This window comes from Martes martes, assembly GCF_963455335.1.
Source record: "Martes martes genome assembly, chromosome: X".
NCBI classification, from domain to species: Eukaryota; Metazoa; Chordata; class Mammalia; order Carnivora; family Mustelidae; genus Martes; species Martes martes.
The window spans coordinates 117,386,180-117,454,542 of NC_137897.1; the positions used below are offsets into that span (position 1 = coordinate 117,386,180).

The window sequence follows — 68,363 nt, forward strand, 5'->3', positions numbered from 1 at the left end:
GTGAGGATTCAGGGGAGAGTTCGAGGCTTCTCTCTCATCCCCAATCCAGGGTCTTCAGGTGGGCCCTCCTTGAGGCCAGGCTCTGTGCCTTTGACTCACTGCCGTTTCCCTGGGGCTAGCCCTGCTTATTGGGTTTCAAAGGATTCCTGGGATAAGAAGTGTGATCAGAATTACCTGGATGAGAAGGCAGAGCAGCCCAGGCTGCAGTCGGCCTGCTGCCAAGAAGGGCTCTCTCACCCTGTGCAGAGAGGCAGGCAGGGCCCTGGTCTCTGTGGACGTGTGAAATGGCTCTGAGGAAGCTGAGGTGGGCTGTGACTGCCATCAAATATGCCACCACCAAGGGCCCTGCCCCGGAAGTGGCTGTCTCAAGGTGTGTGAGGCAGTTCTGGGAGTCTGTTCTCCAGCAGCCTGCGCAGGGCCATATGGACAGGGCTGAGGCTGGGTTGCCCCTAGTTGGGGGCCCAAGAGGGTGAAAGCGAATCGGATCACAACCAGCATCATTCTGTTGAAGTAGAAGCCCTGTGGAGCATGCCCCATGGAGCATGAGGGGTAGAGGAGGGGTTGGGCATCGCCGCAGCCTTAATGGTTGCTGAGCTCCTACCCTGGGTCACACACTGAGCCAAGAGCTTTATAAAGCCATGATTCTCTCATATGGAAGGGGTTAGTCTCAGGCCCATTTGCCTCTGGACATCTTGCATTATCCCGTAAGCAATCTTTCCCTTCCCACCCCTCCTCTCCCTTTTTCTTTTCAAGCCCAGACTTTTCCATCTTGCTCTCTGTGGATTCCACCAGCTCGGCCTAGATTGGGTGGACATACAGGCAACCGCCCCGGTGTTGGAGTCAGGAAGCAGAGCATTCTAAAGACCCTCCACCGGGGGTCGCCCAAGTGCCGGTGTTTCCTAGCGCCGCTTCCTAAGTAATTCGTTTCCTGAAAAATAGGTATTTTGTGTAAAGCGTAAGCTGAAAACAAAATGAGTAAACGGAACTGCCTAATCAGATATTTGTAGGCATCGCTCTGTCACTGAGTGAGGTATGACTATTTGTTTTCCCATTTGCGTTTCATTTATTTGGATGAGGAGTTTACGTTTGGTCACTCCCTGTCCTCCTGGCTTCCCATTCCTGTTGGATTCAGGGAGAATTTCTGTGTATTCCCCCAGACCCAGCTTTACAAAGAACATCAGGGAAGGGAAACAATGACAGCTCTTTGGGAATAAAAAAGGATTCTCGTGGTGGAAAGCTTTCTGGGGGGGGGGGGGACTGCTTGTCCCTGGGTCCCCAGGCAGATGCCTCTTGCAAAGGGGACCCCACAGCTGGATGGCCAAAGCAAACCCCACTGCCTCCTGCACTTCTGAAGTAAGAGCCAGAGGACAAGTCAGTCTGGGAAACACTGCAAGGCTTTGGTGATGTTCCTCGGGGGCCCTTCTCCTGGTGTCCTATGAGGCACACCTCAGGCATGAATTTATGCGTTGACAGAAGGAACAGTTAAAGACGGCCTGAGCTATGACACTACCAAGGGATAAAAACCAGAAGCACATAAGAAATCTTCGGAGGTGCACCAAATGACTATGTGCCTTGTGCGACAGATGCCTTCATGATGTTAATGGTTTACAACAGAAAGGATAGTAGGAAAGCAACCTTGCTGGCTTGATGACGAAAATCAGCCCTCCTTTGTTATGATATGAGGTTAATTACTGAAAGGGAGGGCATCTTTTGCCAAGAATTTCAATTCTGTCTCTTTACCAAGACATGACATCTCTATATACCACACGCAGTCACCTGCTTTTTACTTGAGGAAGTGTGGCATTGGGGAAGCAGTGGGTGTCACCCTGTGCGGAACTGGTGGAATGCGATTTTTCTTTAACGTCATTCAAAGTCTGTCAATATGAGAGACTTCTCGAAGGGTCTCTATAGGACCCATGAGAACACTCAGGGGTGGCAGGCATACCAAAGGGGGTTCTTGTTAAAGGGCGTACGTTGTTTACACTTAAAGTTTTCAGGAGTCCACCAAGTGGGGATTTCTCTCCATTGAATCTTGGGGCCCAAGTGCTGCCTTTGGATCCTGGGCAGGAGCAAAGCCTTGTGACTCCCGGTCCTAGCCTTGAGTGACAGGATGCTGAGGGGCCCCACGATGGGCCAGTTGAAAGAACATGGGCTCTGCTGTCAGACAGAGCTGATTTCAGCCCCAGATCCACAGTGTGGACTTCGTCCATGGCTAAACTTCTCTGGGCCTCAACTGGAAAGGTGAATCCCACACAGAGACCACCAAAGGGCCCCTTCCCAGCCTCTGGCAGTCACTTAATAAACAGGAACCTTGTGTTGCAGGCCACACTTGCCTGGCTAGACTCTGGCCCACGGAGTCCCAGATCCCAGCCTACCCTGCCCACCCCAGCTCCAGCCCCCCGGGGCCCAGCTGCAGTGACTGCTGGTTCACCCAAGCCCCCCACCATGGCCTGTGAGCTCCAGAGAGATACCAGCTGGGCCAGCAAGATGTGACCAGTTATAAAGTCACAGTCTGTGACATGGCAGGGGCAGGGGGTGGTGGTGCTCAGCCTTCACTCAGATGGATGCCAGCCCAGATGCCAAACAGGCTCCAGGGAGAGTGGGTGGCATGTTCTGGGCACCCCTTTCACGGTACTCAGATCAGGGGGATTCTGGTTTTCCATTTCCTGTGTAACTTGTCTTCTCCATCAACAACAAGCTGCTGGAAGACTAAGTCCCCGGAGGCACAGGCTGGCAGGCTGCTGGTGGGATGGTATCAGCTCTTCTGTGCCATTGTCAGCTGGTGCTGGGGCAGGGGACAAGTGAGAAAAAAGACCCCAACACCACAGTCTTGCTTCTCTTCCCCATAACATCTTTGTACGCCAAATCCATCCCGGCCTTTTCAGCTCAGTGTGTCCCCACGGCCACCCCAGGGACCAGGCACTGCTCTGGGCTCCAGCACACAGATGTTCAGAATGAGGCTTGGAGAAGGGGTGTCTCTTGCTCAGGGCTGCACAGCCAACAGAGCTGGAACCTAAACCCTGGCCTCCTAGCCACGACGCCACTCACGCTGCCGCAGATAGACCCAGGCCGGAGCCCTGTCTGGGCAGCTCAGCCTTTTGCCATGAGGGTCATCACTGTGTGTCTTCACAGGCAACCAGGGGACATGGAGGGTCACTGAGGCACAGAAGCAGGGTGGGCAGGCAAGAGAGAGCTTCCAGAACTTGGGCTGGCAGAAAACCCCAATTTTGCTCAGGGAGAACATGCACTTGACAATTTAGGGTCCATATTAATTCTAACGAGAATATTATTAGCCACCAAGGATGTGGTGAGTGAGAGCTGGATGCTGTGGCCTGAGATTTATGTCCCAACAGCAATGGCTGGGAGTCCTATTAGCCTCCTTTTGCGTGAGGAGAAAAGGGAGTCAAGCTAAGGTCTTGCAGCTTGCCGGTGACCAAGACTGACCGAGCTAGGACTCCAGTCCCACTCCCTCACTTGGCCTCTGTGCTCAGTACTACTTTGCTGAAGAGGGAGACCACAAACAAAGACATGTGCGACTGCGACGCACTACCCTGCGGTGGGCACTCACCATGTGCCAGGCCCCACACTGCCTGTTTGGCCTCCAGGCTGCCCGGCCTCACCTTGCCTCCCCACCCCACCTCCTTAACGTTCCCCTGTGTTGGCTGCAAGACATGAGCTCTCCAGTCAAGACACCTCGAGGGGAGGGGACAAAAAAACCATCAAGTAAACAAATGGACACAACGAACAAAAACGGGGCCCCTGAAGACCTGGTGGGGCCAACTGCTTTCTGGCATCTTATTGTCCTGTCCAGAGGTGACCAACAGGAACCTCGGGCACAGGCCCATGCGACAGTCACCAGGGCAGGCTGAGCAGTGCCCCTCTCTGCCCCTCTCCTCTGGCCATGCCTCCCTGTCCACGCTGGCCCACAGCATACTGTGAAAGCAGCAGCCAGGCACCTGGGGCCTCCCAGCGGCCTACGCCATCACCTTCATCTCAAAATCAGACTCCAAATAATACAGTACCCCAAAATCGTGGGAGCGGGCCCAGGCTCAGTGTGACTGCCCTAGGAGATGGCACAGGGCTCAGGACCACCTGAAGCAAGGCTGTGGGCAGACTGGTGGTAATACAGATGACTAGCGTATGCACACGCTGGCCAAGGGGCCTTCCCATTTGGAGCTTTGTGTTCATCCACCCCGGAGAACTGTGGCTGGTACCAAATGAGATTTCCCATCATGGCACAGGTCAGCAGCAGGCAAGGTATCTGGCCACCCAGGTTGACCCAGTGAGGGCCCCTGTCCTGCGTGGCCCAGGAAGGGCGTTCCTGCTGCCTGAAGGCTGGAGGAAGGACATACATCCAGGAACCTGGCCCTCCATAGATCCTCATCAAATGTTGGCTCTCACTGCTGTTAGCATCATGTGTGCATACCATTTCATCCAGAACCTCGGGGTCAGGTGAATTTCAGAATTCAGAAGGGTAATGGGGACAGACCATAAATCAGTGACACCCTTGCAGGGTCTAGAAAACACAGGGACAGCATTGTACGGAAACGTGACTATTAACACCGGTGTTAATAATAAGACAAATAAAGAAATAAAGAAAATTCAGGATTCTCTCAATAGCTTCACGTCATACATTTTTGGTTTTACTACCAGAAGAATTTAGGTCAAGCTTATGAAAACACTTTTGGTTACCAAAGCTTTATCAATGACGGAATTGTGGGTAGCAGATCCTGGACCTGTGTTACCCAAGGCAACAGGCTGACATCGACTCTCACACAGGTCTGGGGAGAGGCTCCAAGCTTTGTGCCTTCCCGGCACCGATTACCAACGAGATAGTTTTCAGGGTCTGCCCATCTCCCATCAGCAGGCTTCACGGCACAGGCCAGCACCCCCACACTCCTTCTTACTTAGCAAAGCCTTCTTGGGAAGAGATGCCTCTTCAAGCACTATTAGTAGAATGCTTTATGGTTTACAGACCACTGTCACAGGAGCTACCTCGTGTCATCCTCGCCCCTGAGGTAAACTGAAAAATGTTATTACTCCTTAGGGGGAGATTTTTGTGTTACACGCATCTTTCAGATGAAGGAAATTGAGGCGCAGAGAGGTAAACTGATTTGCTTGGACTCACACCATAGTAGCGGGGGTGCCGCAGGTCAATTCTAGGTTCTTAGCCATAGAACAAACACTGTGCTTCCTGCCAGGCTACCCCTATGCACAACAGGAACCTGACCAGCCACATCTAGGTGGCTTTGCGTTCATGCACGCACTTACTTCTGGGGGAAGTGAATGAGGCTTCACAGCATTTAAAATCCCCCAAACTCCGAGGCCAAAAATTGTACATCAGACCTGAATTGATGGTGCCAGGCCGGGGGCGCTCTGCAAATGTGTCTGCTCCAGCCAGGAACCCTCCTTCAGTTCCCTGCATGTATCTGGCCCTTTGGGGCAGCCCTCTGCCAGTTCCCACCGAAGAAGCCCTTAGTTATCTTCATGGCCCTGCTCTTCCTCTGTGAAGCTTTCTGCAACCTCTTTCCCTACGTCAGTAGTTCCTTCTTGCTCACATTTACCTAACCTCATTCTGCCTCATGTCAGGGTCCGCAGCTTACAGGTTGGCCTGGGTGTTGCATCCGATCAGCCCAGAGTCACACAGAGGTGAGTGCACACCATCAAAGAGCCTCCTGGCCTCACCACGGACGGGTGGCCATGGATTTCAGTGTCCTTTGCCTTACGACGTTGTGTACCCAGATCTGCCCTCGCTCATCAGGCAACGTTGGCACCAATGCTAGCAGATACCTGGTTGGCAAACGCCCTCCCTGACCCAGCAGTTATCTAAGGTACAAGAGGTCAAAGCACCTACCGCCAAGCCAGCCGCAGGGTAGAGTGCAGCTCTGCCCAGGTGTAGGCAACTGCTGCCCTAGTAGCCACGTAGCCCACACCCATTCTTCAGACACTCCCCTGGGTGGTGAGTCATCCGTTCGGTCAATAGGGATTGTGTGGCCTCAGGCACGGCAAGAGCCTCACCAAGCAGGCCGGATGCAGACCCTGGAATGATGGTCATTGCTCTGCAGCTCCCTGGTTGGCTGGTAGAGACCGCCAGGTCAGCATCTGGTTGGAAGGAACACCCTGCCCAACCCTGCTTCACCCCTGCTCTCCTAGTGGGTATTAGACCCCAGTGGGTCTTTGGCATTCCTAACTCTCTCTTAGGGTCAGCTTCCTGAAGGACTTGACCTGAGACTCTTGGTTCCATAGTGGTCCAAATAGCAGGTGGCAAGATGGGGTTCTAGATATGGGATTACTCTTCACCTGCCCCACTGATAATGAGGACCCATCCCGGAGGACAGGTGGTGTGCAGATAGCCCCTGGCACAAGGATAGAGTCCAGTTGCTGGGACCTTCACACTAGGAGTTTTCACTGGGCTGGCAGGTGGAGAGTAATTTCCTGGCAGATGAGAAGACCCAGGTAGGTGGAATGTGTGAAGAGGGCAGCTCTGAAGTTGATGGGAATGGATGGAGGTGACTTCCCTGCATGGATGGCTCACGAGGAGATGAGAAGCTTAGGGTGATGAACAAGCTGAAGAAGAAGAGACAGCCCCAGAGGTTCCTCGGTAGCTTACAAAGTAGCCCCTACCTCACGCAGGGGGCAAAGGTCAAACTCAGGGTTTGCTAGAAATGGCTGAACTTCAAAGATGGTTGAACATTCAACTGAAACAGGTCTGGCATGTCAACATCAGAAGCCCACTTGGGAAAACCTGCATCCCTGACACAAGGAACAGGGACAGCTAGGGGAAGACCCCAGAAGAGCCAGACTCCACAGATATCTCAAACTTCTGAGTCTGTGGTAGTGGCCTACCCCTTCCCCGAATGAGCTAGTACATCCACCACACCCCTGAGGAGGCAAAAAACTACACAAATCTTTCCCCACAGGTGCCCTCCATCCAAGGCAGGGTGACCAGCCACCTTGATCTGCTCTAGAACTTGCAGTGTTGCAACCAGGAGAGTTCCAAGAAAACCAGGAAGAGATGGGCAGCCTACTGCTAGACCCCGGACCAGAGTGAAGTCACCTGCCCAGGCAGGGCAGAAAGGGACTACCCATCCCCCTTCCCCCCACCAGAACTGCAGTAGAGGTCCTGGGATGGCGCTGAGTGGCCAGAACCCAGGGGTTCATGATCCATGAAGTGGTGGAGGTGGAGGCCGTCCTGGGGGCATAGACAACTCACCAAGATACTGCCTAAAATGGAGATTCATAAGAGCAAGAACAGATGGCAAGAAGCTGAGATCAGCCACCCCAATAAACAAGTCATGATCCCTTAGTCCAACTGCTGTCCCTGAGCCAGTTTTGAGACCTGGAACTGAGCTAGGGAAACTGATGGACTCCATGAAAATTTGTTTTTTGCTCCTTTTCCTGCTTCTGTTCTTACTACGACCTGCGTCCCCCCCCCCAACATGTCTCATAATGCAAATACTGTATGTTCTCCATGTAAAGGACAAGGAATTAAGGATTGTTCCAAATCGGTAACATCTAAGGAAAGCCCAGGTAAGAATGACCAGACAAAGCCATCACAGGCCAATTCCAGACCACCGGTGCTAGACATCTTGATGCCAAGCCCCAGGCTCTGAGGAATAACACCTGGACCCTCACCTTTGCCTTTGTTCTAACCATTCCTGGATGCCTGAGGGGACATGTACGCCAGACCACCATCCTCAATAAAAACCCCAGACCCCAAATAAAGACAAGGCTCCCACCTTTCCTTTCAGTGTCTCCCAGATGTTCTGTTCCTGCCCTTTCTCTAGATCTTCAGTAAACTCTGCTTTCACCTCCTGCTGGCTGGCATTTGATTTCTATTCTGCATGCAGCCAGAGACCCTCCTGGCTGGTCCTGCAGGAACCCTCTGGGTCCTCAGACATTGCCTGGTGGCATCGGAACCATGGACTAGGGAAGTGGCCAGGTCCCCAGGTGGAAAGACACCACAGCACCATGACGGGTAGACACTGGGATGACCCCCTGGCCCTTCCCAAAGGGACATCTGGCTCTGCACTGGGTGAATGAATGCTGGGAAACAGGATAACCACAGTTCAAGGGTGTTGGGCACACTGTCCAAGATGACATGGATATGAGATATTCAATAAACTCTGTCTCCAAATCAGACAGCTTCAGGAGGACCCCCTGTGCCGGAGTTTCTGAGCAGAGGATGCCACTGGGTCCAAGGTGGTATGCTAGACTATCCCTTAGCATTTGTCAATTGGTCTTGAGCGGGGAGAGTCTAGAATCCAGTATACTCCAGGATGAGGTACAGAGCTTAATGAAATGTCTTCCAAGGAATCTTCCAGAACATGGAAGAATACTTGATGATACACGAAAAAATATACGACAAAATGGTAATATAGCATGAACTCAACTGAGAAAAGAGAAAACACACACAGAAAAAACTAGGGAAGCACGCCCAAATGGAGAACCTTCTTGCCTCCGGGTAATGCCAAAGAACTCAGGAGCAATGGAAACATGGAAGGAATCATCTCTCTCCCCCAATTAAAGTTGATATAGTAAGTTGTAATGGAAATGCAACGGTGGGGGATGCCAAGAGCCTACAGGGCTCCCAAGGTCCCAACTCTGTTCTGTCACATTCTGTTAGGCGCCAGGCCTAACCAGTGCCAGCCGAGTAGCCCACCCGTGTCTGCAGGCTCCCTGTGGTGCAGCTTCTCCCCATGCACTTGGAGTATTGTTTATACAAAACCAGAAATGAGTATAGTTCTCAGGTTGGACCACTTGATCTGGGCCATGTTGAGAGAGGGACAGAACCAACCAGAGCTGCCCAGGGGACAGAGGAAGGCAGGGCTAGGGGAGTGCGCATCTTGGAAACAGGCCAGATGAAGATCTGGAGGTAAAATGGGAGTGCTGGAGCCAGAGAAACGAGGCTTGCTGTCTTTCCCCAGCCACACAGCTGCCCTAGGGCTTCTCCTGTGTGAATCCAGGGTGCAGAAATAAAGCTAAGCAGTAACGGAGTGCATTTCAGAGACAAGAAACAGCCCTTTCTCATGGGCAGTGTGCTGGATGCCAGGGCACCTCCTCTTGGGGACTGCTCCTCAGGGCAGGGCTGGGGGTGGATGGCAGCCTCCAGCGGGAGGGGCCCGGGGGCACCCCTTGATCTTTGCTGTCACTTACAATTCAGTCTGTGCAAATACAGAGTTGAAAGCAGGCCTGCAAAGAGAGGAGGAAACCAGTCCCAGGGGTAGGAGAAAGAATCTGAGACACAAACAACCAAGGGAGAATTAGGATCCACACTTCAAAAAGAGCTCCCACTTCCACTCTTGGTCATGAATTTCAGCCCCATGTTGGGTGTGGAGCCGGCTTAAAAAAAATTAAAAAAAAAAAAAAGGAGTTCCCACAACTCAGGACAAAAACCACAAGCAACCCAATAGAAAGATGGGCAAAACGTACTTCAGAGAGGAGGAACCAGACCTGCCAAGAAGTGAGGGAAACCAGGGAACTGGGTCAAGCTGGTCCTAGACCAGTGGTGCTACAAAACTCATGGCAGGAACAAACTGGAGCCTCTCTGGGCTTCAAAGTCAAAGAAGCACATGGGGTGGGGAGGAGGTGGCATTCTCCACCACACAATCTGCACCTCCTAGCAAGTGAAAGAATGGGTGATATGTTCCGGGAAGGAGAGAAGGGGAGGCAGTGCATAGGGATCGCACTGAGCAGAGAGGACTGGCTAGGCAGGGGGACATCTGGGCCAAAGAGGACGGCAGAGCGAGAGTGAGGAGCACCAAAAGGAAGAGTGGCAGCCAGTTCCTAAGGGACAGCTGCAGCCAGGAGCCTGGTGGACAGAGGGCACTGGAGAAAAGGATGAGAAACTGCAAAGGCAAGTGCTCAGATCTGCCGGGGAACAGGGAGCACTGCCCTGAGCAGGGGCCATGGGCTCAGAAGAGGCAATGTCCTGGGGACGTGGGTGCTGCAAACAGCAAGGGTGAAAAAGGCAAGGACTTTCTAAAGGGAATACACGGTATATTATGGGGAGAGAATCGTGGCCTGGAGAAGACAGTTTCTGAGCCCTGAGGCCTAAAGTCCATGAAGAAACCCTCTGGCCCTCACCTCAGGGTCAGCACTCCTGTTTCTTCCAGACTCCGCAAAGAGAAGGTGCAGCTCACTGGAAGATGAAGCAGTCTTCTCTGTGTGACTACCACGTCCCGGGCACCTAGGTTACAGAAATAAGGAAGACACAGTCCTTGCCTGCGAGGAGCTTGGTGCCCCTGAGGGAGCCACAGACTCTTCAAGAGCAATTACAGCACTGGGAGGTGAGAGCCCAGTGCGGGGAGGTAGGAAGAAAGGTACCACGTGCTCCCAGAACTGGCAGAGAAGAGTGCCTGATGCTTGTGTGCTGTATAGGGGATAGCCGCTGTATAGGGGATGCTAAAGTTACGTCTGGAAGGAGGACAGGAGTTGCCGAGGGGAAGAGGAGGTGGACATTCCAGGGGGCAGGGAGTCTTGGTAGAGTATGTGCGCTCAGGACACAGGGACTCCACAGCACAGTGACCCAGAGTGTTGGCCTATAAAGGCAGAGAGAGCTGGTGCCACTGGAAGGCCTTCCCGGGGCCCTGAGGACATGGGGTGTAAATAGGAGAGGTCTCACCAGTGTTTTCAGTACGGGGTTGATGAGGACAGATGTGCAGCTAAAAATGTGATCTCAGCTGCTGGCAAGTGGAGGACCCACTGGCGGAGGAAAGACAGGAGGCATCCAGGCCTGTGGGGAAACTCGGGTAAACGCCACCAGACCCAGACCACAGGCCTGAACTCAGGAGGTAGCAGTGGGGGCAGGAAGAGGAGAATTTATCCTGATCAGACATGTGGGAGGCAGGGACAAGGACTTGGTCACCAAGCAAATGCGGAAGCAGGGTGAGGGTAAGGGGACCCCAGGAGCAAAGCTCAGTGACGCTGAAGTGTGTCCAGCCCCTGACTGAGAGGTAGAGGATAGGAAACAGGTCCGACAGGGAAGTTGGCTTTGTCCGGCACACGTCAGGTCTGACGGGCAGCAGGAAACAGAGGAGGCATTTCTTTTCTCACCCGCAAAAAACGTTCATCTAAAGACCGTCCCTCAGGACCCCGCTGGCCACCCCAGGGTGGCTAGGAAGGAGAGCCCGCCCAGGGCCTTCAGAGTCCAGGAGCAGGACTCCACCTACAGGTGCCGCCCTCTCCCCGCCTCCGTGTTCTCCGGGGTCCATTCTGAGGGTCACCTGAGGTCGCTGAGGACCCTGGGGCTGCCACTTTGTCGCCTACCGCGGCGGTGCCACCCGGACGCCTACGTCCCCTGCGACAGAAGGGAACTGCCCAACCTCCACCACTGAGCCGCCCTTGCCCCGCCCCCGAGCCCTTCCCTGGGTCCCACTCCCCACATCTGCCAGCTCCGCCTCCCAAAAGCCCCACCAGTACCGCCCCAGCACCGCCCCGGCTCCGCCTCCCAACCGCTCCACCAGTCCTGCCCCAGCACCGCCCCGGCTCACCTCCCAACCACCCCCACCAGTCGCGCCCCGCTCCGCCCTGGCCACGCCTCCCAGCCGCCCCCACCAGTCCGGACATGCTCCGCCCCGGCCACGCCTCCCAACCGCTCCACCAGTCCTGCCCCAGCACCGCCCCGGCTCACCTCCCAACCACCCCCACCAGTCCCGCCCCGCTCCGCCCTGGCCACGCCTCCCAGCCGCCCCCACCAGTCCGGACCTGCTCCGCCCCGGCCACGCCTCCCAACCGCTCCACCAGTCCAGCCCCGCTCCGCCCCGGCCCCACCTCCCAACCACCCCACCAGTCCCGCCCGGCTCCGCCTCCCAGCCGTCCACCCCGCACTTCCCCAACCCCGCCTCGCTCCCGTGCAGCTCCTCCTCCCAGCTCTACCACCAGTCCCTCCCAGCTCTACCTCCAGTCCCACCCAGCTCCTCCCCAGCTCGCCCCGCTCCTCCCCCAGTACCTGCGGTCAGAGGGTCCCCAGGCCCGCCACACTCCACCCTAGCCCTGCCCCAGCTCCTCCTCCCAGCGATCCCGCAACCGGCGCTACCCCTCCCCAGCCCCAGCCTGCTCCTCGCAGCTACCCGCCAGCCCTGCCCGGCTCGTCCCCAGCTCCTCCTCCCAGCTTTCGCCGACACCGCTCTGCTCCGCCGCAACCCCGCCTGGCCCCTCCACAGCTCCTCCTCCCAGTTTTCCCCCAGCCCCACACCGCTTTGGCCGCTCCTTCACAAACTTTTCCGCCAGTCCCTCCCTGCCCCTTCCCAGCTCCGCCCCGCTCGACCCCAGCTCTTCCTCCGAGCGGTGCACCAGCCACGCCCCACCCCTCCCCCCCCGTTTCGCCTTTCCGGGGCCCCCTCCCTGCCCTTCAACTCCGCAGGTCCTCACCCATAGTGGTCCCCCAACTCCTCCCAAGGCTCCACGTCCAATTCCACCTCCCAACGTAATCCCGCTGCACCCCAGCTCAGCCTTCCCACTTTCCTCAGCTCCACCCGCCCGTCTCCAGCTCCTCCACTCAGCTCCGCCCCGCTACTCCCCAGGTCTCCATCCCCGGTGGCCCCCAGCTTCTCCTGTGGCGCCTCCCCACGCTCCGCTTCCCCAGCGCTCCCCAGATCCCCCCTGCACCTCCGCTGCCTACACCTCCTCAGGCCCGCCCTGCTCTTCGCACAGCTCCTCCTCCGCCAAATCCCCCCCCAGCTCAGTCCTGCTCCTTCCCGCTCAGTGCCCTAGCTCCCCCCCCAACTCTTTCTCACAGCCGGAGCCCACTCCTCTTGCAGGGGCGCCCCAGCTACTCCCCGAAGCCTGCCTCACAGCTCCTGCCCCAGCTCCTTCCCACAGGCCGCCCGCCCAAACCCCTTCCCCAGCCCCGCCTCCCGTAGCCCCGCCCCACTGGCCCGTCCCCAGCGCGCCCACCCCGCCCCTTCTCGCCGCGCCCCCGTTTCTGGTCTCACTTCCGGTTCCGCTCCAGCCGCCGGTGTCTACCTCCACACCAAGCGGGAGCGTCCCGGGCGAGTCGCGGCGCCGTGAGTCCAAACACGTGTCCTGGCGGCCGGGGCTGGCGCGGCTCTGTGCGTGCGCACGTGAGTGCGTGTGTACGTCACGGCTTGGCTGCGGGCCTTCGCGCTTGCGCACGGGCCTGTTCGGCCCCTCCGTGTGCGTACGTGGGTTCGAGCCTGCGTACGCGCCGCAGAGAAGGGCCGCCGGCGCCCGAGCGAGCCTGTCAGGTGAGGCCCCGCCGGCGCCTGAGCGAGCCTGTCAGCGGTCCCCGGGGCCGGGCCGCGCCGATGGCCTCAGGGGGGCCGCGGCGATGGCCGGAGAGCCACGATGCGGGCGGAGCCCTCTGTCCTCCCTCCGCGGCCCGCGTCGTCTCCTCGCCGGCGCGTGGGAGGCGGTGGTCCTGGCGCTGGTGGCGTCGGTGGGTCCCTCGGAAGCGGCCGATCCCGCCCAGTGGCCGCAGCCGGGTCAGCCGAGGGTGCCGGCGCCTCCGTGCCCGGACCCGCCCGCCAGCAAGGGAGCCGGGAAGCCGGTGCTGCTGAGGCCTGCTCGGCCCTCCTCGGGACGGTACCTCTGGGCTGGGGTTTCCCGGGCCGGGGCGGGCGGGTCTGGGAGCATGCACAGAGCTGCCCAGGCCACCCTTCCCTGTCCCCTCCTCCCGCCACCGTCACAAAGCCCGCCATCCTTCGAAGTGCCCGTACCAGCGACGGGCCTGTGCGCATAGAAGCAGGAGCATGCCGGTCCTCCCATCACCAGCCCTGCCTCGCCGTGTCCCTCCCTTGGGCCCTGGGCTGTGACCTACCTGAGGTTCCCCGGCTGTGCAGCTGTGCGGTGTTAAGCTGGTTGCCTGTGGCACTCCTCCCACTGGGGCCTACTCAGGATTTTATTGAGGGGAACGGGATTGTAGGGTCCCCAGATCCTTCCCCTGAGACAGTGTGAAGGGGTGGGGTCATCTGTCTCCTATCGGATAAGGGGTCTGCTAGGCTGGAAGGACACGATCCGCTTCCAGGAGAGGATCTTCTCTGCTGCCGCTGGCTGGGGCGTCGCCGTGATGAGCAGAACCAAACCTTGAGGGAGGTGTTTCCCATGCCAGGGGCCCTCCTGAGTCCCAGTGGTCCCCCAGCCCTGCTGAGTAGAAAACCTGTTCTGGCGCATTCGCCAACATTGTCCTTTTCTGCCTAATGACTTTGTCTTCTCCCCTCCACCCACGCCAGTCCTTGTGCAGGTGAAGAAGCCCAGAGAAGTGGAACAGCGTTTCCTGCTCAGACCACAAAGCAGGTACTCTGCAGGGTGGGGCAGGAGGGCACCCTTACAGTTCCATCCCTCGAGGGACTCCGTCCACACTGTTCCATTCTCCTTGTGGTTTTGTGGCCCCGCTGACAAAAGGGTTGGCCAGGAAACTGAATGGCAGACACGAGGCAAACCTGCAGTCCGGTTATCGACCCTCATAGAAGAAAGAGAAAGGGCCAGGCCGCAGGGGGACATCCAGCCTCCCTCGTGAATAATCCGGACCCAGTGAACAGGGCGACCCTCGGTCACCCGTCGGGTTGGCAGAGCTGGAACGGGGCAACGATGCTCAGGGCCGACAGTGGAGGAGGGAGGACGTGGAACCCTTGCCCGTGGTTGGTGGGGCGTACACAGGGGAGCCTTTGGGGAAGGTGGTCTGCCGGCCTGTATATCGGCATCTCAGGTGTGCATGCCGTGACCCTGGCCACCTTCTAAACAGGTCCTCTGCCAGCGAGTGTCCGTTGTGACGTCCTCTGTAGTGGCAGAAAGTACACAGCAGCCTGGGAGTCTCCATCAGTAAGGGAAGAGTCAGCAGATGGAGGGACAGCCAGCAACGGGAAGCCACACGGGCAGTGAGAAAGATGATAGATGACGATGTCCAGGCATGGAGGAATGTGCTGGACGTGCCCCGGCTGGAGAAATCATCGTGCGCCCTGTGGAGATGTCCGGGACGGAGCTTACACCTACCTCTGAATTAGTTTGCCACGGTGGTGGGAGCAGACTCCCACAGACCGGGTGGCTTAAAGAGCAGAAAGGAATGGTCTCCCGTTTCTGGGGGCTGGAAGTCCGAGCTCTAGGCGTCAGCTCTATCCGCCTCTTCTGAGAGCTGGGAGAGGATGTGTTCCGTCCCTCCCCCGCAGCTTCTGGTGCTTTCCTGGCCATCTTTGGCCTCCCCTAGCTGGTGGATCGCTGCCTGCCTCTTCACAGGCCTGTCCCCGAACTTCACCCTTTTATAAGGACGCCAGTCATACTGGGCGGGGGTCTGCCCAGCTGAGCTCGTTTGAACTCAAAGGGTCTCTAAAGACCTTTGCTTTACATGGAAGGTTACGTTCTGAGGGACTGGAGATTGAGGCTTCCAACATGCGAATTTGGCGGGGACGTGATGCGACCCATAAGGACGTATAAAGGCCCTGAGGGAGGGATGAACTTGGCCTGCTCCAGGGATGGAAGGAAGGCCTTTGTGGCTGCAGGGTGGTGAGTAGAGGAGAGAAGGCAGCAGACAGCCGGGGGTTGGGGTGAAGATCACGTGGGGCCTTTAGGCCCTGGCGAGAAGTGTGGATCTGTCCTGGATGGGACAGGCGGCCCCTCGAAGGTTCTGGCAGGGGAGTGACAGGCTGGATCACTCCTGTACCAGAACCGCTCTGTCCACGGTGCAGACACTAGCGTGCTGCGCGCCCACGGCGAGTCCGAGGATGATCGGGAGACCGCCCGAGAGGGCAGCGGGACCTGGGGAGACTTGGACTAGGATGGTGGCCGTGGCGACGATGGAGAGGGGTCAGGCTCTGAGGAGGTTGGGGGAGCGGCGCCCGTGTGATGTGAGTGCCCGGGGCAGGAAAGGGAGCCCGGGCAGCTGCTGGGTCGGGGCCTGGAACGACACATTGATGGCGAAACCACTTGCAGAGGTGGAACGGAAGTGGATTTGAGGGTGGCGGTGCTTGGGGACCCGAGGCTACTGGCTCTGGAAGGTGGAGACGAAGTGGGAGTGGCCTGTGTGAAGGGGGACGGAGCAGGCGATCCTGCAGTGTGCCAGTCTGAGAAGAAGGGAGGGAGGGGTGGTTAAGGGCACAGGGCTGTCGGGCCATGACTTAGATGAGGACAGAACAGGCACGAGGCGGGCCACTGGTGCCTGTGGTGGCCCGTGTGTTCCTGGAAGGTGGGGGGTGGTGCACGGCGAAGGGGCAGAGGCTGCGAGTGTAGACTGCTGTTCTGGGGACCGCTGCTGTGCAGAGATTCAGAGAAGGCCTCAGGAGCCGGAGGCCTGTGTGGGCTGGGGGGACGGGGGGGGGTTGGGGGGAGTCTTTGTCCTTGTGGTGAGGGCTACACAGGTGTGGCAAACCCAGGGGCCTCCCCATGTGTGCTCTCCTGGGGCTCAGTGGCCTCTGTTGCGGCACTGACCACGTGCTGTCCTGGCCATGCCTTTCTCTAGCTGTCTGCACCCTCCTCCGTGAGCTCGCCGGAGACTCCGTCTGATGGACAGGTCGTCTTGAGCACCGGCCCCTTCCTTTGGGCCCGTCAGCTGACCGTGTAGTGGTAGAAGGAAGGAGCCAAGGCTCTCTGCTCCCCCACCAGGTCAGTGGGGTCTCAGGGCGACCCGTGGGACACTGGGGAGAGGTCTTGCCCGCGGGTCGTGAGCTGGGAGCGCCGGGCGTGATGCTCCTTGACGTTCGTGGTTCCGTGTTTCCGCAGGCCAGGTGAGGCCCCGGAGCTGTAGGGAGATGAAGTTCGGCTGCCTCTCCTTCCGGCAGCCTTATGCAGGTTTTGTCTTAAATGGGGTCAAGACCGTGGAGACGCGTTGGCGTCCTCTGCTGAGCGGCCACCGGAACTGTACCATCGCCATCCACATTGCCCACAGGGACTGGGAAGACGGCACGTGGAGGAAGCTGCTGGCCGAGAGGCTTGGTTTGAGCCCCGCTCAGATTCAGGCCTTGCTTCGGGAAGGGGAGAAGTATGGCCGCGGTGTGATAGCAGGCAAGTGACCGTAGTCCAGAGGCTGCTGGGACACCTCCGAGGGCTGTCCCCCAGCGTCCGGCTCCGGGTTTGGTGGCTTGTTTTCTTTAGAACTGCTGGGTGCCTGGGCCGTGGTTTCTCTAAGCAACGCACCCTTCAGAGGGGCAGCCGGGGACCCTGGGCTCGGGGGCTGGGGGTCGCCGAGGACCCACCACCTCGGGGGAAGCCTGCATCCACTCTGGGCCTCAGTTCCGTTCTTGATCTCGGAGGCAGGGACAGGTTCCCAGACTCCACGTGGCATTTGCCTGCGGGTATGTATGTGTACACCCCTGTATTTGTGCACGAGTGCGTGTGTCTGTGTGTGCACGCACGTACACGTGGCAGAGGCCACAGGACCTGGGGTCCTGTGTTTGGGGTAGCCTCCAGACTCAGGCTGTTGCCTGGCTTTGTGGGCGATGCCCCACCCCCATGGTCCCTGCATCCTGGAGAAGTTCCCTTGAGGGGTCAGGTCCCACTGCTATACCTGCCACCTGCCGAAGTGCTTGGCGACCTGACGGACTGTTGCTCCTGGCGTCTGGAGCCCTTCTGATCTCTGCCTGCTGCCCTAAGCAGTTGGGCAGGGACCTGGCCAGTATTTGGGTGTGGTCATTGAGGACAAGGCCCTCCACTTCCTTTCTCTCCCTCCCTCGGCCTCACCCAGAATTCCCTGAACAGAGTTTGGCCATGTTGCAAATGCTCAGTCAGAGGGGCCCAGCATATTCCGTGTCCCCTCGGTGAGACTCCCTTAGTCTCTGGTGCTTGGAGCGATCGATAGCCGTGTTCTGCACCAGGCGGGCCTCGGTTTCGGGAGGAAAAACCACCGTGAGCTTCTCTTTGCGCACAGGGCTTGTTGACATTGGGGAAACTTTGCTGTGCCCAGAAGACTTAGCCTCTGAGGAGGTCGTGGAACTGGAAAATCGAGCTGTCCTGACCAGCCTGAAGCAGAAGTACCTCACCGCGCTTTCGAACCCCAGGTGGTTGCTGGAGCCCATCCCCAGGAGAGGCGGAAAGGACATCTTCCAGGTAGACATCCCAGAGCACCTGATCCCCTCGGGGCGGGAGGCCTGAGGAGTGGGCAAGCTTAGGGAGGAGCGCTGCGTCCTGCCCCGCGAGCTGAGCGTCAGACGGGGACAGCAGCAGCGAGGTCTGGCTTGACCCCGCTGCGGAGGCTGCTGCGGCTGCGTGCTGTTCGTGGACCCCGATTTCTGCACTCCCGTGCGGGGACAGCTCGGCCAGACTTTCCTTGGGAGCTGCCCTCTGGGCTCCTCGACGGCCTCAAGGACCCTGACCTTCAGGAGAAAGGGAAAGCTGCCATAAAGGCCTTTGCACCTCAGCTGCTTTGGGTTGTACAAAGAAATGGGTTTTAAGAGAACTGGTTAGTGTCTCCCCCCTTCTCGTTTCTGGTGAAAAGTCAGAGAGTGCTTGAACAGCATCCAGGGGCTGGTGTGGAAGGCAGGCCTGGGAATGGCCAGCCACGTCGGCCCCATTCACGGTGACGAGGACATCGGACTGAGAAAGAGCACCCGTCTGTCCTCGCAGATGACTGTTGCCCTGTTGTAAAAGCGTCCCTTGGCCCATGAAGTATGCGTGTCACACACAGGGCACGGCTACTTCGTGTGCAAGAAGAGGATCCTAAATACAGCACTGATAGGAAAGTGATTAAGTGGTGGTGGTTCTTTTGTGGCGAACCTTCTGTTGTTGCTTTTTCTGTGTTCCTTGCAAAGTTTCTAGTGGTGGTTATCTCTGGGGATGCCGGGCCACCCTTGTCCCCCTCCAGCCATTGACGGGAAAGTTCTGTCTCTTCTGAGCTAGACTAACGGGGTCCCACGTCCTAGCTTTGCGGTGCGCCTCTTTGGAAGGCCTCTGGCACTCGCACTCAGCTGCTGATCAGAAACTTGCTGGCATCACGAGGGGACCCATGAGGAAAGCCCCTCCTGTTTCAAAGTACGTGAATGCTGTAAGGGGACACCACCAAGGTCAGGGGCGAGGCCTGCTGTCTCCTCTGACCGGCCTGGCCTGCAAGGCTCTGGACCAGATCTTCCTGGGCCTTCCTCAGCACTCGTAGCCAGCTCCTGGGCTGAGTGTGTGGAAGTGCTGCTGCTTCAGAGAAAAGGGGACCCACCGGGGCCAAAACCTGTCCCGGGCCAGGATTCCTAGCCTCCTCGGGGTGATCCGATGAGGCGTGTGTAGTATCGCAAGTTAGAAAGAACACAGACTCGCCGTTGTCAGTTGATTGTTTACTTACTCCTGGGGAGTTTCGCTTTTCTTTATTAAAGCCAAAAACAGATTTACAGTTACACAGTAGTGAATTTTACTTGTCACCAGTGGCCTGTGAGCTTAGGGACCTGGGTTGTCCTTGAAATGTTCACAGAGGGCACACCTGTAATCTGAGGAGCCCTCCTCCTCCTCGTTCTCACTGGGGACCTCGTCGGGGGACATGACCGAAAGGGCAGCCAGCAGCATGGAATAGCAGGTGTTGTACAGCGACATCACTGACCCGTAATCTGGGTAGAGTGCAGGGGCTGTGGGCAGCTCCCCCGTGCCCTCCCTTCCGGCGGTAGCCGGGGGCGCAACTGTGTCATTCCTGGAGGTACCCTCCCCACATGGGCCGCCCTGATCCCCGGAGGCAGGATTCTCCGTGGCATATCCCACCGCGCTGCCCAGGGACCAGGTACCAGAGAAGGTAAAGGACCCAGTGCCACTGGGTCCCGGAACGTTTGGGCCTTCTTTGGGGGCTGCCTTGTCCTCCTTGGTGGATTCCTTGTGATGGATTCGTGGGGACCGTCTTGTAGGTACTACAGGCTTCTTTCTCTTTGACGGTGTCGCGCCGCTCCCTCGCCACCCGGTGACAGTTCTCAGGTAACCGTTTCTCGGAATATTCTCCAGCAGCACTGGCCTGTCTCGCCGAAAGCTGGAGTTGCGGTAGAGCTGAAATGAGATGCGTCATTTTAGACATTCTGGAAGGAAAGAGCCGTGTCCCCTGCTGCCCCCGCCATCGCCACCACCACGGCCACCGCTGTCCCTACTGCCGTCACTGCCCCCACGCCGACCACCGCGAGCATCGCTGCAACCACCGCCTCTATCGCTGCCACCACCGCCCCCACCACTGCCACCACCACTCTCGCCCCCTCTACCCCCCCACCACCACTGTCCCCACCACCGCCACCACCACCACCACAGCTACTCCCTGCCCTCCCCCCGCCCAGGGCAGTCTTAATGGTCTAGTTCTACTAGGGAGAAAAGAGGCTGCCTGCGAGCTTCACTATGCCCTAGACCCCGAGCTCGTGAACGACACAGAATGCATAGGTTAAGGTGTTCACATACCTGTGGGACGTTCCCTGGCCTCTGTTTAGGCATAGAGAAATATGTTAATTGAAATATTAATAAGAAATTAAATCCTTTCATTAGATTGTTCATCTGGGTCTACTAGGAAGGTGTGAGGAGGACAGAAAACATGGGAAACGCAAGAACTTTCTACTTTACCATCATTTTCCTGTTCCCTGGGGCGTGAACCGAAGGGTTGTTGGGGCGTACTTTGCTGAACCCGTACAGGTTCATTAGGCGGATGAAGCCCTTCAAGCTGTCAGTTTCAAAGATTCTCTCGGGGCCCCTCCGGTGGAGAATCTCCCTCTGGAAAAGGTCTTCATCAATGATCACTGTGTCGCCGTCGTCATTCCAGCACACGGACGTGAAGGCGTTGTCCTCCAAGATCCTCCAGAGCCTTCTCGGGAAGGAGAGCCCGAAAATGTTTTCTCCCACGTCGTAGGCTCCGTGGTTTGGGGCCGGCGGCTGTGGGTTGTCGTGGGGGCCTGGATCTCGGCTCACGGCTGGGTCCTCATGCCTCTCCAAATTCTCCCTGGAATCCAAATTGAGGTGCAGGGAGGAACTGGATGGGACCTCTCCTGCCGACTCCCCATCACCAGGAGGAGCCGGCATGACTTCGTATATGTCGTCGGGACTCTGACTAGCCATGGAGCTAGTCTAGATCAAGAGCATTTTCACCCCGAGGCCATCTTGCTAGACTCTCGAGTCAGAAATGCCTCCAGCCAAGACAAGATGCCCAATATATACTGTTCGCGAAATTCTAGAATTTCGTAGTGGGGCAACCGGGTGCCCGGGTCATCGCCCTCCTTATCTGTCACGTGATGTCACAAAGGTGGCTCTGAGCTGGTCTGGAGAGGGAACCCTGGCCAAGTGTGGGGGAGGGATGGGTACAGGCCCCCAGCTTCTCTCTTTTCTACGAGTATACAGAAGCATGGTTTGCGTTCTCCAGAAAGCCTCCTGGCTACAGCCAGGCACACTGTTTCCCAGGGCCGGGCGCTGGATGGGTAGAGAAGCCATGATTCTAGGTCCACTCCCACTCCCTGAGGGCGGGGGAGACCTGTTGTTGGCCTCCCGGCTTAGCTCAAGGGCCAGGCCCTGGTTAGTCCTGGCTTGACTACCACCAAATCCGTCCCGGTCAGATGGGCCCTTGGGGGACTGTATCTCTCAGAAGACGGCAGTCCCTAGCGGTCTAGTTGGCCTGGTCTCAGTTGGTAGCCCCCCTCTTCTGCCCGCCCCCCCCCACTTCCTGCTTTGGTCTCTTCCACCTGCTTCTGTTGGTTAGTTGGTCCTGCTCAGATGGGCCTGAACAGAGAGTCCTTTTTTCTCGCCCCCGGATCCAGTGTTCCCCGAGTAGGGCTGAGCTCGGCAGGGTGAGCGCGTCGCTCTTGTTCCTCAAGCTCGGCGTCACCCACGGCGCCTCAGACACACTGTTACCCACGGTGCCAGCGCCGTCTGTGAACAGCCGCCGCCTCCTCCGCCCTGCTTGAGGGTCTCCTGTTGAGCTCTGCTTGTCCCCAGAGCTCGTTCCTCTCCAGATCACGATGGCATTGTCCCTAGTTCCCATGTGTTCCCTGTAGAAACTCTCCCGCGTTGGGGACACTTGTGTTCGCCCTTGGCAAAGCTCCTAGCGCAGACAGGTGGACGCAGCCTCCCTCGAGGCTGCCTCGAACGCCCGATCTCTTTTCCCCAGCAGAGTGCTGTGGCTCCAGCTCTCCCAGATTTCTGGCCTCCCGCTTCCCAGCTAGATCTCCTTTGGCACTTCCCCTTTTAATGACTTGACTTTGGGGTTCAGCATATATTCTGTTCAGTTGAAACAAAGCATTTCACGGGCCCACTCCCATGCCAGCCCTGCTCCCCTTGCCCCGAGCCCACCCCCACCCGACTCCGGTGCTCCTCTCCTACCTCATCATTACCTGGATGACCGATCCACTGAGTGATGGTGTTGGCTCTGGGGTTACTTTTCAAAGGGCCTGCTCTATACAGACTCCCTCCCAAGGAAAATTTGGACTTGTTTAGCTAGACGTGACCAGAGGGAGCCAATACACAGTACCTGAAAATAGAGGAGAGTCTGGGGGTGGGGTGGGGCAAAACCTAAATGAAAAGTCCTCTTCACCGCAGATGAGAGGGTGGGACGGTAGCTTGGGGCATATGGGTTCTCTAGCCCCGGGACAACTCTGTTCTGAATCTTCACTCCGGGGCCGTGAAAGGCCCCACGTGTGGGGGTCCTAACTCCTCCTACCTCCTCCTCCTCTGCCTCCGAGGAGGGTCATCCGAGTTCTCTGAGGGTCAATCCTTTGTGTCTAAATGAGGAGCTCTACCAAGAGGGTTTGAGACAGGCTCTCCCCAGGGGACTTTCAGTCCAAGGACTGGAACTTCCAACGTAGCCCCCAGGTCTAGAATTGGGCTGGCTCGTGGTCCTTGTGCTGCCTGACCGTTCACCAAGTGTTCATTCCAGAGGTCAGTGTGTGCTGTAGGGGCCTGTCACAAGAGGCTAAGGATTTGAATGGGGGCTTAAAAAGGGCCACCATTTAATAGCCCTTGATGGCTTCTCAAAAGGGGGCTCCTAGAGTCTCTGATTAAACAGCCCAGCTTCCTTCAGTTGCAAACCTAGCAATTTGCTCTTCAAGGAGCTCTTTAAAGAATGAAGATATTTTGCTGTGGCCTTTGTGAGCCCCTGGGCCCTGCTGAGTCCTCAAGAGGGCCTGGACCATCTGGTCGGGGGAAATGGGAGAGATGACCACTCGGATCCCACGGTCTGGCGCTCCACGGAGATCAGGCAGTGACTTGATTTGATCTGATTTGATTTTATTTTATGTAGGCCCTCTCGGGTCCTAAGTCTTCTGTAAGGCTGTTGCCTAACATTCTTTGTTTCAGGTCCCCAAATCTCCACTGGGGCGAAGCATCTAGAACAGCAGGCTCATCTCCCCGCTGAAGATGAAGTAGACACACTAGCGTCTTCAGTCTGGTTGAAGAGCATGATGGAAATCTCACCTCCCTCAGCTAGCCTTCTCCACCCCAACATTTCAACCCTAGGGCCCGTGGCCACCACTCAGACAGTCTTTCTTAGACAGCTCCTACGCTAGACCCTTGGAGAGAAATGTCTGCTTATCGGTGCTCCAAAGGCTCCAGAGACGAGCGGGACGTGTGGCCACCAGATAGGGGCCACTCCGGCAGAGCACAGCCAAGTGGGCTGCGAGGACAGCCACCCCGAAGGGAAAGTGAGGTCAGTCTTGCTCGCCACAGCTTCTGCACAGCCCCGTGGCCCTCGAGAAAGTGCCGAGTGCTGGCCTATGGGGCTCCAGGCCCGGAGGCTCCGCCAAGCAAGCCTGGCTCCATGCCCTTGCCTGCCGCCCCCACCTTCGGGCCCGCCCTGACGCCCACCGTCACTCCCCGGATCCCGGCAGCTGCCCCGTTCCTGGTCTCCGTTCCCGCGGGGGCCACCCTTCCCCTGCAGGTGGGTCAGCTCCCCCTGACGGGACTGTCTCGGCCAGGGCTCAGAAAGAATGCATCTGCTGCGTGCATCTGGGACATGCATCCCAGGCCGGCCTTCCCCAGCCCGCCTGGCCACTGCTCTCACCCTCCCCGGGCCCGTGCCTGCCAGCCCAGAAGCCTTCACTCATGCTGTGCGGGGTACCAGTCCCCAGCCACCCCCGCCTGCCAGCACTGTCCTCCGACACAGCCAGCGCTCCTGTCAGGGGCGGACCCCGTGCCGGCCCCTCCTTTGTTCTTGCTGCAGGGCTGCTGCCTCCAGAAGGCCTTCCTCCGGGGCCTGAGCCCCCTCAGGGCCCCCCTCTTGGGACTCCCATGTCCAGCCCAGCTCCCACACACAATCCCAGTCGAGGAGCTCCTGTCTCCCCATCCGGACAAGGAAGGAGGGCCTGGAAGACAGCAGTGACCACCATGTGAACCCGGTTCCCGAAAGTTCTGTGCCCCCCGCAGCAGCAGCTGGAAAAAAAAGCTGTGCGCTGTAAGAGGGCAGTAGGAGCCCTCGGGGGAGACACCTGCCTCACAGTGGCCGTGCCCAGCACTCCCTGGTGTCTGGGCCATTTACCCTGGACCACAGTCCCTCGGGCAGGTGTCGGGAAAGGCCCAGCCGAGGCCATAGAAGGTGGAGTCGAGCCCAGGTTTCACCCGAGGAAGTGGAGCCGGGCCCTTCTGTCTGCCCTGAAGCCAGGAAGCCACCGGTCCCCTGTGAGGACAAGCAGCAAAGGAGGCTGTCTGGTCTGGTACTGTCACATTTCTGTCCGTGTCCAAGGCTCAGGGGACACTGGGAAGCATATCCACAGGGCCATGGTAAAAAGCGTGCCTTTTTAAAAACCCACATGTTGGGGCACCTGGGTGGCTCAGTGGGTTAAAGCCTCTGCCTTTGGCTCAGGTCATGACCTCAGGGTCCTGGGATGGAGCCCCGCATCGGGCTCTCTGCTCAGCAGGGAGTCTGCTTACCAGCCTCCCTCTCTCTCTGCCTGCCTCTCTGCCTGCTTGTGATCTCTCTCTGTGTCAAATAAATTAAGAAAATCTTTAAAAAAAAATAAATAAAGGACCCATGCCCAAGCTCGGTTCCCAGCCGTCCTCCCTCCCTTGCTGTACACGGGGGCCCGGACTCTCCCGATTTCCACTGGCTTCCTTTTCTGCAGTATCAGACACATCTCCCTCAGGGACCTTCTCCCACTGGGACTCGTGGTGTTAAAGTCACTCCACGGGTCTCTCTCCGCTGTGAACTCTGATGGCTGGAAACAGAACCCATCTCCCGGTGCTTCCTGCCTACTGGAGCCTCTGGACAGGGAAGCCCGTGGGGGAGGGAGAGGCAGCCTGCAGAGAGAGACTTCTAGAGACTGGAAAAGCAGGGTTCAGGCTGTGTTCCCCAAGTGAGCCAAACAGGTCCTGTGTGCACGGGCCCCTAGGCGGTGGATTTCACCAGAGCGGACTGCCCCCGTCGGCTCAAACAGCCCCCAGCACCGAGCTCCGATTTTCTTTCACATTGGCAGCTCTTCCAAGCTGCCAATGGTAGCTCAGAGGAGCGGGTGGCCATTTGGAGCCAGCCTGTCGGCCACACCCCGGCAAACCTCACCCCGTCTGCTAAGAATACAGGAGATAGAGCTTTGTGGTTCTCACACCCCAAGCCAGTCCCCGAGCTGCTGAGCTGAGCCCCCTGCCCAAGCAGTCCCTTCCCTGGCCTTTGCCCATTAACCCGTGGGGCCACGGCGGCAAAACGCCGTGGCCAGAGTGGCCCAGGAATGCGGGACATCGCTCTCTCTCCCGGCGCTGGAGGCTGGAAGTGCAAGGTGCCAACGAGGGGCCAGCAAGGAGGAGTGAGACCCCTCCTCCTGGTTCGCAGCGCCCACCTTCTCGCCGCATCCTATCGTGGTGGAAGGGGCTGGGGAACCTTCTGGGGCTTCTCTGACCAGGTGCTACTCCCATCCACGAGGCTTCCACCTTCAGGACCTAAACACCTCCCCCAGGCCCCACCTCCAAAGCCATCATCTTTGGTGCTCAGGATTTCCACAGATGTATTTGGGGGAGGGGGGACTCGCCGAGCAGGTAGCACTCGACCCTGCATCGTGCCCCCCTGACCATAAGGGCCTGGGCAGTCTCACGCTGTGAGGGGCTCCCCTGTAATACGACTCCGTGCCCACGCCACCCAGGACAGCCCGCTGTGTGCTGCTGCCTCTCCTGGCCTTGTCCTCTTCCTGGGTCAGGCCCTGTCCCTGGAGGCCCCTGCAGTTTGCTCCTGAGCTCCTGGGAGATCACAGGTCTGAACCTTAGTGGCTGCTGTGGATCGCGGATGAGGTGCAGGGTTTCTAGCTGTCGGCTAGGGGGTCTCTAAGGATGGAGAAGCAAAAAAGGCCTCTGCTCGAGCCGTGCCTTGACTTGGCGCAGGAAAGCCACTGACTCTGTCAGACCCCGGACTCACAAAGCCTTGTGGGCAGGCTGGAACGCCGAGCCGAACCTGGACGCGTGCACTGGGGGCGGGCCTGTGCAGCCTCAGCATCGGCTGTGCTGAGCGGACAGCAAGCTAAGCGCCAGGGCCAGATCTTGAGCTCTGGGATCCTTGCAGATGTGGGACAGCCCTCTGCGAGGCCCAGATCTGTCCAAATATCTTGGGTGCGGTCGCAGACCGTGAGGGTCCCTCCCAGAGGTTCAGGATAGAGGGCCGGTTCTCTCTGGCAACTGAGTCATTGCCGCCTGTGGGCGTGGCATCTCGGACACAGACCAGCGAGTGCCCTCCTAACTCGGGGCGCCCACGGGAGGGTCCCATCACCGGGACTCTGAGGCCTCCACACGCCCCGTACTGATCCAACACAGCCCCCTCTGCCTTGGCCTCATCGGCAGGCCTAGCCTGGCTGGTTGCAGTCCGCGACAAACGCTGCTTGCCTGTGCCCCTCCCGCTTGCCCTGCCGCACCCACCAGGCCGTGAGGGTGTTCGGCCGGCCTTCCCGGGAAGCCTCTGCCCTTTCCTCTCCCCCTCACGGGAGAGGCGATGTGCACCCATCACAAACATGTTGGAAATTCAGGACGTCATCCCCACCACCCCTGGACAGTGACGAGTCTTTCTGGTTCCCTTCTAGGACGATGCTGGTCTGTGAAAATGCTTTCGTGCCCGCCACATAGGAGCCTCCAGACAAAAGGGCCTGGGAGAGAAGAGGGGGTGAGGGAAACAACGCAGTTTGATCACTGAACGACACACTGATTTGTATATCTGGAGGAAAGGCAGCCCCACACCCAGGACACGTGGGGCGGGGTAGGGCTCTGTGATCCTGGGGTTCCAGAAGTGCTCCTGGAAGCCTTGTCCTCTCCCGAGAGACGCTCCCGTGCTGCCCCCGGAGCTGCCACAGGGCGGGCAATCCAAACCGACTGCCAAGCCTGGGAGCGGCCAGACAGCGGTGTGTGTGACAGGGCCGGGGGGCGGGGGGGAGAACCTCCAGCAGCACAGCCACAAGTCACCTCACCCCTGCCATTCTCCACCCGGAGACCGCGGCACAGCCCACGGGGTCAAGGCTCCGGCCCACCAGGGGGCCCAGCCCCTCTCCTACCGGTCCCAAGCCCCAGGTTGCTCTGGGTGCGTGTAACCAAGGGGCTCCGAGGCACAGGCTCCCGGAGCCCGTCCTCCACCTCCCCGCATGGGCTGGAGCAGCTCCAGGAGCTCAGGCACACAAGCCCCTCACTGGACCCCCGGCTGACCGTACAAGGCTGCAGCTCAGGAACACCAGACCCGAGCGCCGCGGAGGCCGCAGGCGGTGGGCAGGGCTGCGCGCACAGTGTCCGTCCCTCTGGGTGCGCCCCTCCCCCAGCATCTCCATGTCCCCACCTGAAAGCTCTCGAGCCTGTCCCTCTGGGGTTTCATGGAGGCTCCGTCACTCAATCTCCAGCCCCCTCTGCCCTCCCCTGCGGTCAGGGGGTCGGGGGACCGAAAGCTCCCACCCTCCGGTCACCTGGCCCGTTCTCCTGGCAACCAGGCCCCCCACGTAGGTGTTGTCCAGAGTCACCTCTGGACATAACAAAAGTCACCTTCCTCACTCCCCACGCTTTGGGATTACGAGGGTTTGGGGAACTCAGAGTCAGGGCTCGGGACCAAGACCCAGTAGAAATGAGATATGTATTTTGGTCATTGAATGACCCCCCCTATATCTTCCTTAGGAATCACGAGATCACACCTACATTCCACACTCTCCGAATCCTGCTGCTGTGACCATGGGCCCACAAAGGAGTTTTGAGACCCAGCTTTCAAGTCCTTGACTGTACACTCAGGATTGGGATTGCTGGCCCATACAGAAACGTCCATTTGTGCTTTTTTTGTCGCCCTGTCCCATGCTTTCCCACAGCAGCTGTGACCAGGTTCCATTCCCACAAGAACGTACAAGGGTTCCGATTTCTCCACAGACCCACTGTCGGAAAGGCCACAAAACTCTTTCTTGTGCTCAGAATTTCTGATGCAGGTGGAAGGCAGCAAACACCCTTCCTTCCTGTCACAAGAGAGTGCTCGGGCTTCTCCAGGATCCGGTGTGTATTCTCAGAGCAATTCTCCATTCCAGACTTGCCCCCACACCGAAGGCACCCCTTCTCCATGCAGGACCACGGTCACAGCACAGCTAACTGGCGGTCACCTGGGACCAGAAGTAATCATGGGGACCAGACGCCCCAGCCACCTGGGCTCATGGCATTTCTACTGCGGTGCTGGCCGCGAGAGCTGCACCCCGCCTTCCTTTTTCCACTTCTTCTGCAGCTCTCAGGGCACCCCTCCCCAGCTTCCCACTAGGACTGGGGCTGCTCGACACAGACTCCTGTGGCTGCGACGTGTCCTGCTTCTCCTAGTGTCCTCCCTGCTCATCCGCAGGGCCTTCCAGAAAGCAGAGCTCAGCGCGTGTCTGGCAATCAAGGAGCCAGCCAGCAGGGCTCCCTCTGTGCTGAGAGGACATTTCTCCTCCTTTCTGGAAGAACCAAGCCAGGGCAGGAGGCCCCTCGTGTGTGCCTCTGGCATTTACACCGTGACAGACAGAAAGGCATCAGAAGCAAGAACAAACAAACTTTCTTTTTATTTCTCCATTTCCTGACCCCATCACTTCCCTCCTCGTTTCTTTCGACTTTTCAATCCATCCCTCCAAATGTGCTGTGATTTTGAACTGGAGCCCAAACAAGGACACAGCGGGTCCGCCGGTTTCCAGGAAATGACAAAACTCATAACTCTTGAACTGGGTAAGGACAAACGCTGTGGGGGGATGTCACTCACACACTCAGCCGCTGAAGCAGATGAAACCTCCTATAACAAGGAACCCCACTGGAGAGCTTCGCCAGGGACACCAAGCTCTGCACGTGGGAGGCATCGCTAGGAACCGCCCCCCTGCACCCCCAAAGGAGGCCCTTCGTCCTGCGTTTTCCCCCAAACCTCCCTGGCCCGGCACTGCTTAGAAGGCCAGAGCTCTCTACAACCGCCGGCCAGCACACACACACGCACACACACACACACACACTCTCGAACAGGGAAGAACCAAGAAACAGCCTCACTTCATGCCCAGCACCCCGCAGGACAAGCGGCCGACCCCGCCAGAGCCAGGACCGTACCACGGCCGTCCCTGGGGCTCAGGCCCCCTCTTCCTCATCGCTCACAGCCTCTTCAGAGGGGGCCAGGGAGAAATCCGGCAGCCCGGGAAGGACTCGCAGCAAATTCTCCAGCACTTGCAACCTGCTGGTTTCCGCGTGGGCTCGGGGACCCCACAGGAACTCGTAGTGGGCAGGGTCACTGCCGGCCACCTGCCGGTACTCCAGGTACCCTTCCTGCACCCAGACTTTGGTCAGGAGCTCCCGGGGCTCCCCATAGATGAGGTGCTCCTCGCCGGCATACACCCCCATGACCCCCAGCGCTTCCCACACCACCTCCTCGGGGGCACGGTCGCCCTCCAGGAGGATCACCCCCAGGAGCACCACCAGGAGGCCGGTCCTGGGCGGGCCCTGCTCACCGCTCAGCATCGCATCGCAGGTGAGGCCCAGGACGGCGACCAGGACGTAGGAGTGCTCGTTGGGGTCCACTTCCTTCACCTCCACGCCGAACACCAGCCGCATGCACTCGGACGCCTGGCACAGGATCCCGGGGAAGGCGTCCTGCTCATCCTCGCCGACGACCTCCAGCATCTCCGCCTGGCTGATCGGCTGCTTGGTGCGAAACTTTTGGAGCAGGAACCCCACCAGGCTGACCGCCCTCACGTGCAGTGCAGCGTGGTGCACGGGCTCGGCCACCCCTGGCTCCCCCGCCGTGCCAGACCCCTCCTCCATCGCGGAGCTGGAGCTATCTTCAGACAGGCTCCAGGGAGAGGCTGCCATGGCACTGGGGGCGGGGAAGGCCCCCTGGGGGCTCTGGGGAGGACTCGGGCCTCCAGCATCGGACTCCTCCTCCGGGGTATTAGGGAACAGGACAAAGTAAGAGGAGGAAGAGGAGGAGGAAGAGGAGGATAAGTGGGAGGAATAAGAGGAGAAGAAAGAGGAGAAACTGGAGGAGGAGGAGGAGGAGGAGGTGGAGGAGGGGGAGGAGGAGAGAGACAGGGCCTCCGAGAACCCTGAAGCCTCATACAGCTGCGCATCTCCCAGACGCTGGGCCTCTCTGGGGTCCTGAGGAGCCTCCTCCAATTTCTGGAGCTCATTCCGCCCGCCCACAGGCATGATGACTTGTGTCTGGCAGCAGCCCCCGGTGTGGGCAGGAGGGCCCGGAGCGACCCAAGGGCCTGGGAGAGAGAGGGGGTGGGAAGGGCCTCAGCTGAGGGAGGTGCCCTCGGCCGCCTTGACAAAGGGGACTCCGGGTCTTCTCCGTACTGGCCCTCTCGGGCCTTGCGCGGGTCTCTCCTCCGGGACAGCCTGTCCCCTTCAAAACTGAAGGAGGGAAGTCCAGGGTCTCCTCTGCTCTCTTTCTCTCTCTCCTCTGCTCCTCAGACCCAGGGCTTCACCTCCCAGTTCCTGAGTCCCCTGCGGGGGGGAAGGGGGAGGCACCCCAGGGTGCAGACTGGGAATACAGCCCAGGGCGCCCAGGGCAGACAGGAGAGCGGGTCTGACGCTGCGAGGTCCCCACTTCCAGAGGGTGGTGGTCCCTGCTCCCTCAGGGGACTCACCTTTGCGCTGGCAGGGCCCGGGCCCACCCCTCTGCTGGCCTGAACCCCAGTCTCAGAACAAGACCACGGAGCCCCGAGACCGAACAGAAGCAAGTGAGCGTGTCCACATCTGACCGCACCTACCCGGGGCCTCCTAGCTCCCTGGGAAGGGGAGGCTGCTGGGTCCTTGACTCCTCTTGGGCCCGGGATCCTGCCTCAGCTGACCTGAGTCCAGACCTGAGACCAAGGCTCATGACTCCCTGAGAGCAGGGGCCTGGGAGTAAGAAGGGGCTTGGCCCGACTGGCCATGCCCAGAGTTCCCAGAGCTGACAGTAGGGGCAGCCCAGGGTTCTCTGGGGTTCCCTCCTTGTTCTGCCAATTGGGGTCCACTCTCTCTTGCCTCAGGGTCCTCACCTGGGACTCCTGACACCCAGGTGGGCTTCCCCAGATAACCAGATGGTGTCCTCTCAGAGCATGGTCCTCACCTCCGTGAGAGCCCCCAGAGCGCCAGAAAAGGCACCTTGGACACTGTGATATACAAGCAGATGAAGATTTGCTCTTTGTCTGCACTTCACGGCTCTCTGCTCTCAAACCCTCATAATTCCTAAATGTGGGGAGTGAGGAAGGTGACTTTTGTTAGATCCACCAGGTGACTCTGGGCACCACCTAGGCGGGGGCCTGGTTGCCAGGAGAACGGGCCAGGTGACCGGAGGGTGGGAGCTTTCGGTCCCCCGACCCCCTGACCGCGGGGGAGGGCAGAGGGGGCTGGAGATTGAGTGACGGAGCCTCCATGAAACCCCAGAGGGACAGGCTCGAGAGCTTTCAGGTGGGGACATGGAGATGCTGGGGGAGGGGCGCACCCAGAGGGACGGACACTGTGCGCGCAGCCCTGCCCACCGCCTGCGGCCTCCGCGGCGCTCGGGTCTGGTGTTCCTGAGCTGCAGCCTTGTACGGTCAGCCGGGGGTCCAGTGAGGGGCTTGTGTGCCTGAGCGCCTGGAGCTGCTCCAGCCCATGCGGGGAGGTGGAGGACGGGCTCCGGGAGCCTGTGCCTTAGAGCCCCTTGGTCACAAGCGTCCAGAGCAACCCCGGGCTTTCCCAGTGACCCCTGAAGGGTGGGACACTCTTGTAGGCCTGAGCTCCTGCTCTGTGGACACTGAAGCTGTCTCCGGATGGCGAGTGTCGTAGCTGTGCTGAATTCCTGGACTCTCTGTGGGTGTACGAGGTTCGCTGTCCCAGGGAACCCCCCTCCGTGCAACGGCTGGTACCAAAATGCACCTATACCACCCCCAGGCCACCCCCAGCATGATCTCATGGGGCTCCAGGGGGGCCCGGTCCCCTGTCCCGCGGTGGGGATTCCCTCAATCTCCGAGGAGGCTACTCTTTCCTCCTGCCAGGACCTGCCCTTCCTCCCAGCCCCATCCTAAGTTAGAGGCCTTGTGCCTCTCAGCCCAGGACCTCGCCTCCCGGACGACTCCCCACCTTCCTGCCCATGGGACACGTGAGCGTGCCGCTTAGCGCCACCGCTCACTGTTCCTTCCAGGACCGACAGCAAGGCCGAGCTGGACTCTGTGCTGTCCTTTCTTCCCTGAAATGGGGGTGGGGGTAAGGGCCGTCCTCCTTCAGGGTCCTCACATTACTGCCTGGGTGATCCTGGGATCCTCCCTCCGCTGCCCTGACGTTTCCCACAGACGAAGGGCCTCACGTCCCTGACATCCCCCAGCCCCAACCGTGGGGCACAGGTGGGGCCGTGCCACATCCAGCCGTCCCTGCTAGGCCCTCCCTGGCAGAGGCCCCTGCTGAGAACAGGGAAGCAGCACTCTCTAAGGCCCCTTCTCTTTTGATGTGGGGGGTACCCTTCATACCCTCCAGCCTCCCAAAGGCTCCTTTTCTTGAGTCCTGGCCATTCTTTGAACTCCCTTCTCTGCTGACCAGGTAGGGCTCCCTCTGTGGCCCTGAAGTCAGCCCTCTGAACAGAATCTCTCAGCCCGGAGCAGGAGGGAGGGGTGCTCCACGTGCAGCCTCTCCTGCCTGTGCTCTCCGAGGATGCGCAGGTCGGGACAGTGGGGCGCACTCGGCCTGGGCGGGGAACCCCCTCAGCGTCCTCAAGGGCCGCCTACTGATTCCACTAGGGCTGCACCCTTCTCTTCTCACCCAGAGGATGCGCCCTGCAGAGCCCAGCCCTCAGGACCTGAAGACACATGTGGGCAGCTCATGGGGTTGAGCCCAGCCAGCAGAGGCCCGACGTCCCAGAGCTGACAATGGGCCACATCGGCCATGGGGGTCCAGGGGTCCCCTCCGGTTTGGGGTGGGCAAGGCCCTGGCTCCAGGTTCGGAGCAAGTACCTCACCTTGACCACTGGCACTCACCTGCGCTGTGACCTCACGGACTCCTGCCTCAGACCGAGACCTCCACGCCCCGTTCTAGAAGCCCCTGGAGGAGAAAAGGAGGAGGCACCTCAGGGTACAGACTTAGAGCACAGCCCTGGGGCCCAGGGCACACAGGAGGGCTGGGTTGGACTCCCTGAGTGTGCCACCCGTCCAGGCTGGGCGGTCCCCTCCTTGGCCTCTCAGGGGACTTCTTCCCCCTGCCGGGACCTAAGCCCCACCCCCTTGGCCCAGAGGCCAAAGGGTCCCAGCAAGACCACGCAGCCCTGAGCCTCCACGGAAGGAAAGCGAGGGGGCCCACATCTGGACCGGCCTGCATTAGGTCTACAGGGCTCGTTACAGATCTCCAGGGGTGGCCAAACGTGGGGTTCCACCTATGCTGGATGGGTCTGCCTCTTTGTCTATACCTTGACCCCAGGAAGGCCTGGGAAAACTCCCTGTGTTGAATGGAGGCCACCCTGCTGGTGTCGAGGCCTCATCTCACGGAGAAGCCAGAAGGAAAATCGAGGAGAAATCAGTCTGCCCTCCGATCCCCCGTCTCCCTGTGGCTGACAGAAGTGTGAGGGCAGGCCTGGGGCCTGAGGATCCTGTTGTGGGAGGCATGTCCTCATTTCCCCGGCTAGGGCCAGGGCCGGGGTCCCTGCCTCCTCCACTGACCTGAGTCCAGACCCTCAGGCACAGGCCCTCCACTCCCTGACACCAGGGATCTGGAGATGAGGAGGCGCTCAGCCTGACAGACCCGGCCAGGGTTTTCAGGGCTGTCAGGTAGAATTGGCCAGATTTCCGGGCCATCCCCTCCTTGTCCTAAGGGGTGGGTTGGGAGCCACTCACTTCTGCCTTGGGCGTCCCTACATTGACTCTTGGCAGGACCCGGGCCTCCTGTGTGTCTCCCGGGAGGGCTTTTTCAGATGACCTGACTCCAAACTCTCCCAGCATGGCCCTCGCCTCCCTGAGAGCTCCCAGAGGAGGGTGAGGAGGCAGCACTCCACGACCTCCCCCCTGTACCACACCCCATTCATAAAGAGCTGAGATCGGGGGCTGGCCCCTCTGTTCTGGGGCGGGAGTCCACTCTCTGTCCTGAAAGTGCTCATGTTTACTTTCAGCAGGACCTGGAAGTACCCCTTCTCCTAACCTCAGGAGGCACCCTGCAGGCCAAGTTCCCCATCCCACTGAGACCCAGAGGGGAAACCAGGATCCTCATTTTTCTCGGCACCTGCCTGGCCTCCCAGGACTGACCCTCGGGGCACCCACTCATTTGGAAACCCTATGTCTGGGTAGGGGTCTGCTCAGTCCTCCCTCGGGGTCTTGGGGCTCCCCGCTCTGCTGACCTGAGGCCACACTCTTCAGACCAAGGCTCTCACTTCCCCCAGACCCTGGGAGAAACACTTTAAAAGTCAGGAAACACTTTAGCTGTCCCCCCCTCACCTTGGGGGACATCTAAGAAGGAGCCCAAGGGCAACAAAGTCACCTTCTGTTTTAGGCTCTAAGGACCTCAACTCCCAGCCTGCATCCCTTCTGGACCCCAGCAGGACCTGGGGCCATGCCCTCTGCTGTCCAGAGTCCTTTCCTCTCTGACCTCCCCGCACATCCCTGAGACCCACGGCCAAATGTGGGGGTGTGACTCAGGCAGACAGCTGCTCAAGGGCCTCCATCAATGACTCTGTTCCGGGGTCCAGGGTCCCTTCACTTCTCCCTGAGGGTCCTCACCGTGACTCCAACAGGGTCTGAGCCTTCCCTGCTGCTGACTTGAGGCTGTGCCTCTCACCCCAACCCCGAGCCCCTCTGAGACCCGGATGTGGAATTCTGGACACACGATGGAGGAATCCGACAGCACTGGGCTCGAGTCCACTCCCCGCTCAGGGGGCCTCCCTAGACTGACATCAGAGGGGGGCTTCTGCCAGGGTCTCCTCTGTCATCCCTCATATTTCATGCCCGGTCTTTCCTCCCAGACTCACCGGGGCCAACCCTTCTGCTCACCTGAGGGAGGCCCTTTAACTTCGGCCAAGGTCCCCAGTCACCAGAGAAACCCGGATGCCCGAGTCCCACCCTAGTGGATACGAGACCTCATCCCGCCCAGATGCCTTTCTAAACTGACCCTGGGAACCGAATGCTGTGAGGTCCCCTCTGTCCTCCCTCAGGGTTCATACCGGGACTCCCATGCGCTCCCGAGCCCTCCCCTCTGACGACCTGAGATCGGCTCCTTACACCAGGCCCTTCGTCACTGAGAGACCCGGATGCGGAAGTCCCGACTCGCCACGTGCTCCCATCCCCCACCACGGACCTTCCCTGACTGACTCTGCGCTGGGGTCCTGCGTCCCACAATCCTCCTTCATCCTCACCATGAAGCCCAGCAGGACCTTCGCCCGCCCCTCTGCCCACCTGAGGGAGGCCCTGCTCCTTCCGCCTAGGCCCCCAGTGTCTCTGAGACCCGGACGCGCCAGTCCGGCTACCCGACCACTTGTCCCCATCCCCTCAGGGGGACTTCCCAGACTGCCCTGGCAGCCGGTGTCGGTGAGGTCCCCTCTGGCCTCCCTCAGGGTTCATACCTTGAATCCCATTCACGCCTGAGCCCTCCCCTCTGAGGACCTGAGATCGGCTCCTTATACCAGTCCCTTCTCCACTGAGAGACCCGGATGCGGAAGTCCGGACTCGCCACGTGCTCCCATCCCCCACCACGGACCTTCCCTGACTGACTCTGGGCTGGGTCCAGGGTCCCTCAATCCTCCTACATCCTCACCGTGAAGCCCAGCAGGACCTTCGCCCGCCCCTCTGCCCCCCTGAGGGAGGCCCTGCTCCTTCCGCGGAGGCCCCCAGTGTCTCTGAGACCCGGATGAGCCAGTCCCGCCGCACTGGCCACGTGTCCACATCACGCCCGGGGGCCTTCCCGGACTGGCCTTGGGACCCGACGTCAGTGAGGTCCCCTCTGTCCTGCCTCAGGGTTCATACCGTGACTCCCATGCACTCCTGAGCCCTCCCCTCTGACGACCTGAGATCGGCTCCTTACACCAGGCCCTTCACCACTCAGAGACACGAACGCGGAAGTCCCGACTCACCACGTGCTCCCATCCGCCACCACGGACCTGCCACGACTGACTCTGGGCTGCGGTCTAGGTTCCCTCAGTCCTCCCTCCGCATCCTCACCAGGAAGCCCAGCAGGACCTGCCCCCCACCCCCCGGGCACCAGAGGGAGGCCCTGCTCCTTCCACCAAGGCTCCCAGTCTCTCCCGAGACCCGGATGCCCCAGTCCGGCCACCGGACCACTTGTCCCAATCCCGGCCAGGGGACTTCCCAGACTGGCCTTGGGAGCCGATGTCGGTGAGGTCCCCTCTGGCCTCCCTCAGGGTTCATACCTTGAATCCCATTCGCGCCTGAGCCCTCCCCTCTGACGACCTGAGATCGGCTCCTTACAACAGGCCCTTCGTCACTGAGAGACCCGGATGCGGAAGTCCGGACTCGCCACGTGCTCCCATCCCCCACCACGGACCTTCCCTGACTGACTCTGGGCTGGGGTCCTGAGTCCCTCAATCCTCCTGCATCCTCACCATGAAACAAACCAGGACCTGTGCCCGCCCCTCTACCCAACTGAGGAAGGCCCTGCTCCTTCTGCCAAGGCCCCCAGTGTCTCTGAGACCCGGACACGCCAGTCCGGCTACCCGACCACTTGTCCCCATCCCCTCAGGGGGACTTCCCGGACTGCCCTGGGAGCCGAAGTCGGTGAGGTCCCCTCTGGCCTCCCTCAGGGTTCATACTTTGAATCCCATTCACGCCTGAGCCCTCCACTCTGACGACCTGAGATCAGCTCCTTACACCAGGCCCTTGGTCACTGAGAGACCCGGATGCGGAAGTCCGGACTCGCCACGTGCTCCCATCCCCCACCACGGACCTTCCCTGACTGACTCTGGGCTGGGGTCCTGCGTCCCACAATCCTCCTTCATCCTCACCGTGAAGCCCAGCAGGACCTGTGCCCGCCCCTCTACCGCACTGAGGAAGGCCCTGCTCCTTCTGCCAAGGCCCCCAGTGTCTCTGAGACCCGGATGCGCCAGTCCCACCCCAGGGGCTATGAGTCCCCATCCCGCTCAGGTGCCTTTCTAGACTGACACTAAGGCCCGAATGCTGTGAGGTCCCCTATGTCCTGCCTCAGGGTTCAAGCCTTGAGTCCCATTCGCGCCTGAGCCCTCCCCTCTGACGACCTGAGAACATCTCCTTACAAAAGGCCCTTCACCACTCAGACACACGAATGCGGAAGTCCGGACTCGCCACGTGCTCCCATCCCCCACCACGGACCTTCCCTGACTGACTCTGGGCTGGGGTCCTGAGTCCCTCAATCCTCCTACATCCTCACCGTGAAGCCCAGCAGGACCTTCGCCCACCCCTCTGCCCCCCTGAGGGAGGCCCTGCTCCTTCCGCGGAGGCCCCCAGGGTCTCTGAGACCCGGACGCGCCAGTCCCGACACACTAGCCACGTGTCCCCATCCCGCCCGGGGCTTGCCCGGACTCATCCTGGGACCCGACCCCGGTGACGTCGCCTCTGTCCTGGGCTCCCGACTCCCTCGGTCCTGACGCCGCTCGGGCCCGACCCCGTCCCCGTCCCCCCTGGACTCCCTAGGCCGCGGCCTTCCTGACCCGGCATCCTTGCCCTCCGACCAAGGTCCTCAGCCCCCTCGGACCCCCGAGGCACCTTTCAGCCGACGCCCCCTGTGGCCACCCTCCCCAGGGGCCCCCAGGGCGGTCCGCGGCAGGGCCCGAGGGCTGCGCCGGCGCGGGGAAGGCTGGGCCCCACCGATCTCCCTTAGGTGCCGACACCCGCTCCAGGGAGGACCTGCGCCCGTCCCTCTGGGGACCCGTGTGCCCTGCCCTGGCCCCGGCGGGAAGGGCTCACCAGGACCGCGCTGCCCTGGCCCGGGATCTCTCGGGGCTGCCGCCAGGGGCCCCCTGGCTCCCGGGAGTCCCCCCACGTCCCCCGCTCGGGACACCCTCAGGGGAGGGTCTACCTGCTCGCCTCGCTGCCGGGCTCCTGCCCTCGGCCAACCTGAATCCGGCTTCCCACACACAGGGCCGCGCCTCTCTCAGGCCTCGGAGGCGGAAGTCGGCACTCGTCACATCCGGACCCCAGAGGAAGGGGTCCTCTAGGGCTGACAGCACCTCGGGCGGCGATGGGTCCCGGGTGGGCGAGGTGGGAGCAGGGGAGCGGGGAGGAGGGTCCCTCGGTCCCCCCCGGGCTCCTCGCCTGCCCTCTGGCAGCACTGGGCCCCCGCTGACCGCAGACCTGAGCCCCAGCGGGACGGTTTGCAGGGCTTGGGCCGCACCTGCTCACGGGGCCCGGGGTGTCTCAGGTCTGCCGGCAGGGACCCAGTGCGCTGGGACATGGGACCCCCTCACCCAGGAGGCCCTCCTCTACCCTTGTGCGACACACGCAGTCACGGGACAGATGCCTGATGTGGACCTGCAGCGCCGTGACCCTGGGGCAGGGTCGGAGGAGAAGCGCTCCTTCCGAGGGGTCCCTTCGCCAGCGGCCAGAGTTCAGGAACAGTCTGAAGATCTTATAAAAACATTTAATTTACTGACGAGGCTGAGCTGCTGCAGGAGGTTTGGGGTTCGGTCCCTGGGTTTTAGGGTTATCCGCTGTTGCAGGGTCCGCTGCAGTGAGTTTTCCTTTGTCGTGCTCGTTCGTGGTAAGAAACACACTGTCCGCCTCTACCCAGTGTGTGTACTACATACGTTTATATAGGCTGGGTGTACGTTGTATCTGTTTAGGTCCACATGCATGCATATATCACATATGTATGGACATCGACAGACATGTGTGCACGTATGTTCTTGCTATAGATGCATTTTTATAGGTATATATGTATATATGTTTGGACTGTGTGTATACGTTTTTTATGAAAGACTAACTTCTCCTACTATATGGCATTTGTTTTGATACTCACGTCTGTTTCTGGTCTAGTCTTTATATCCTCTTCCAGCAATTTTTTGAAAAGGCTGTCCTCACCTCGTAAGCTGATTTTAGATAGCTAAAGCCCAGAATCCAGACCCATCTGCCTCTGTCAATGCCGTGTTCTCTGCTGTCCTAATACTTCTCCAGAGCTACTGGCACGTATCCTCTGAGGTCCTGCATCAGATTTGTGCAAGGAAGCAGGGGCAGAAGTTGAAAAGCGTTCCCACTACCCATGCTTTCATTGGCATCCAGGCAGTCTACATGCCCTCCTGACATCCCTGCTACTCCCCACGTCCCACCCCCCCCCCCCCGACAGCACTCTGAAGTGTCACCCTAGGGCTTTGATTCTCTTGTTCAGGTATTGCTGTTCACATTGTATGTCTTTTAAAGGACTTACATTTTGTGGGGCGCCTTGGTGGCTCAGTGGGTTAAGCCTCTGCCTTCAGCGCAGGTCATGATCTCAGGGTCCTGGGATCAAGGCCCGCGTCGGGCTCTCTGCTGAGCAGGGAGCCCGCTTCCCCCCTCTCTCTGCCTGCCTCTCTGCCTACTTGTGGTCTCTCTCCCTCTCTCTGTCAAACAAATAAATAAGATCTTTTTAAAAAATTAAAAAAAAACATAAGGGAGTTTACATTTGTAGAACACATTTAGGTGCACAGAGACAGAGAGGAAAGTACACGGATTTCCCACTGATCCACTGCCACACACCTACGGAGACTCCCACATTAACAGCCCCCACCAGAGTGAAACAGTGGTCATCCCCGAGGAAGGTCTGCGACTCATCATAGTCATCCAAAGCCCACCATCCAAAGTACCAAAGTATCCCCATAGCCAAAGTAACACTAATGTTCACCTCTGGTTTTCGTTTTCTGTGGGTTTGCACTAAAGCGGGATGACATGTATCCATCAGGACAGTACCACACAGAGCATATTCACGACTCTGCCGACTCATTCCTCCCCACACAGCCCCGGGCAACCAGCGATCGCTTTCCTGTCTCCATAAATGTGCCTTTATAGAATGTCATGGAATTGGAAACATACAAAATGGAGCCTTTCCACATCGACCATTTCACTTTGCAACAGGCGTTTCAGTTTTCTCCATATCTTTTCATGGCTTGATAACTCATTTCTTTTGAGTGGTCCCTAATACTCCATTATCTGGATGTCCTAGAGTGTATCCATCAAGCTACTAAAAGACATCTTCGTTGCATCTGTATTTAGGAAATTATGAGAAAGGCAGTTATAAACATCGATGCGTAGGTTCTTGTGTGGACGTAGTTTTCAACTTCTTTGGGGAAATACTCCTATGGCTGCTGGAGGATATCGCAGAATACGTCTATATGTGTAAGAAACAACGTCAGTGTCTTAAACCTGGTCGGACAATTTTCATCCCAGTAAGTAAGGATGAGATTTTCTGGTGCTCCACATCACCCCCAGCATTTGGTCTGTCCCAAGAGAAGTGACTGTTGCTGAAGGGCGACAGTGGGAGAGTATATGTACAAGTGAGCTAGTTAAAGCATGAGAATACAAAAAAAGGATAATCTCCATGCACATGTGCGCACACGCGCATGCGCACACACACACACACACACAAACACACACATAATCTCCATGTATATACCTTTGTAACACAAACACTATACAAGCTGGGGTACCTTGTCTCCTTGTTTGGGCTCTGGACAGAAATCACAGGGCATTGGCCTCAAGATGGGTTGGAAAGGTTAAAGATGAGAGCAGGCAGGGGCAGGGTTCTGTAACTGGAGAAAGAACAGTGTGTGGGCTCTTGTTTCTGATGCTTCACTGGCCATCATCATACAAATGCCAGAAGCACACACACGGGTGCTCCTGCCTTGGCTTGATTCTTCAAGAAAGGAGGGGAAACGTCCTCTCTGCACAGACAAAGCCCTGCTCACGGGTTCCTTGATACCCAGACACGCGCTGAGCTCTGCTCTCTGGAAGGCCCTGTGGGTGAGCCGAGAGGACACTAGGAGAAGCAGGATGTGTCCCAGCCACAGGAGACTGTGTCTAGCAGCCCCAGTCCTGTGGGGAAGGTGGGTAGGGGTTCCCTGAGAGGTGCAGAAGAAGCAGAAGAAGGAAGAATGGGTGCGAGTCCTGGGAGGAGCACTGCCCTGGAAAGGCCCCCGGCCAGGCCCAGGTGGCTGGGGTAACCAGAGGGGCCCCGTGATTGCTTCAGTGCTGCTGGTCCCCGGGAAGCTGGGTGGTGACAGTGCCCGGACTCCACACTGTGCCTCCATGTCAGGGAACGGTGGGGGGAGGATGGGGGAGTCTAGAAGGGGAGGTGCACAAGCACAGGATCAGCGGGGGGCTGGGATGGGACCCCAACCCTGCCTGCTAGAGTCCAAGGGAGGCGGTTAGGAAGCACCCGGGGAACCCGCCACCCACTCTCAGCACACGATCCCTCCCCTCCGCCACGAATCCCACTTGGGACCCATCGCCGCCCGAGGTGCTGTCAGCCCTAGGGGACCCCTTCCTCTGGGGTCCGGATGTGACGAGTGCCGACTTCCGCCTCCGAGGCCTGAGAGAGGCGCGGCCCTGTGTGTGGGAAGCCGGATTCAGGTTGGCCGAGGGCAGGAGCCCGGCAGTGAGGTGAGCAGGTAGACCCTCCCCTGAGGGTGTCCCGAGCGGGGGACGTGGGGGGACTCCCGGGAGCCAGGGGGCCCCTGGCGGCAGCCCCGAGAGACCCCGGGCCAGGGCAGCGCGATCTTGGTGAGCCCTTCCCGCCGGGGCCAGGGCAGGGCACACGGGTCCCCAGAGGGACGGGCGCAGGTCCCTCGGGCCCTGCCGCGGACCGCCTTGGGGGCCCCTGGGGAGGGTGGCCACAGGGGGCGTCGGCTGAAAGGTGCCTCAGGGGTCCGAGGGGGCTGAGGACCTTGGTCGGAGGGCAAGGATGCCGGGTCAGGAAGGCCGCGGCCTAGGGAGTCCAGGGGGGACGGGGACGGGGTCGGGCCCGAGCGGGGGCAGGACCGAGGGAGTCGGGAGCCCAGGACAGAGGCGACGTCACCGGGGTCGGGCCCCAGGATCAGTCCGGGCAAGCCCCGGGCGGGATGGGGACACGTGGCTAGTGTGTCGGGACTGGCGCGTCCGGGTCTCAGAGACCCTGGGGGCCTCCGCGGAAGGAGCAGGGCCTCCCTCAGGTGGGCAGAGGGGCGGGCGAAGGTCCTGCTGGGCTTCACGGTGAGGATGTAGGAGGATTGAGGGACCCTGGACCCAGCGCAGAGTCAGTCAGGGAAGGTCCGTGGTGGGGGATGGGAGCACGTGGCGAGTCCGGACTTCCGCATCCGGGTCTCTCAGTGGAGAAGGGACTGGTATAAGGAGCCGATCTCAGGTCGTCAGAGGGGAGGGCTCAGGCGTGAATGGGATTCAAGGTATGAACCCTGAAGGAGGCCAGAGGGGACCTCAGTGACATCGGCTCCCAGGGCAGTCCGGGAAGTCCCCCTGGGGGGATGGGGACAAGTGGTCGGGTAGCCGGACTGGCGCGTCCGGGTCTCAGAGACACTGGGGGCCTCACCGGAAGGAGCAAGGCCTCCCTCAGGTGGGCAGAGGGGCGGGCGAAGGTCCTGCTGGGCTTCACGGTGAGGATGTAGGAGGATTGAGGGACTCAGGACCCCAGCCCAGAGTCAATCAGGTAAGGTCGGTGGTGGGGGATGGGAGCACGTGGCGAGTCCGGACTTCCGCATCCGGGTCTCTCAGTGACGAAGGGCCTGGTGTAAGGAGCCGATCTCAGGTCGTCAGAGGGGAGGGCTCTGGAGCGCATGGGAGTCACGGTATGAACCCTGAGGGAGGCCAGAGGGGACCTCACAGCATTCGATCCCCAGGGTCAGTCTAGAAAAGCACCTGCGCGGGATGGGGACTGTAGCCCCTCAGGTGGGACTGGCGCATCCGGGTCTCGGGAAAGACCGGGGGACTTGGCAGAAGGAACAAGTACTTCCTAGGTGGACAGAGGGGCGGGCACAGGTTTGGGTGGGTCACGGTAAGGATGCAGAGGGAGGAATGAGGGACCCTGGACCCCAGCCCAGAGTCTGTCAGGGAAGGTCTGCCCGGGGTGGGGGGGACGGGGGGCGGAGACGGGAGCAGGTCGTGAGTCCAGACTTTGCATTGTCCACTCAGAGACACTGGGGACCTTGGCAGTAGGCGCTGATGCTCAGAGGGGCAGGGGGACGGCACGGGTCCTGCTGGGCTTCACGGTGAGGACGCAGAGGGAGGACTGAGGACCCCTTGACCCCAAACCAGAGTCAGTCCCTAGAAATCTGAGGGTAGGACACGGACCCCCCCCCAATTCATGTTCGTATGTGCATGCCTATGTGTCCCCCACTGGCCCACCTGGGTCTCCCAGAGGCTGGATGCCCCGTTGTCCGGGAGCCGATCCACAGGCAGTACAGCAGACAAAGGCCTAGGCCCCAGGGAGCCCCGTTGGAAAGGGGAAGAAGGCCCGAGAGACCTGGACGCCCCATCTCAGCCCCCGCGGTCAGCCCTGGGAAGTCTTGGGCTTTGCCGCAGCACACGCTGTGGTCCCAGACTTGAGCCAGTGGGCTCAGGGGAGCGATAGCCTGGGTGTGGGTGCACCGGCCCCGGGACAGCAGACAGGAGAGGCCCGGGACCTGCTAGGGCTCGAGGCGAGGAGACCTGAGGGAGTCCCCGGGGAGCCCACTGGACCGCGGCTTGGTTCAGCCACGGGAGGCTCCTGGGGTGGACGATCGCACGCCGTGCATGGCCACCTCAGCCTCAGGGCCTCTGAGAACTGGTGGTCCCAAGGAGGGAGCACCACCTCAAGAACGCGTAAGGGGGGAGATGGGCCGTGCGTGGCTGGGGGGAAAGGCGAGGACTGCAAGGAGGACTGCAGGATTGGGGCCAGGGACCCGGTTTGGTCCCAGGAGGCCCCAGGGACAGATGAGCACATAGGGCGAGCCCTGACTTCGCACCACGTCTCCCAGAGACGGGGGTCTGGGTGCAAGCGTCAGGCTTCAAGACCTCCCGGGCGGACCGCGGGCCTGCTGTGGTGGAAAGTGAGGGCCAGAGGGAGGACTGAGGCATCCCGGTCCCCGGCACGCTCAATTCGGAGAGGAGGCCCCAGTGTGGGAGGAGCACATGCCTGTCCCGATGTCCACATCTGGGTGTGAGAGACCGCGGGCTGTGGTGAGAAGCAACGGGGCCTGGGGTGTGGAGGGCTTGTGTGTGTGTGTGAGAGTGTGGAGCTCGGGTAGGGGGAGGAGGGTCCCAGGTCCTTCTGGGAGTGAGGATGAGGGCCCTGGGGGAGGACTGGCCATACCCGGTCCTCCCATCTCAGCAAAGAAGCCAGTGCCCCGGAGTCCGGCCTTGCCCCGTGGGCAGGCCAGGGAGGACCGGTCAGCGGTGGCCCACAGGGGCATGCATGCTCACATGACTCATGGGCTGGAAGGTGGAGAGACGTCAGGGAGTGAGGTCTCGGGCTGAGGGGCACATGGCCTCTATCTCGGGTTGGGGGCGGGGTGGAAGGGCAGGCCCCGGCAGGAAGGAGGATTAGCCTCCCGGGAGCCGGAGGGCATCCCCATCCCAGGACAGAGGGGTCGGTCCCCACGGCCAGCCCTTTGGGATCTTGCCGGAAGCTGAGGGTGGGGGATGGACCCGCGGGCGTGGACGTGGTGGCTCCTCACCCTCCTCTGGGAGCTCTCAGGGAGGCGAGGGCCATGCTGGGAGAGGTCAGAGTCAGGTCATCTGAGGAAGCCCACCTGGGAGACACACAGGAGGCCCTGGTCCTGCCAAGAGTCAATGTGGGGACCCCCGAGGCAGGAGCGAGGGCTCCCAACCCACCCCTTGGGACAAGGAGGGGCTGGCCCAGACATCTGGCCAGCTCTACCTGACAGCCCTGAGAACCCTGGCCGGGTCTGTCAGGCTGAGCCCTTCTTCGTCCCCAGATCCCTGGGCTCTGGGACGGGAGGGCCTGTGTCTGAGGGTCTGGACTCTGGTCAGTGGAGGAGGCAGGGGCCCTGGCCCTGGCCCTGGCCCTGGCCCTGGCCCTAGCAGGGGTGAAGTTGGGTAATGAGGAGATGCCTCCCACAGCAGGTCCCTTGGGCCCAGGCCTGCCCTCACACTCTGTCAGCCACGGGGAGACGGGGGTCGGTGGGGAGATGGGGGATCGGCGGGGAGACGGGGGATCGGTGGGCAGGCTGATTTCTCCTCGCTTTTCCTTCTGGCTTCTCCGTGAGATGAGGCCTCGACACCAGGAGGGTGGCCTCCAGTCAACACAGGGAGTTTTCCCAGGCCTTCCGAGGGGTCAAGGTATAGACAGAGGGTCGTACCCATCCAGTATAGACGGAACCCCACGTTTGGCCAGCCCTAGAGATCCGTGACGAGCCCTGTAGACCTAATGCAGGCCGGTCCAGATGTGGGCCCCCTCGCTTTCCTTCCGTGGAGGCTCAGGGCTGCGTGGTCTTGCTGGGACCCTTTGGCCTCTGGGCCAAGGGGGGTGGGGCTTAGGTCCTGGCAGGGGGAAGAAGTCCCCTGAGAGGCCAAGGAGGGGACCGCCCAGCCTGGACGGGTGGCACACTCAGGGAGTCCAACCCAGCCCTCCTGTGTGCCCTGGTCCCCGGGGCTGTGCTCTAAGTCTGTACCCTGAGGTGCCTCCTCCTTTTATCCCCCAGGAGCGTCTAGAAGGGGCTGTTGAGCCCTAGGTGTGAGGCAGGAGACCCTGGGATCACGGTGCAGGTGAGTGCCCGTGGTCAAGGTGAGGTACTTGCCCTGAGCCTGGAGGCAGGGGCTCGCCCATCCCAAGCCAGAGGGGAGCCCTGGGCACCCGCGGCCCCTTGTCAGCTCTGGGACTTCCGGGCCTCTGCTGGCTGGGCTGCACCCTGAGGAGCCGCCCACGTGTGTCTTCAGGGTCAGCCCGACGCCAACGCCATGCCCCTGGGTCAGAGGAGTGAGCTCCGGAAGCTGGAGGAAGACCCAGGACCAGGACCAGGCCAGGGCCTGGAGGAGGCACAGCAGTGCGGGGCTGGGGGGGTGGAGGCCCTCCCTCCCCCTTCCGCCTCTGCCTCCTCCCAGTCCACCGTCCCTTCCCTCTCCTGCTCTGCCCTGTCTCTGGGCCCCCTGGAGGAGGGGTCTGCTGCTGGGACCCCAGGTCCTCCCCAGAGCCCTCAGAGGGCCTGCTCCCAGCTCGTGGCCATCGCAGCCACTGGCCGGAGCCGGCCCGACCAGGGCTCCAGCAGCTCAGATGAGGAGGGGTCCAGCACCTGGGAGGAGTCCGAAGAAGCCAAGCCCTGTCTCTCAGACCTACTCCGGGAGAAGATAGCTGACCTGGTGGGGTTCCTGCTCCTCAAGTATCTCACCAAGCAGCCGATCAGCCAGGCGGAGATGCTGGAGGTCGTCGGCGAGGATGAGCGGGACGCCTACCCCGGGATCCTGGGCTGGGCGTCCGAGTGCATGCGGCTGGTGTTCGGCGTGGAGGTGAAGGAAGTGGACCCCAGCGAGCACTCCTACGTCCTGGTCGCCGTCCTGGGCCTCACCTGCGATGCGATGCTGAGCGGTGAGCAGGGCCCGCCCAAGAACGGCCTCCTGGTGGTGCTCCTGGTGGTGATCCTCCTGGAGGGCGACCGTGCCCCCGAGGAGGTGGTGTGGGAAGCGCTGGGGGTCATGGGGGTGTATGCCGGCAAGGAGCACGTCATCTGTGGGGATCCCCGGGAGCTCCTGACCAAAATCTGGGTGCAGGAAGGGTACCTGGAGTACCGGCAGGTGCCCGGCAGTGACCCTGCCCGCTACGAGTTCCTGTGGGGTCCCCGGGCCCACGAGGAAACCAGCAGGTTGAAAGTGCTGGAGTATTTGCAGCGAGCCTATCCCGGGCTGCCGGTTTCCTTCCTGGTCCCCTCTGAAGAGGCTGTGAGCGATGAGGAAGAGGGGGCCTGAGCCCCAGGGTCGGCTGTGGTGCGGTCCCGGCTCTGGCGGGGTCGGCCCCTTGTCCTGTGGGGTGCGCGGCATGAGTGAGGCCATTTCTTGGTTCTTCCCTGTTTGTGTGTGTGTGTGTGTGTGTGTGTGTGTCTGCATGCCAGTGAAGAGAGAGCCCAGGGCCTTCTAAGCAGTGCCGGGCCAGGGAGCGTTGGAGGAAAACGCAGGGCAAAGAGCCTCCTTTGGGGGTGTGGAGGGCGGTTCCCTGCGATGCCTCCCACCCGCAGAGCTCGGTGTCCCTGGTGAGCTCTCCAGTGGGGTTCCTTGGCGTAGGAGGTGTCATTTGCTTCAGCGGCTGAGTGTGTGAGTGACATCCCCCCAGAGCGTTTGTCCTTACCCAGTTCAAGAGTTACGAGTTTTGTCACGTCCCGGGGCCGTCAGGGGGGCTCCCTTGGTTAAGCATCTGGCTTTAGCGCAGGTCAGGATCTCAGGATCTTGCGATCTAACCCCAGATCAGGCTCCCTGCTCACTGGGGCCTGTTTCTCCCTCTCCCTCTCTGCGTGCTGTTTCTCGAATAAATCAATAAAATATCTTTAAGCAAAAAGGATGTTTGCCATGTCCTAGAAACCAGCCTAGACACCTTGCCTCCTTTTTTGGGCTCTGGACCAGAACCACAGGGCTTGGCCTCGGGATGGGTTGGGAAGGCGAAAGAATGGAATAGGAAGGGGAAGGGGGTCAGGAATGGGGAAAGATGAGCGTGTGGGTTCTTGCCTCTGATGCCCCGCTGGCTGTCATGGTGTAAATGCCAGAGGCACACACACGGGGCTCCTGCCCTGGCTTGGTTCTTCAAGGAAGGAGGAGAAGCGTCCTCTCAGCACAGAGGGAGCTCTGCTCACTGGCTCCTTGATTCCTAGACATGGGCTGAGTTCTCCTGTCCGGAAGGCCCTGCGGGTGAGTGGGGAGGACGCTAGAAACAGGACGCATCCCAGCCATAGGGGACTGTGTGTAGCAGTCCCAGTCCTGGCACGAAGGTGGGCAGGCGTGCCCTGAGAGCTGCAGATGAAGCGGAAGCAGAGTGAGGGGGTGCGGCTCCCACGGCGAGCACTGCCCTGGAAATGCCCCCGACCCAGCCCGGGTGGCAGGGCTGTGACTAGAGGGGCCCCATGATTGCGTCTGGACTGCTGGTCACGGGGAAGCTGGGTGGCGACAGCGGCCCTCTTTGGGAATCGGGTGCTTTGGGGGCGGGAGAGATGTCTTAAATGGATAAATGCTGCGAGCAGTTTGCATCGGGCTGTGGAGAATGCCGAGTGTCCTGTGGCCTGAAGGTCCAGCGTGCCGGGCCCTGTCACAGGGTGTTTGAACACAGTGAAGGTTCAGCGGCTTTATTCCTACCATCTCCACGAACGTCCTGTGGACGACAGCGGGGAATGCGCAAGTCTGGACAGCCCTGTTCCCCCTGGACCGAGGGAGCCCTCGCTGCCTCCTCGGCCAGGAGAAATTATCGGGGTTCCCCGGAGTTGTCCGTGGCCAGTCCTGAAGAGTGGCTGGGTGTGGTGGGAAGAAATGAAGGAAGCTCAGAGGTCTGAATGGAAGGAACCTGAAAAGAGGCATCGAGGTGGTCTCTTCCTGTTCCTGGGGACCTTTGGGTTACTTGCACGGAGCTGGTCTGGACCCCCTGCCCCACCCTCACCCATTTGGGCACGATCTGTCCTCCCGGAGGTGCACAGGCAGAGAGCGCGGTGTGCTTCGCTTCTCTGACGTTCCACTCGAACCCCACGTCTGTGATCTGTCAGGGCAACGGAGAATTTGTAGAGGGGGAGAGTGGTGGGCGGAGGTCACGGTAGCACGGGACAGCTGTCCCAAGCACCGCAGACCCTCAGACGCCAGCATGCTCCGGCCTCGCCCAAAGCGGGACAGGAGCAGACACTCACGGGTTAAAGAGGATTCAGACTGTGCATCCGAGGAAAGCGAACGTTCTCAGCCCACTGAGATTGTGGAGGTTATGGCCGTGGGAAGTGCCGAAAGGGGCTCGGGAGTGAGTAGGGCGATCAGCCCTGCTGAGATGTCGTGAACCACCATAGGCACGTCCGTGAGTGTGCCAACTCGTGAACGTTAGGTGCGATCCCGCACTTGAAACCCCTGCCCCGTGGTCTTTGGGCACATCCAAAGGCGGAGACTTTCAAGGCAAATTTGACTTTCTCAGGAGCCCCTCCCAGAAACGAGGGGGTTTTGCCCCAGCAAAGTACAAAAGCTGCTTTGGGCTGAGAACGTAGTCCGCAAGAGTGAATCAGAGCGACGTCCAGTGCTCAGGCCCCTCTTGTGTTCCTCCTGTCCCCAGGCTGAGGGGGAAACTTCGCGGCCAGTCCTCTTGCGCTTAGGAAGGCTCCCGTGGCAGAATCCTGTTTGTCACAGGCACTCCTGTCGAAGGCGCCCCAGCGACCCTGGATCGGTTCTTTTGCCATGACAGCACAGAACAGAGAGCACGCTGCGTCCTCAGCCAGACACTCGTGTCAGACCCCCGGACCCTTATGTGTGTGTGTCATGCCCGACGTGTGGGCCTTACTGCTCTGTGCAGGGCGGGCGGCCTTCCCCACAGGAGCCCCCGCTTGGGAAATGGGCTGTAGGGGATGCTTCCTGCCCCCTACAACGCCAGGTCCCTGAGCTACCCTGTCAGTCCCCTCAGGGCCATCATGAGTCTCTTTTGGGAGTGGGGCAGCCAGCTGCATGTGGGCCTTGTTGGAATTGGGGGGTCCTCCTCCTGGGGCCTGGTCCACAGTCCCCATAACTCATGCACTGCCCAGCCTGTCCTGACCCTGGCCTCGGTCTGCAATGTCTGGGGTCTCATCCTCCTGTCTCCCCGCCGCCGAGCCCTCACTCCGCAGTCCCCTCACACTCATCTTTCCTCGGGAGGCCCCGGCCGCGAATCCCGCTCAGGGTGCCCGTGCTTCCGCTAGAGCTCACTCGACACCCTCGTGGCGAGTGTGCCCGGGGCCTGTGAATGACAGTCATCGCCCCGTGACTGTGTGAGACCGTGTACAATGATGTGTTATTTTCGGAGATCTCCTGTGTAACCCCAACTGCTTCGTGAAGCTGGTGGCCTTGTGCAGGTGACTCTGACGCTTTGCTTCCTGAGGCTGAGCCAGAGAGGGCGTGTGTCCCTGTCAGCCATCCCCAGAGCCTGCTGGGACCCTGGTGTCTGCAGTCGGGCCGCTGGAGCAGAGGAGAGACTTGCAGGTGACGGCGTGGTCACCGGGACGCTCCCCCACTCGCCCCAGACACCCCCAGTCTCAAATGAGGACTTAGAAAGCAGCCATGGAGGAGGGGGTTTGGGTTCCCAGGCGGCGGGCTGTACAGAAGTTTGGCCGCCCCCGGAGAGGTGGAAGGAGGGGCACCCCCACCGGATCCCATCTGGACTGCCCTGGGCTGAGCAGGGGAGGGTCAGGGGAGCACAGAGGAGGCTGAGGTGAGCTGGAGCCTGGGCGGTCTCGTGAACTGGGTGCTCTTGGCCCAAGTACCAGACTGGAGCCCGTGGGGCACTCCAGGATGGAAGCAGGGATACTGCGTGCCCTCCTTGGAGGGAACGGACTTGGGGGACGTGGGATGGTGTTTGATCCAGACCGTCCTGGACTGCTTTGCTGTCGCACTCGGGACTCGCCCAGATCCAGCACGAGCGTCCCTCAGGAAGGCATTTCAGTGGTGCCAGGCTCTCTCAATCGTGTCAACGTTCACACACGTCACCCGGGTCCCCCGCAACTGTGGCCAGGGCTGGGCAGGGCAGGGACCGTCCCCCTTGCCCGTTGGCCGGAGGACGGGATGATCTCTAGATGGCCTGACCCGTTCCCAGGAGGGACTGGTGTGAGGTGTCTCAACCACGGTCCTGCTCCTCTCAGAAGCCCCCGTCGCCCAGGCACAGCCATGCCTTCCTGAAACCCCGCCGCCTCGCCAGGGCTCTGACCTTCAGACTGGCTCCCACCTGGCTACCATCCTCTGGGACAAATATCGCTGTCCCCGGTCCTGGCGCCTTCACGAGCAAGCCCGGGGCCTCTCTGCCTGTACCGGGTCAGAGCTAGGGCTGAGCACAGGGCAACGGCTAGGCCAGTGGCGGGAGGCAGGGCGTGAGACCAAGGGACGGCCACAAGACAGTGTGAAGGGCACTGCTGCATTTCCCGAGCCCCTGGACAGAGGATCTGTGCAGAGGGTTCCGCGGAAACTCACCCTTGGGCAGGCCGTGACAGTCCTTAGACCCGGTGGGAAGGTGTCTTGAACTGCCGGCCCACTGCGTGTCTGATGTGTAGCCTGCCCAGAGGAGTGAGCCCACTGGACGCCATTGGACCACCCAGTCGGCTGGGAGAGAAGGGGACGGGACTGGGAAGGGGCGCGGCAGAGCAGTGGCCGTGCCTGAACCCAGAGCAGCCTTCGGTGGGCCACGGCTCCTCCATGCGCGTGCGAGTGGAATCTTGTCCTCCCACGACGCCCCATCCCCCACTGAGTTGTCCTGTCTTCCTAGGACTCCTCCTGGCTTTGGGAGTTCCCAGACTTTGTTGTCGATGACCGTGAGCTTTTGGAGAGGTCCTGGTCAGACGCACTGTAGGACATCCGTCAACTGGGGTTTGTCGGATAGATTTCTCCGGCGGAGACCCGGCTACAGGTCTCTGAGAGGAAGACCACAGAGTAAAGAGATGCTCACCCCATCCTCTGGAGGGTGTCTCCAGACGAGGAGTACGGGTAGTCACTGTGGATGCTGACCCTGAGCATGCGGCTGAGGTAGAGGCGGTCAGGGTCGCCAGTGGAAAGGGACCCTTTCATTTGCCTGTTCCCCATTGTGCTGTTGGGGGGAGGTCACTGTACCCAGCCCCGCCCTCTGGGGAGACAGACTGTGCTCCTCCTCTCTGGGGGAACGGTATCTACTTTGGTAGCTTGGGACTCGCCTGCGGGAGGCTTGTCCACTCTCGTGCGTTTGTTCCTTCACCATCTCATCCTGTATTTTTCTCACTAGGGACTCGAGGATGTTTTCTTCTATCGTTTGGGTCACATCCCAATATTGCTCGATTTGGTCGCTCACATTGTTCTAGCGTTGGTCGTCCGAAGGGGTCCCAGTCAGCTTCCGAGTCCCTTTGAGGTACAGAGTGGTTTCTTTTCATTTTTATTTTATTTTTACCGTGTCCCTACTTTCTGGCACTTCGAGATGCTCTAGGATCCTTGTGACATAATAAGATACTGATTTCTATACTTCTACATCTCTATCTCTATATTTTGTCTCTCTCTCTCTCTCTCTCTCTCTCTGTCATACAGGTCTCTGGCTCCGGTTCTTGACACGGGGCTCCTAAATCCCTTGTAAGCTGGGGTGCTGGGAGGATCGCTTCTCCTAACACGTAGTCTCTGATCCCGTGTTTGACACGGGGCTCCTAAATAAAACCCTTGTCATTTCCCGAGAGGTAAGAGCCCTAGGAGCATCTTTTGTTCTAACCAGGTGACCCTAGGTGGGCTCCTGGGTGGCCCTGGAGCGGGTGGCGGCTCACCAGAGAGACCAAGCCATGATTAGAAGCTTGGAGTGTTCATCCCTGTCGCCCCATTCTGCAGAGCGGGGAGTCCCGGGGGCCGGACCTGGCGTTAAGAATCAGTCGTGCCTGATTGTGCGGAAGCCTCCATAGAACAGCCCAGGGGCTGGGGGAGCTTCCCGGCGGGTGAACACACCAATGTTCCGGGAGAGTGGTGCCACCCAAGTCCACGGGGACCGATGATCTGTGCCCGGGTCCCTCCCAGACCTCCCCGATGGACGCCTTCATCGGGCCGTTCCTGCCCTTTAACAAGGTGAGAAACACAAGTGTCTCCCTGAGTTCTGTGAGTTGTGGTAGCCAACTGTCGACTCCACGGTGGGAAGGCCAAGGGATCCCCCGATGTGTAGCCCACTCGGGGCTGTGGGTAACGTGGGGACCTGTGCGACTGGCATCTAAGGTGGGAGGCCGTCCTGCGGGACTGAGCCCTGACCCCGCGGGGTCCGGTGCTGTCTGCGGGTAGAGAGGGTCGGGAGGGGATCAATAATTGGGTCAGGACACCCAGCTGGTGTGGCAGACTGCTTGCTGTGGGGGCGGGGGGAGCCCCCAGAAGTGTCAGAAATGGTGTGAGTGTGGTAGCCGTGTGGGACTAAAGGACAGACCCGTAGCACGAAGACTGAGCTTTTGTTCGTCGCCCAGGCTGCACATTTCCTGCCCCTGTCCCGGAGTCATCCGTACGTCTGAGGAGCCCCGCTTCCTTTCCTTGAGGAAGGGATTTAGAAACCAAGATCGGCGTGCCCGCCGGGCCCGTGCTATCGGGCTGTTATTAGGTATAGGCCCTCTCTGCCGACGGAGCGAGGAAACATCCAGGTGTACTCACGCCCGTGTACACGTGTGTCTACGAACATTTCCATGTGTGATCATCTGCTCTATGGGGAGCTAAACGTGGCCTCATGCTCCTGACTCCAACGCTCATCTAGTACCTCCTGGATCATTCTAGCCTCCTGCCCTTGTTTATAAGTAAACGTCCCTTTGGACAGGGAGAGAATGGCTCCGCCCAGTGGCCATCCATTGGCCTAGCTGTTCAGGTGGGCTTTGGTCGGAGTGTCAGGAGGTTGACCTGGGGACACGACCTCGGGAAACAGCTCCGTGAACTAGAACGCGGGAGTTATGTCGTTCCCTGGGCCTTGAGTTCTACCGACGCCCTCACTCCCAGAGCAATGCAGGTAGCACCTTCCCAGGCCCCCTCCAGGAAGGGCGTTTCCTGCTTTGGTCATACACTTGCCAGAGCTGGATTCCTCGGACAGGCTGCATTCCTCCCTGGGATTCCACGGGCCGCTTGTGATTTTGTGCCTGTGTGTACTTGGCATACAGGAAGGCACACCCTTGTGCTGTAAAGTTCAGTGGATTTGACAAATGCATCATAGCATCCAGTCACGGGGACGGTAGTACACAGAATGCTGTCGCCGTCCTAAAATGGGCCCTGCCTCCACCGAGTCGGCCCTTCCTCCCGTCTCCCGAGCCCGTGGCAGTCGCCGATCCTTTGAACCAGTTCTCTAAGTTTGCCTTTCCCAGACGCCGTAGACCTGGAATCAGACGGCAAGCAGCCTTTAAGAATGACCCGCACTAACTGGAATCCTCTGTCTTTTTCTCTCGGTGAGTCAAGCTAAAGGTTGGTCACTTCTCTTCATCTTTTCGAAGAACCGACTTTTGTTTGCATCGGTTTTCTCTCCTGCTCGTCTTTTTCCTCGGCAGGATTTTATTTGTAAGTAGTCTCCACGCCCAGAGTGGGGCTGGAACTCACAGCTCCGAGATCAACAGCCACGTACGGCACTGACTGAGCCGGCCGGGCCCCGGTTGTATCTCTGTTCTCCGCTTCCTCTCCTCGCACTCTGTTCTCTCTTGTTGTCTTCCCCGTGCTTGCTCTGGGTTCCCTGTGCTCTCTGGCCCGCGTGCTGATGTTGCAGGTTAGGTGTTGGGGCTTTTGGCCTGTTGGTTGGTTGGTTTCCACGTGGGCGTTGCCCGCTGTGAGTTTCTCGGGGCTCTTTGGCCCCATCCCATGAGCTTTGGCGCCGCGTCTCTAGCGCTGGTGCATGTGAAAGAATTTTCCAGTCTCCCTTTGTTTCCCGGTGTGATTCGGTGGTGATTGTTATGGCCCGAATTGTTGTGTGCCCCACATTCATAGGGGGCCCCCATGCTCCCAGCGCCTCAGAGTGTGACTGCGGCTGGAGACAGGGCCTTTCAAGTGGTGGCGGCGTTCAAAGGAAGGCGGCGAAAACGAGCTCCATTCAATACGACCGGTGTCTTCGGGAAAGGAGTGGAGGAGGACGCAGCAAAGGAGACAGCAGGGGCGGGGCTTGCTGCACGCTCGGGTGACCGTGGCACGGGGCGGCAAGAGGGCGGCCACCTGCACGCCGAGGAGAGAGGCTGTCAGAAGAGGCCACGCCTGCCAGCACCTTGATCCTGGACTCCCTGTCTTCCGAACCGGGAGGGAACCGGCGTCTGTCGTGCAAGCCACGCAGCGTGTGGTCTGTGGGTGTGGCAGGCGTGGCCGACGGACACGGTCCTCTGGGCATGCGCTGCCTGACCTCCATCTGTTCTCGAGTTTCCCACCCCACGCTCCGGGAGGGAGGACGGCTCTCCTTCCGTTTTGGCCGGAGGACATACCTTGTTGGGCGTCAGCCCTTTAGGTTCTGGAGGGATGGGCTGTGGTCAGGCGCGCGGGCTTTCTGGAGAAAGTACCCCGGCGAAGGGTATTTCGTCTGTGGTTGGGGGGTTCCCCGTAGCTGCCCTTAGAGCCCCTGGTTTTCAAGGGCCGCTGGAGTCTTCCTTCCTGAGCTGCGGCTGCTCATTCTCTCCTTCACTGAGAGCGGGCTGTGTCCGCCGGCTCGGGCCACTTCTCGAAATGCAGCCTCCCGGGCGGCTTCCCCGGCAGGCATTCGGCTTCTCACAGTTCTGGAAGCTAGTCGTCCAAGACCCAGGGGTCGCAAAATTTGGTTTCCAGTGACAGAGAGCCTCTCTTCCTGGCTTGGAGAAGGCCGTCGTCTCACTGTGCCGCCCCCTGCCCCCCCCCCCGCCGCCATGGCCTCTTTTCTGTTCCCAGGCGGGGCGGGTCAGAGAGAGAGAGAGGGACCTCCGCCGTGTCTTCCTCTTCTGACAAGGACACTAGGGCTATCAGGTGAGGGCTTATGACCCTGAGGACCCCGTTTACCCTTCATGATCCCCCTAAGGGCCCTTCCTCCACATACAGCCCCATGGGGGGGTCAGCACAGCTCGGACGAATTTGGAAGTGGACACACACGTCCGTCCCTCCCACGGATGGCGCCCCCACCGCGTGCTCGGGGGCCTCGCTCCATCTTGCGTGAAAACCGCGGCCCCCAAGAGGAGTGTGACAGCAGCTGACAGAAAGGCCTGGCACCCTGGGGCGATCATCGGGGCGACTCGCTGGCCTGTCTCCTGATCAGGTAGCTGCTGAGGGGATCACTCAAGGGTCGTCACCCCAAGCAAAGGGAGCGTTTTTTTATGAGCGGGGCCCCCACCATCCAGGAGTGAGTGCACGGGGACCCTCGCTCCTAATTAAGGCCGCAACAGCTGGGCCACATTTCAGCAAGCGCCCCCGCGACACTTGCACAGCACTGGCTTCGGCGCGGCGCTCTCCGTGGGTACTGGCTTCTGCCGGACCCGAGAGCGCCCGTGCGGGCACGGCCATGTGCTTTCTGCGGAGGAGCGGAGAGGCTGAGGGCATCAGCTCCGGGTGGCCGGAGAGAAGGCCCCCCTTGGGGGCCGAATCAGAGGCCTGCTGTCCTCAGAAGCTCAAGTCCATCCGCGCTCCCACACGTGGGCACTGCGTAACCCACTCCCCGTTCCCGGCTCCCCAGTGCATCCCACCTCGCTCGGGCCCCTCACAGGCGCGGGGGCAGGAACAGGGTCCCCGATAGGTGACAGACGGGGTGGTCAGTGAGGGGAACGGTGGTCCAGGCCTCTGGACCCAAGAGCACACCCAGAGGGGGCCCGCGCGCTCCAAGTGGCTCCTGCCTCTCTTCGCTGTGCTTGGGAAGAAGGAAAGGCTGAGTCCCCTGAGCGCTTGTCTCCTAACGGTCTGGACAGAGGGTTTTCCCGGCCCCTCCTGTCCATAATAGCTGGACGTGGTCCCAGTCGTCGGGGAGGGGGTGTAAGGACAGGCGAGCGTCCTGGCGCCGGTCCCCGTTTGTCAGGCTCTCCCGACAGAGGAGGCAGGAGACCGAGGAGGTGGGCTCCTGGCTGCCCCGTGCCCATCCACAGGGAGGCTCCTGGGAGGCTGGGGCTGCCTCCGGGCCAGATCCGTGCCGAGCCCCGTGGGTCCCAGCCTCCCTCACGGTGGCCTGGGTCCCCACTCCCCTAGCTGGACCCCAGTGCCCTCTCGGATGTCAGAGGTCCTGGGGAAGTAGCGGGGCTCCCCGAGAGCAGATTGGACTTCCTTGCCAGGACCGCTCTGGGGGGAAAGAGGCCCCTGGGCCAGGTGGGTGCGGAGGGTGTATAAAAGGTCCCAGGGCCGGACCGGGGGGGCGGGGCAGCACAGTGGGTCCGGACCTCTGAGGGCCCGTGTGCGGGATCCATCAGTGACAAGGCAGACCCGCCCTGCCCATTTCTGAGGTTCTGTTCCGGGCCGAGGGCTGGAACCCGGGGCCCGTCTCTGCGCCTTGTCACCATGCCCGAGCCCCTGGTCGTGTTGCAGGTGTGGACGAGACTCTGACTCCGGCCTCTCGTCAGCCTCACCTGCCGATCTGTAGAGCAGGATTCTTTGCCGTGTCTTTGCTTGGAAAGGTTCACGCCAATCCCCGGCGGCTGTCCTCCACCGAGGGCTCTGTGCCGAAGCTCCGGCCAGCGTCCCTCACAACAGGCTAAGCCCCCTGGGTCCACGAGGCTGACACGGCTTGACACTCGCAAATGCAGCTTTGAAATGTAGCTGAAGAAGGAAGAATGTAGAGTACGAACCTCGAACCTCGGCGATTTAGCCAAGAAGACAGAAACCCAGGGTTCCCTGGCCTGTGGGATGCGGTGGGCTCCCAAGAGCTGCAGGGCGCTCCCACCTGGCAATAGCGGCCTCCTGCTTGGGAGGCACCTGGTAGGCCTTGGACATGGCTTTCCTAAGGGTGGCATCCATTCTGTCGTCATGGCGACCTGCACTCTGCACACTTTAACCTGAGCTGTCATCGGGTGCAGCTGACCTTTTCAGTGGCCTGTGTTTTGGGGAAGGGGAGGGGGAAGTCCTTCCTCTGAACCCTGCCTTGCAGACTGAGGTCCTGAGCCTCAGGGTATCTAGTGGAAGCAGGAGGCCATTGGGGGAGAGTGGGGGGGGCACACTCCGGGCCAGAGTCTGTGCTCCGGGGAACCATGGGCATGGGGGGGGCGGGGGGCGGGGGGGCTGTGCCAGCCACCGCAGGCCATTCTGCCGCATCCCTGGCCTCTGACCTCCGGATGACGGGAGCATCCCCTCCCCACCCCCGCCCCGCTCCCCAGTGGGGACCACAGGAATCTCTCCAGCCTTTGTCACGTGTCCCCAGTGAAGGGATCGCCCTGGTGTGAGGGGTCGCCCTGGGTGAGAACTGCTCTTCTTGGGCCCTGGGCTGCGATTTCGAATGCTTTGCCGGGGCACGAGGTCTCAGGTCTTGGCTCCTCTCTGAGAAAGCCCTGTCGCGGGTCACTGCTTCATGTGCTGTCCCAGAACCACGTGATAGGCCATGCCCTCCTTTGGGGCTATGGCCCAGAATACCTAGTCGGTCCCTATGGCACTGGGGATTCGTGTTTCCTGTGGCGAGTCTTGTGACAGGCGTGGCCACAATCCTCCCCAAGCCCCCAAGGGCACCCAGAAGAGGCCGTGCGTGTTTCCACGGGACACGCGCCCGAGGACCGACGATGACAGCGCTTCTGTTTCCTTGGGGTGGCCATTCAGGGGGTGAAAGGCTCCGGCTCCTCTCCCCTCCCCTCTGTCACCACTTGGCCCCTCTGCAAAGAAGGGACAGAGAGAAAGGGAGCCCAGCGGAGACGGTGGGGGCCCACTGAGGAACAGACCTGACCGCAGCCCAGCATGAAGGAGGCTTGCGCCACGCTCGGCGGGAAGAGAGTCCACGGCCGCCAAAATCACCCGGCTCTCCCACGTGGGTATCAAACGTCCCGGCTTCGAACTTTGCAGCACACTGCCCGCGGCCCTCCTTAGGCCACCCTTGCTGTTCAAACTGCCCTTCCACCTTCCCAGACGGCCTCACCTAGGATGGTATCCTGGGAACCAAAGTAAGAGCCAGGGGCGCCCGGGGGCCTCGGTGAGGGATCAAGCGTCTGACTCCGGGTTTCCGCTCGGGGCGTGATCGCAGGGTCCTGGCATCTGCCTGTGTCGGGCTCCCCGCTCAGAATGGACTCTGCTTGAGATTCCTTCTCCTCGCTCTGCCTCCCCTTCTGCTCCTTCCCCAGCTCTGGCTTGCTCTCCTTCTAAGAATTAACATCTTCAAAGAAAGGAGAGTAACATGCAGTGCGGCCTCTCCTGTTGCCCCCGAGCACAGGCTGCCTCCAAGACCTAGTTGGCCGCCTCGGCTCCGCCCACGGGAAGCTTTCCTGCTCAGTTCCCTCCCGGGTGAGCTCAGAGTGCTGTCCCCCGGCCCAGCCCAGGAGGGCTCCGGGCCAGCCAGGTCCCATCAGCAGAGGCTATTAGGGTCGGCACGCAAGCGGGACTGAGCGGTGGGAGAAGTGTGGCATGGGTCCGGCCCCGAGGCCATGCCGCCTAGGTTGTGCCCATGCGACCACGCCCTGTCTGAAGAGCAGAGGACCCAGATGGCCGTTGGGCCCTTCGGCCCCTTTCTGTGGAGACGTGCATGTCATCAGGCTTCCCGCGGGAGGAGCTTTATAGGGGGGTGGGGTTCAGAACGCTGCGTGGTTCGGGATCGGGAGGCACGTGCGAGTCCAAGGTAGGGAGGAAGAGACAAGTGCGCCTGCCAAGAGCTAAGGCGTTCCCAGGTTACGGACTCTCTGGAAGGGGGTGAGGACCCACTGGTGAGCGTCAGTTCCCAAGGGAGCAGCCTGGGACGGGCCAGATGGGCCGCGGTCAGGGGCGCGCTAGCCTCGGGGTGACGGGGGCCCCTGTTTGCCGTTGCCATGTGTCCATTCGCTTATGGGCTCTTCCCCCTGCTCAGGGGGACTCCCTCCTCCTGCCCAGTGGAAAAATCGAGGGCAGCGGTGTCTCTCGGTTCTGGGGATGGTTGCTTTTCCCCCTCTCTCCCTCTGCCTGGTTCCAGAGCCCATCTGGTATGGTCTAAGGCCCGTGAAGGCCACGGTGGGAGCCTGGGTGCTCGTTGCCTGTGCTCCCTGAGACAATCACTCTTTGAGGAGGCTCGTTGTGCAGAGTGCGCGTTCTCGAGGCGCTGCACACCCCAGGAGCCAGAGGTGGTTTCCTCCCAAGTCGGAGCGCGACGCGCTCGACATGTTGAGTTCACGAGAGAAAGACGAGGATTGGGAACAGAGGGAAAAAGTCACCAGCTCCCCTGACAGGGGCGGGAAGAGCCACCCATGCATCCTGTCCTCCAGACACCAGCAGGCACCCTGTGCACTGCAAACCCGTAGGACCCGGCGACGAACGTCCCCACCCACCTCTGGGTGCCGGAGGACGGTAGGGCCACCTTTTCCCCCTCCTACGAGGTGCGACCTGACCTCTCCTCGTGGGCCAAGGGAAGGTCCTGTCATACAAGGGCCCCGGCACGACAGGGAAGGGCGCCTGCCGGGCCAGGAAAACCCTGCCGCGGTGAGCCCTCGGCCCCCGATGCCAGCTTCTCGGACCCGTCAGGCGCCGCACGGAGGCCTTTCTCAGGAGCGGAGGCGGAGGCCCCCCCCCCGAGGGGCCTGGCCGAGGGTCTCCTGGGCCCCTGCACCCACCAGGAGTGGTGTCGTGCCAAATTCTTGACCGGGCAAGCAGAAAGCCGAGGCCTAGCCCGCTGCTAAGAAAGAAACATCGCCGAGGCCAGGAGCACTGGGTTTCATCAGAAAGGGGCTCCCTTTCTGACACATTTTATTAACCTGCCTGATTTCCGACAACCAGACGGCCCCTAGCTGCCGTTGTGTGCGTAGTGGGGGTAATCGGGGGGCCGAGCGGTCGGTGGCAGGTACTCGGGGAAACAGCGGCAGTCGGGACAGCAGTGGAAGGGGCTCGGGGGGTGAGGTATCACGGTCACGGGGGTGACGGGTCCGGCAGCCACACCAGGCACAGCGGCCACGCCGGGCACCCAGGGGTGGTAAAGCGGCAGCAGCCCAGCCACGGGGAGCTGCACGGTGGGCACGGGGAGGAGCACGGGGGGCCCGGGGGCGAGGCCCAGCACCGACGCGTAAGGATGTATCTGCGCGGGAGGCAGGGTGACACGGACCCAGGGGAAGGTCCCGGGCCGGGCCACGTCTGCCGTGAGAGGCACGGGCGCCTGGGCACCCTGGGGCTGGCCGTCCACGGGCCGGCCTGCTGCGGCGTGGGTGTCGGGCACGGTGGTCCCGGCCACCGCACCGAGAATGGCAGGAGGGGCCGACTCGCTCCTGACCCGGATGGTGGGGCCGTCGCCCTGTGGGCTGCTCTCTGGCTCCGGCGGGTCCCCGGCAGAGGACAGGACTCCCTCGTGTCGCAGGCCGGGTGTCGGTGCCGCCGGGGGGACGCCCAGGGCGTCGGGCTCGGGCTCGCTTTCCATCTGCCTTAGTGTGGATTTCACGGCCACTCTCCTCTTCATCCTCAGGAGCAGGTGAGGACAGTCTCTCTTGAAGAAGGGGCTCCTGTAGAACTGTACCTGCGGGGCAAATCAGAAAGAGGACAAGAGAGTCCGTGTCACAACAGAGTTGATCGCAAGCGGCAGCCGCATCGGGGCCGCTCTGCGGTCGGAGGCAGCGGTAGGCCCCGAGGCCTCTTGGGGGGAAGGTCCCAGTCTGGGCAGGAAACGTGTACTCGCTTTCCCATCGTCCACCGTCACTCACTTAGGACACCCACGGCCCCTGGGGCCAAGACTCCAAGTGGCCTACTGGGTCAGCATCCACGTCCAAAGGAGGGGGGCTTGGAGTCCAAGGAAGGGAGGCTCGGAACTGGCAGACGGGGGCGGGAGACTGGGCGCTGTCCGAGCCAGGGTCCGCTGGCCGCAGAAGCGCGCCCTGGCTGGGAGTCCCCGGCTCTGGGCGTCCAGGGGCCCCCTGGGCTTGGGAAGCACGCCCACTCGTTCAGGCCTCCACGGGCTTCCAAAGGGCTTTGGGGCAGCACAGCCCCCAGACGCCCAGGGGACACCACTAGTTCACGAAAGGGGCCCGTCCACCCGCCTCGGCGACGGCTGAGCGCTGCGGGAGCCCCGCGTGGGTGCGCTCACAGCCCCCGGCGGCGTGCGGTTCCCCCACCCCCGGAGCAGCAGGGCAGGGCGGGAGGACCCAGTGTTTGCGGAGGTTTCGGGCATCGGGCACGGGCCGGACAGGCAGCGCGCCGTTGGGGGTGCCCAGAGCAACGACTTGCCTCACGTGCGGGCATCCCTTGATGCCCATCGCCTCACAGACACACCCAACCCAAAGACACAAACAGCGAAACGGGAAAAGCGGGGCGGTGGGGGCTGGGGGGAGGGTCGCAGAAGAAAGAAAGGGGAAAAAGGAGAAGACCGTTTCTCCCTTGTGAGGAGAGCTGTGAGCGTCTACTCTCTTACCAATTTCCAGTGCCCCCCCACTGAGTGTCCGCCCGGGTCTTCAGCGGGTCTGTCGCGCGGGTCCTTGAAGAAGGCACCCCCGACACCCTTGGCGCCATCCTGGGCACTTTCCCCACATTGGGTCTCGGTCGCCGACCCGCCGCCCAGAGGGAGACCCGGGCCCCCGATGCCCAGGAGGCGGCCCCGGGGGCACCCTGCCCCCCCTACCCCAGCACCCCAGAGCCTGGCGGCTCGGCCCCCGTTACCTTGCTCAGGACGTGGACAGAGGCCCCTCCGGTGAGAAAGCTGGAAAGGCAGATGGAAGTGTGGACGTCCCGGCGCAGTTTGCTGAACCCATACAGGTTGAGCTGGCGGACGAAACTCCTCATACAGTCCGTTTCGAACACTTTGTCCAGACCCACCCTCTCCAAAACCTCCTTCTGAAACAGCTTCTCGTTGATGCCTATGCAGGTGCCATCCTTGGCCCACCAGATGGACGCAAACTGGGTGCTGTTGACGATGGCCCACAGCTTCTTGGGAAAGGGCAGGCAGAGGAGGCTGCCTTCTCCCACCGACAGGGCGTCCTGGGAGGCACGTGGCCTTTTGAGCAGAGGCTCTTGGGTCAAGGCCTGGAAAGCGTTTTCCTCCAGCAGCAGCCTGAAGCCAGGGTCCCCAGGGGACACCGGCTGCGCCAGGGTGAGGGGAGGCTGTGCTGGAGGAGCGCTGCTCTCCGAGCCCACGGCGGCAGGAGCCCCCGCTTCTGGAGGGGAGGGCGGCGGCCCCAAGACCCGCGCCGGGCCCGGCGGACCCCGCTTCTCCTTGCTGGCCATACTCCGCTCCGGCGCGTCCCTCCTCCCTGGAGACCTGCGAGTGCGGCGTGGCCGGCCGCACCCCTTGATAACAGGGCGGCCCGGGGACATCACAAAGGGGCTCCGGTTACTTGGGGGGGACATCACAAGCCAGCCAGCCAGTGACCTGATAAAGGGCCAGCCACACGGGTGACCTGTCGGCATGCCAACATTCGGGTCACACCCGGTCCTTCCCTGGGCAAGGGGACCCTCATCTATGGCTTTAAAGTGACACACCCAACGTCCGGGGCCAACCCCAAACCGTCCTTCCATCCCAAACCTATCTCCCCGGGTGCCGGCTGACCTCCACTGGCCTGCGCCCTTCAAGAGGTCAGAGGTCGTTCTCCGGGCCCATGGGTCTCGAGAGTCCCTAACGAGATGCGCACTTTCAAGCAGGGAGCAGAGGCTGGGGCGGGCGTCCACCGTCAAGGGTGCGAGCCACGCGGGCCTTTTAGCTTCGTCCCAACAGGGTGCTGAGGTCCTCCTCGGAGACCCTCCTAGTCCACCCACGCTGTGGGTCCCAGAGGCCACATGGCCGATGGCTGCTTAGGTGAACAGGTTAGCCAGGTGTCCCACCACCCCCCTGCAGATGGAGGAGGAGGAGGAGTGGTGGTGGGAGAAGGAGGAGGAGGAGAAGGAGGAGAAGCGAGAGAAGGAAGAGGAGGAAGGGGAGGAGGGCGAGGAGGAGGAGGGGGAGGAGGAGGAGGAGGAAGAGGAGGAGGAGGGAGAGAAGGGAGGAGGAGGAGGAGGAGGAGAAGGGATGGAGTAGGAGGAGGAGGAGAAGGATGAGGAGAAGGGAAGGAGAAGGGGTGGAGAAGGAGGAGGAGGAGGAGGAGGAGAAGCGAGAGAAGGAAGAGTAGGAGGGGCAGGAGGAGGAGGAGGAGGAGGAGAAGGAGGAGAAGTGAGAGAAGGAAGAGGAGGAGGGGGAGGAGGAGTAGGAAGAGGAGGAGAAGGGAGAGAAGGAGGAGGAGAAGGAGGAGGAGAAGGGAGAGAAGGAGGAGGAGGAGGGGGAGGAGAAGGGGTGGAGAAGGAGGAGGAGGAGAAGGATGAGGAGAAGGGAAGGAGAAGGGGTGGAGAAGGAGGAGGAGTAGGAGGAGGAGGATTTGTGGTGGGAGAAGGAGGAGGAGGAGAAGGAGGAGAAGCGAGAGACAGAAGAGGAGGAAGGGGAGGAGGGGGAGGAGGCGGAAGGGGAGAAGGAGGAGGAGTATGAGGAGGGGGAGGAGAAGGAGGGGGAGGAGGAGTGGCGGTGGGAGAAGGAGGAGGAGCAGAAGGAGGAGAAGTGAGAGAAGGAAGAGGAGGAGGGGGAGGAGGAGGAGGAGTAGGAAGAGGAGGAGGAGGGAGAGAAGGAGGAGGAGGAGGGGGAGGAGGAGGAGGAGGGGGGAGGAGGAGGAGGAGGGGGGAGGAGGAGGAGGAGGAGGAGTGGTGGTGGGAGAAGGAAGAGGAGGAGAAGGAGGAGAAGCGAGAGAAAGGAAGAGGAGGAGGGGCAGGAGGAGGAGGAGGGGCAGGAGGAGGAGGAGGACGAGGAGGAGGAGAAACGAGAGAAGGAAGAGGAGGAGGGAGGAGGAGGAGGAGGAAGAGGAGGAGGGGAGAAGGAGGAGGACAAGGGAAGGAGAAGGGGTGGAGAAGGAGGAGGAGGAGGGGGAGGGAGGAGGAGGAGTGTTGGTGGGAGAAGGAGGAGGAGGAGGAGGAGAAGCAAGAGGAGGAGGAGGAGAAGGAAGAGGAGGAGGAGGCGGAGCAGAAGTGGTGGAGAAGGAGGAGGAGGATGATGAGGAGGAGGAGGGCGAGAAGGAGTGGAGAAGGAGGAAGAGGAGAAGGAGAAGGAGGAGGAGAAGGGGAGGAGAAGGGGTGGAGAAGGAGGAGGAGGAGGGGAGGAGGAGGAGGGGAGGAGGAGGAGGAGGAGGAGGAGGGAGAGGAGGAGGTGGAAAAGGGGAGGAGAAGGGGTGGAAAGGGGGAAGAGAAGGGGTGAGAAGGAGGAGGAGAAGGGGAGGAGAAGGGGTGGAGAAGGAGGAGGAGGAGGAGAAGGTGGAGGAGAAGGAGTGGAGGAGGAGGAGGAGGAGGAAGTAGGGGAGGAGAAGGGGTGGAGTAGGAGGAGGAGGAGGAAGAGAAGGGGAGGAGAAGGAGGAGGAGGAGTGGAGGAGGAAGAGGAGAAGGGGAGGAGAAGAGGGAGGAGGAGGAGGAGCAGGAGGAGAAGGGGTGGAGAAGGAGGAGGAGGGAGGAAGGAGGAGGAGGAGTGGGAGGAGGAAGAGGAGAAGGGGAGGGAGAAGAGGTGGAGGAGGAGGAGGAGGAGGAGTGGTGGTGGGAAGAAGGATGAGGAGGAGGAGAAGGGAGAGAAGGAGGACGAGGAGAAGGAAGAGGAGGAGGAGGCGGAGCAGAAGCGGTGGAGAAGGAGGAGGAGGAGGATGAGGAGGAGGAGGGCGAGAAGGAGTGGAGAAGGAGGAAGAGGAGAAGGAGAAGGAGGAGGGAGGAGAAGGGGTGGAGAAGGAGGAGGAGGAGAAGGGAGAGAAGGAGGAGGAGGAGTGGGAGGAGGAAGAGGAGAAGGGGAGGAGAAGAGGTGGAGGAGGAGGAGGAGGAGGAGGAGGAGTGGTGGTGGGAGAAGGAGGAGGAGGAGGAGAAGGGAGAGGAGGAGGAGGGGGGGAGGAGGAGGCCTTCTCCTTCCTTGCCTCTCCTCGGCCTGCACGTGCCCCCCTCCGCACCCTGCCACCACCTCCCGGGCCGACTGCGGGGCAGGCCCGGAGCCGCTGGCCTCACACCGGCTGGCTTCCTTTCCTTGCCTCCACTGCCGGTGGCAGGGACACCCGTCCTGGTTGGTGGCCAGGGTTCGAGCCCCGGGATCCTTCTCTGGGCTCTGGGGCCTGGAGGATCCAGAAGAGGAGGCCGTGCGGAGAAGCCTTCTCGCACATCCTCCCCACGTGCAGGCCCACCACCCCCCAAGCACTCCCTCCCCAACTCGATTGTGGGCGTGGAACTCAGTGAGTTTCCAGAGATTTCCACGCAGCAGAGACACCTCCAGACTGGAGGCTGTTTTGTCTGGCAGCAAATAGGAAATCGAGTCTGTGGCCCGGGGGCTCCCCGTGGGGCCTCACTGCATCCCCAGCAGGTACAAACCGCGGGCTGAAATGCCACTGGAGCCGAGTGCCCGGGGATATGCCGAGCCGGGGCCGCTAGACAGAGGTCCCAGGGCAACCGATGTAGGCGGGAGCGCACCAGCGGCTCTCGTCACCGGGCGCTGCCTCGGGACCGTGACAAGTGCCCGTCAGGGCTTCAGACTGGCCTGGGGCTCGAGAGTAGTGTCATGAGGCTCCTGAGCTGTCGCGGTGTGGGCAGGGGTGTCCCAGGCCACTGGGCGAGGCTCCAGGGCGTCCGTCTTTCCCTCCACAAGCTCCGTGTTCAGGCTGTCCCTGCAGGTGCATTAGAGATGTTCTCCCGCCCCCCTGCGCCCTGGCTGCCCTTGGCCGCTTGAGGTTTCCTTTGGTGGAAAGGAAGAGACAATTGCGGGAGAAAAGATAGGTTACAGCCACCTTATGCTCTGTTGCGTAAATCCACTGAGTCAGAGGCAGGATCACTTTAAGGAACCTGGAGCTTCTAGCTCAGGGCTTCACTGAAAACTGAGCCCACCTCTAATTTCCCCACTGCTGACTAATGTCCCAAAGAAGAGATACCTTCCCATGACCTTTGGCTGTAGGGCCCTGCCCCCCACCTCTGATCCAAGACTTGAGTCTCTCTTCAATCTTCCCACAAGCAGATTTTTCCCCACCTTGAGTTCATACCTCGAAATACTTGAGGCTGACTACAAAATTTTAGAATCCAAGCTGTCCATTGACTGTCCCATAACTGAATGCTGCCTACCTACCAGGTCATCAGCCATCCCTAAATCAGACATACCTTTGTCCGTTGTTCCTTGCTCTGTGCTTGGCCGGTATGTCTGGTTTCCAACCCTAGTCATATCAAGACAGGATATGAAAAACACATGATCATCTAAAAAAAAAATAGAAAAAGCATTTGACAAAATCCAACTCCCCGTCATGATAAATTACTCAACAAACTAGGAATAGAAATTAATTGCAAGGGGCGCCTGGGTGGCTCAGTGGATTACAGCCTCTGCCTTCGGCTCAGGTCATGGTCCCAGGGTCCTGGGATTAAGCCTCACATCGGGCTCTCTGCTCAGCAGGGAGCCTGCTTCCTTTTCCTCTCTCTCTCTCTCTCTCTCTCTGCCTGCCTCTCTGCCTACTTGTGATCTCTATCTGTCAGATAAATAAATAAAATATTTTAAAAAAAGAAATTCACTGCAAAAGAAATAGACTGCATTTAATGTTGCAGGTTGTGTAGTAAGAAAGTGTTTTAATAGTCCTCTGGCTGAAACATGGACCATAAGGTGGCCTATAATGAGTGAGTTGGAAATGTCAGGACTGCCTTGGTTTAATATAGAGGAAGGGATTCAAAGCCTTAGGGAGATTGTCATTTAAGACCTGCTCACACACTGGGAAAGTCCAATGGGCAAACCTTGCACTACAGCTGTGAGAAACAGGTCTGTGAAGGGAACACCAGCATCCTTGAAGAGCTCTTGATCGTTCTTCTCAGCAGCCCAGACTTTAATGTGGGAAATGAAATCACTGAATTTGGAAACCCAAATGCAATGGAATCCTCGGGTGGCAGGGACCAAAGGGAAGCCCACAACTGTCAAGGGCAAGGTCACTGTGGTTATAGCCACAGCCAGCTATCCGAATAGTCTGATTTGTGGGTCTATGTATTGGCTAGTTCTTACAAGTGAAATAGATAGAAAGCCCAATAAATTATTATTTGATTTGCATAAGCAGAAAAGTTCTAAATCAAATGAACAAAAGTGTAACATGAATCACAAAGTCAAAGAGTCATGACCTCTCAATTCCCAGACTTGAGCCATTAAAGCTTTTAGAAAAAATAGAACTCTCATATAATCCAGCAATTACTCTTTGGGAAATATATCCAAGGGAAATGAAAACATTATGTTGAAGAGATATCTGTACCCCCATGTTCATAGAAGCATTTTTTATAATAGCCAAGATATGGAAACAACCTAAGTGTCCATCAATGGGTAAATGGATAAAGATAGTATAGGGGTGCCTCGGTGGCTCAGTCAGTTAAGCATCTGCCTTTGGCTCAGGTCATGATCCCAGGACTCCAGGATGATCCCAGGACCCACTCAGTGGGGAGTCTGCTTTTCCCTCTCCCTCTGTCCCTCCTACCCTGATCATGCTCTCCCTATCTCTCAAATAAATAAAATCTTTTAAAAAAGCATAAAATTGGTATATACAATGGAATATTATT

At 60.3% G+C, this 68,363-nt stretch overlaps 4 protein-coding genes across 10 annotated transcripts; 1 reads left to right on the forward strand and 3 right to left on the reverse strand.

Annotated features, from left to right (window-relative positions):
* The first annotated feature begins 12,945 nt into the window (after positions 1-12,945).
* LOC308337170 (protein EOLA1) lies at positions 12,946-24,844 on the forward strand. 7 transcript variants are annotated; one of them, XM_080795250.1, is made up of 6 exons: positions 12,946-13,208; positions 14,193-14,256; positions 16,412-16,554; positions 16,672-16,953; positions 17,816-17,994; positions 18,387-19,261. In XM_080795250.1, exons 4-6 carry the CDS (start codon positions 16,701-16,703, stop codon positions 18,465-18,467), a joined length of 513 nt encoding a protein of 170 aa, XP_080651376.1. In that variant the 5' UTR covers positions 12,946-13,208; positions 14,193-14,256; positions 16,412-16,554; positions 16,672-16,700; the 3' UTR covers positions 18,468-19,261. The 7 variants fall into 7 exon arrangements, with proteins under 7 accessions (XP_080651376.1, XP_080651377.1, XP_080651382.1 ...); XM_080795251.1 differs by lacking the exon at positions 18,387-19,261 and adding an exon at positions 19,858-20,385 and having other exon boundaries at positions 12,961-13,208; XM_080795256.1 differs by having other exon boundaries at positions 12,961-13,208; positions 18,383-18,629.
* Positions 19,309-19,803, reverse strand: LOC308336988 (heat shock transcription factor, X-linked member 3-like; the record flags this gene model as incomplete). Its single annotated transcript, XM_080794905.1, has 1 exon — positions 19,309-19,803. A coding segment is annotated over one exon (495 nt), but the record flags the coding sequence as incomplete, so codon positions are not given.
* Positions 20,446-20,943, reverse strand: LOC308336989 (heat shock transcription factor, X-linked member 3-like; the record flags this gene model as incomplete). Its single annotated transcript, XM_080794906.1, has 1 exon — positions 20,446-20,943. The coding sequence occupies one exon, from the start codon at positions 20,941-20,943 to the stop codon at positions 20,446-20,448; it is 498 nt and encodes a 165-aa protein (XP_080651032.1).
* Positions 24,845-28,809: 3,965 nt separating the features above from the next.
* LOC308337504 (melanoma-associated antigen 8-like) lies at positions 28,810-30,204 on the reverse strand (the record flags this gene model as incomplete). Its single annotated transcript, XM_080795589.1, has 1 exon — positions 28,810-30,204. A coding segment is annotated over one exon (834 nt), but the record flags the coding sequence as incomplete, so codon positions are not given.
* Positions 30,205-68,363: the final 38,159 nt, after the last annotated feature.

Excerpts from the sequence above, each read along its gene's own strand:
- LOC308337170 (XM_080795250.1), top strand. The coding sequence starts at position 16,701 with ATGAAGTTCGGCTGCCTCTCCTTCCGGCAGCCTTATGCAGGTTTTGTC. Across the intron at positions 16,954-17,815 it reads TGGCCGCGGTGTGATAGCAG|GGCTTGTTGACATTGGGGAA; the intron begins GCAAGTGACCGT and ends CTTTGCGCACAG. Across the intron at positions 17,995-18,386 it reads GCGGAAAGGACATCTTCCAG|AGAGTGCTTGAACAGCATCC; the intron begins GTAGACATCCCA and ends GTGAAAAGTCAG.